Source organism: Hordeum vulgare, chromosome 2H, assembly GCF_904849725.1.
Source record: "Hordeum vulgare subsp. vulgare chromosome 2H, MorexV3_pseudomolecules_assembly, whole genome shotgun sequence".
Lineage (NCBI taxonomy): Eukaryota > Viridiplantae > Streptophyta > Magnoliopsida > Poales > Poaceae > Hordeum > Hordeum vulgare.
The window spans coordinates 66,996,619-67,068,707 of NC_058519.1; the positions used below are offsets into that span (position 1 = coordinate 66,996,619).

At 46.8% G+C, this 72,089-nt stretch overlaps 1 protein-coding gene across 1 annotated transcript; it reads right to left on the reverse strand.

Moving 5' to 3' along the window:
- Nucleotides 1–38,900: 38,900 nt before the first annotated feature.
- Nucleotides 38,901–43,800, reverse strand: LOC123425047 (B3 domain-containing protein Os01g0234100-like). The gene is made up of 10 exons (XM_045108714.1): nucleotides 43,658–43,800; nucleotides 43,081–43,242; nucleotides 42,404–42,493; nucleotides 42,110–42,199; nucleotides 41,766–41,903; nucleotides 41,404–41,438; nucleotides 41,188–41,311; nucleotides 40,598–40,804; nucleotides 40,353–40,440; nucleotides 38,901–39,914 (listed from the first exon to the last, which is right to left on the reverse strand). Exons 1-10 carry the CDS (start codon nucleotides 43,679–43,681, stop codon nucleotides 39,262–39,264), a joined length of 1,611 nt encoding a protein of 536 aa, XP_044964649.1. The 5' UTR covers nucleotides 43,682–43,800; the 3' UTR covers nucleotides 38,901–39,261.
- Between the last annotated feature and the right edge of the window lie 28,289 nt (nucleotides 43,801–72,089).

Sequence of the window (72,089 nt, forward strand, 5' to 3'; positions counted from 1 at the left end):
CCACTTGCACGCGCCCCTATGGCACTTCTTCGGCCCAGTATTTTTTATAAATCCGGAATAAAATCCTCGTTGATTTTTACGGCGTTTGGAGTTGCGCAGAATAGGTATCTCAACTTTGCTCCACTTTCAGGCCAGGATTCCAGTTGCCGGCATTCTCCCTCTTCATGTAAACCTTGCAAAATAAGAGAGAAAAGGCATAAGAATTGTACCGTGAAGTGAAATAACAGCCCAAGAAGCGATAAATATCAACATGAAAACATGATGCAAAATGGATGTATCAGATCCTCGGTTTGCTTGATGTCGGCCTTGTCGGTTTGGACACCGATGAATTCCAGTCTTCCTCTCGGATATATCAGGTATTGATACATTGTGTCAATGGATATCTAGATCAGAATTGATTCGGTCAGGCGCGCCATTATCTTCAGCCAGACATGCTTCATGAGGGCATGTCTCAAAGCTTCGTTGTCTTGTCGGTGTCATGGGACATGTCTACATATAGATTTCTATGGCATCGAAAGTGGTGAAGAAATTCATGGTGGTTGTGATTGGAGGCTTGTAATGGTGGCAACAGTTTTGGTTGCGATGAAAACTTTCGACAGAGATTTCTCATGTGTGTCGGATGGTGAGGAGTTGCAGCAACGGCCTTGGCGGGAGGGGATGGCAACATAGGTGGACAACATTTTTGGTGGTGCTTCTTCGAGTACCGAGCCGTGATTTCCAGGGTGAAAGCCCAAGGCTGGCCTTCACTGGTTGTACCTCGCGATGGCCTTGTTAAAAGCATTGTTTTGGGATCACGGACTTTCTCCAGAGTGAAAACTCAAGACTTTGATCGGGCGACAACAACGCGTGTGCATTGTTTTCTTCTTGGAGGCGACGTTTTTGGAGAACCTATTGCGGTCCGGGTGTTGTCTTTGGTGGTGGTTAGAGTGTTGTTGTTGCGAGTGTTTCATCACTACGATGGGGTCTTTGTTTTATATTTCTGTTTTTTTATTTTTGTTCTTGGCTGTGTGCATCTTTGATGTCTTTCAATATGTTGTTCGTGCAAAGGCTAGGTGTATTTAGTATCTTCGTGAATTAATATATTTTTTTTATCAAAAAAGATATAATATGAACATTTCATAACTAAGTTCGCGGATTATAACACATGCTGATTAGGTAACAACTATGACACGTAACAACAAAATTCCTTAGTAGTAGCACTAGTACAGGAAATTTCTGTAGGATCAAGACAGATGAAACCTGGAGTTATCATCATATTTTATTAATCAAGAATAGGGTCTTCCAGCGTCGCAAACAAAGCAGATGCTATTCGCTCCCGCGTCGCTCGCCAGAGTGGCCCGGGAGTACCCTAAATATTCGTCGCCGCCACCAACATCCCACCCTCCCCCCTCGTCGCCGCCGGAGGGCGCCTCCAGGCAAAGCCCGTGCTACGCCGGTGGCGGCGAGGCCTTCTCCGTCTCACGAGCATCTCGAGCAGTGCGGGGGCGGATCAACTTCGAAGATGCGGGGCATGGTGGGACTCCTGGCAGGACGCCGCCGGCGTGCATGGAGGAGGGCACAGGCCGTCTGCGCGAGGTGGTGCGCGTGCGCCAGCGGCGCCAGGCGGCTATTGGCATGCGCGATGCGAGGCAGAGCTTTTGCGGGAGCAGCGAGGCGCTGTCGGGCGCGTGCTACCATGCCACATTGTAGGGGTTGTTGGCTCGCAAGGTGCATCAGGAAGCGGGGCGCAGGAGACGAGCCGCGGCCATCCATGGCCGGTTGTGGCACGGGGTGCAGGAGGCGTCACGACGCAGTTTCTGCTACTGCGCGCAAGGCAGGGCGGTCCCCAGATTCGGGGAGACGCACGTGCAAGGTGCTCAGGCGTCGCTCCCCCACGGATCTGCGGCCTGCCGGTGGCAGGAGGCGTGAAGACGACACCCTCAACGCGGATTTGATGGGTGGTAGCCCATTGGCTCCGGTGGCCTGGATTGCCAGCCCGTTGGGTGGGTGGCTGGTCTTGTGCTGCCTCTAGTGCAAGCTCGGAGTTGTTCTGTGCAAGGAGGTGCATGTGGTTGCTCCAAAGCATTCAAATGCGTGAGATCCGCAGGCGGCATGACCCGGTTTGAGGATGGTTCGGAGGCATCGATGTTGCTGCTCTCACCTTGTGTTCTGGGGGAAACCCTTGATCAAGTTTAGATCGGACGATGGCGGTGCTATCCGTCGTTGTGTTCTCTCTTTGGGGCATTGTCGTGGAGTTTGGATCCGTTTAGAGGGATCCATGGCCGTGGGGTTGTGTTGTGTGTGTTGTTTGTCGTAAAACGCCGTGTGTATGGTTTTTGGGTCCGGATCTTTTTTATAAACTGGACCAATTCTTTTTCTCCTCATCAATGAATTTGGTAGACCAACTACCAACATTCAATAAAAAAAGGGTCTTCCTTTTTCTTAGATCAAACAGTATCTTGACAATCTTTGACAAGCACATGCTTGCAATCCAAGGGAACTTAATAACCTTAATGAAAAATTAAAGTTCGTTCCCTTTTCTTGTGTACACTAACTAATGAGTTCTACAAAAAAAAGGCTTCATATGGCTATCGAAAACCAAAGCAGTTGGTTCTCTGCTCTTGTTTACAATAACTAATAATTAGTTTAAAACCAACAATAATCATTTTCTTTCATAGTATTTAATTCATGCACGTTATTAGACCCTACAACAGAATGGGGTACAAAATTGACATTGTTCCTTCAGGAAAATGTATCAAAAAGGAAGAAGATAGCATTGTTGGTCGAGCGTAGATAGTAAGCGCAACAACATACACGAGGTTGTGTTATTCGTTGCTGTATTTGTGACAAAGTCGATCGCTAGAAGAAGATGAGCAGAACCAGCTGAATTTTGTGGATATATAGACGAAATCGAATCAAGCGACAGTCTTGACGGCTGTTCCGTCAGCGCTCCTGCCACCCACGGAGACGTTGCTCGTGCATCGTCCCTGCTCCAGCCTCCTCTGCTATTTATTTTTTATTCTTTTTTGAAATACACGCCCTCCTCTGCGGTTGACGGCGTCTCCGGCAACGCCGTTTTGCCCGTACACGGCATGCCCATGCTGCTGGGGATTTTTTCACTGTTTTGATCCTTAAGGCGCAAGTTCATCACGTGACGAACTCGGTTCGAAAGTATTTCACGTTTCACCCTTTTGGAAACGCCACAGTCCGTGGCGTTGCAGCCCTGTTGCCAAACGCTAGTCTATTGGACGTTGCAGGCCTCCTGTGCAACGCCAGTCGACTGGACGTTGCAGCCCTTCTCAGAAACGCCAAGGGGGCTGGCGTTGCAGGCCTCATAAGTAACTGCCCCGTGCCCCCTTCGTCCACCTCCACTTATTTCTTCCTCTTCCTCCACGAAAAGCTCTCCCTCCTCCTCCAGATCCCCCTCTTCGATCTCCCTCCTCCCCCAACCGTTTTGTTGGTTCTTTGGGGCAAATCGAAGAGGCCGGTAAGCTCCTCCAATCCCTCCAATTAGTTTTTGCAATGATTTTGTATTTGTGTAGATTTCTTTTGCACTAGGTGTACGTATGTTTTGAAGTAAAATTTATTTTGTGATTGTTAATAGGTGTAATTTATGGTGTGTCTAGGTGTAGTTTTTGGTGGCTATATGTATAACCTAGGTTTTGTTCATATTATCCGCATTAGGTTTATGCCTAAGTTTAGTTCATATTATTCGAAGAGGCCGGTAATAACTTTCTTCATATTATGTAGGATGTTTCGGCCCGATCAATATCCGGGTCTTGATGACTACTATGAGCAGAAGCATCGTGCGGTGCTAGTTGAAAGAGGAGAGGTAATTATGATTTTGTTGATGATTATTTTTATATACTCCATGAATTTTATATTTTGACAAGTTGAGTCAATTAACAAATTATGCCTTTGGTTGTTTAGGTTCCTCCACTACTTCGTTTGAGGGGGCACAACCCCAATGAAACTCTTGTATATGACCCTCATTACGAGTCATATTTTAAAAGAATGGATCTTCTTCAATTTGTGCTCAACTTTAAAGGCACACCACCATGGTTGAACGCCACTGCCCTAACAGCACTTACGGATCGATGGAGGCCGGAGACGCACTCTTTTCACCTTCCTCTTGGTGAGATGAGCATAACTTTGGAGGATATTGCTATGATCTCCGGGCTTCCTATCGAGGGCAGGGCTCTTACAGGGAAGGTTAGGGCCGCCGGGTGGCGACAACGGGTTGCAGCATTGGTTGGTGTTGAACCCGAGCCATGGACTGATGAAACTAGGAAGGATCCTAGGCCATCCAGTGTGTTGTTCTCTTGGATACAGAGACATTTTCACAGATTCCCAAGGGATGCTAGTCCGCTTGTTGTGGATAGGTTCGCGAGAGCTTATCTCTGGAATCTTTTGATCCAAGTGGTGTTTCCGGATGGCACTGGGAACACAACCTCATGGATGTTCTTGGATCCGCTTCGTGACTGGGGTGTGAAGTGGAGTTGGGGTTCAGCGACACTAGCCTTCTTGTACCGTCAGGTATGGCTTAATATCATGCATTTTCATTTTATTCAATGGGATATGATGCATTTTCATTTATTCGTGGATGGTATGTCACATGTGTTTTATCCAGGACACGGAGCTATGGAGATGTATCAACGAGAGTAACGTGGTCCTTGCCCGTGCCCCATGTCCACAAACGGACGGACTTGTTAGAACTACTCTGCAGGTTGGATGCCTTGTTAACCTTTGTTTTGTCGTACCTTTGTTAGCATATTAACATGTCATTATCTTTTCGTTGCGCAGAAGATCGCCAATCGGTGCAGCACACTAGCGGCTTTACTTTCTTGCCATGGTGTTTCGTCCACCGATGTGAGGGCACGTGCGCAGTACACGATGGATGTGCAGTCTTCCGCTCGTCCGTCTGCCAGCCGGCCACGGGCCTCTTCCGCTCGTCCGTCTTCGAGTCGAGCACATGTTTCTTCTAGCCGAGCACATGAAGAGGAGATCGAAGAAGAAGATGAGTCCGACAACGAGGCCGCGGATCCGGACTTCATTGAGTTTGGGGCTTCGCAGATGGACGATGCTCCTTAGCCAAGTCAACCCACTCAGCCGACGGAAGAAACATGTCAAGCTAGCTCAAGGAACATCAGACGTCCTGGCTGGCAGAACACTCCAGAGGGCTACGTTACTAAGGGCAAGATGGCTGCGAAGAGAGGGAGGAAGTGAAGTGTTATGACCTATGTTATGATGTTGTCCTATGAAATATGTTGTCTGTTGAAATATGTTGTCTGTTGAACTATGTTTTCTGTTGAACTATGTTTTTTGTTGAACTATGTTGTTTGTTGAACTATGTCGTATTCGCATATGGGACTATGAACTATGTTGTTTGTTGAACTATGCCGTATTCGCATATGGGACTATGAACTATGTTGTTTGTTGAACTGTGTTATGAACTATGTCGTACTCGCAGATGGAACTATGAACTATGTCGTATTCGCAGATGGAACTATGAACTGTGTTATGTTTTGATGAATGGTGTTATGCCGTGAATTATGGTCTTAAAGTATAATCTATGAAATATGTATGTTGATCAAAACAGTGAAAAAAATCTATGAAATATGTATGTTGATCAAAACAGTGAAAAAATCTTGTTTTGGGGTACTGGACTAAGGAAACGCCACGCTCCCTCGCGTTTCTGTTTGGGTCTGCAACGCCAGCAGTTCTGGCGTTTCAGCGCTGGGTGCAACGCTGGCCAGGACCCCAACACTGCGGTACTGGACTAAGGAAACGTCAGGCTCCCTGGCATTCCTGGTTTGGTCTGCAACGCCAGCCCCCTTGGCGTTTCTGAGAAGGGCTGCAATGTCCAGTCGACTGGCGTTGCACAGGAGGCCTGCAACGTCCAGTAGACTGGTGTTTGGCAACAGGGCTGCAACGCCACGGACTCTGGCGTTTCCAAAAGGGTCAAAACGTGAAATACTTTCGAACCGAGTTTGTTACGTGATGAACTTGCGCCTTAACGATCAAAACAGTGAAAAAATCCTGCTGCTGGCCTCCTGCATAGCTGCTACTCCTCTCCTTGCACAGCACGCACTGGGCAAGCGCCCAAGCCTGGCAGCACCATGCATCAGGACGATGGGGACATGCTCCTTGCCTATCTGATGATTGGTGGGAGCCCCAACACCCCTGATACGATGGATCGCAGCCTGCAGCTTGCCGCTGTTGAGCCTACCCTGTCGCGTGTCGGCTGACACGGCTAGGCCGCAATTTAGCTCGCCCTTGGAGGGAGGTGGTCATGTTGACGGTGCCCCTCTACATGTCGACCAGCTGGTGTATGCTGACTAGGCGGCATGCAACTCTGTTTTTTTTTGTTTTTTTGGAAAGGCATGCATCTCTGGTGCCCCCCATCAGTTGGCAAACTGGACCAGATCCTCTAACATTAAGAAAGCATGTTAGAGAAGCTACAATACCTTAACTTCCCTTCTTTTAATTCGTACTATTAAGGCTAAAATGATTTAAATTAATTTGCAAATTAAAGATTTACTATGTACATTCATAGTAATCACATACAAACAAATTGATGATGAAACAAAATTATTTTATAAATATTTATATCTACAATAAATAATCTGCTAATGTTCCCTAACTTTCTTACTAAACTTTACACTATGAAAGCACTGTAACAACATGACATTCCTTCTCTATGTTAGAGGACCCGTTCCCAGCAAACTGACCTTTAAGAAACCTCTCTTCGAGCCACAAGTTGAAGCACTCAATGTGAGTGGGAAATCTAGCATTACATCAATTTTTAAGCTCAGTTAACAATTGCATTGTAAATTTTTACATGTAAAGCAATTAAATATAATTTTTAAATTATACGGTCAACTGAAATATATTTATGGAGGATAGGCTTAAGCCTGATGAAGCCTACATAGTAGACTCGCCACTGCTCACTGCCTCAAGTCTGCCATTGTTTTTTTTGAATGTTGGCTGCTTCGCCAAATTCGTTGATCAGGGTAGAACAGTGTACAAAAGCATGCCCCAGAAGGGAATGGCAGGAAACGAGAAAAAAAGAGAGAGAAACGAAAGAGGAAGACACGAAAAAAAGTAGACAACTATCTCAGCCCGGGTCGAAAGGCATCCCTGCTCCTGCCAGGTTCCACAGTCTAATTTCCTCTTTAATTTTGGTCTGCATCCCGTCCGCCGTCATGTACTCCTGATTGAAGACTCTCCTGTTCCTTTCCCACCAGATCTCCCAAGTAATTAGGTGCACAAGGGAGAACAGCCCCTTTTTCTTCTCCTTAGCAGTGAGAGCATAGCAAGTCTCGAACCATGTTGAGAACTTGTGATCCCTCTCCCAGCTTGCCGGGCATAGCGATGGCATAGCCGTGAGGGAGGCGATGGCGTTCCAAATTTGCGTAGACCATGTGCAGTAAATGAACAGGTGTGACGGCGTCTCCAGGTTTCTTACACACAACGGGCAGAAGTAGTCGTTTTCCCATCCACGTCGCAGCAGTGCATCCGCCGTCAGCAGGCTGCCAAGCATGATCGTCCATACCATAAACTTGCATTTGCCCGGGGCCCATCCTCGCCAGATCAGCTGGTGCCCATGCAATCGAACCGACCCCTCAAACTGTAACCGGTATGCTGAGCGCAGTGTATGTCCTGTCCTGAGAAAATCTCCAGCTGATATCATCCGGTTGGCCCTCGTGGAGCCGGACTCGGTCCAACCGAGTCGCAAGGCGTAGTAGTTGCGGGAGCATTTCCTCCAGTAGCCCCATCGAGAGGTCTTGTAGCCATTTTCCATCTTTTAGGGCATCAGAGACGGATCTGTTTTTTTGGGCGGCAATCGTGAAGAGCGATGGAGCGATCGTCTTTGGGCAATCGCCCTCTAGCCATCGGTCTTGCCAGAAGTTAGTTTTTGTGCCATCTCCTATGATAATCTCTGTTGCCATATCAAAAATCTCCTTCTCCTCCTTGGGACAAGGCAAGGGGGTGCTCACCCAAGGCCGCTCCGGGTGCTTCCATGCCGTCCATAGCCAGCGTAATCTTAATGCCCTGCCAAACTTGTTGAGGTCCAGCACGCCGAGACCACCCAGACATTTCGGTCGGCAGATTAAATTCCATGCAACTCTACAGTTCACCGTATTGCATTGGTATCTCCACTCCATAGCCATGAACGGCAGATCTGGGTTAACCGCTTCAAGACCCAAGCAGGCAGCTTGTGTATCGTCATCATGTATATTGCGAGGGATGACAACCCAGTTTTGAGCAGTACCAGTCTTCCACTCTTGGCCATAAGTTTGCCTTTCCATGTTCCTGCCTTGTTACCAAACTTTGAAATCAGCGGATCTAGCTCTAATTTTGTCAGATTCCTAAGGGATAGAGGCATCCCCAGATAGACCGCAGGGAACGATTTTATAGGAAAATTCAGATGGGACATAATGTGCGTAAGGTCCAAATTGCCACAGCGGATGGGAAGAGCCGAGCTCTTGGCTGCATTAGTGAACAGCCCAGTAGCCGATCCAAAGCAGTTAAGGATCAGCGATATCATCCTTGCATCATGCTCCGAAGGGTTCATGAACAGCGCTACATCATCTGCATAGAACGAGCAGCGAGTAGCCCGTCTCCTTCGTGGCAACTTTGAAAGTTCCCCTTGGTCGGTGGCGATGGACATCATCCTTTTGAGTGGGTCCATGACAAGGATGAATAGGAATGGGGACAGCGGGTCTCCTTGTCTGAGTCCACGCATGTGTTGTATTTTTTCCGACATTTCCCCATTAATCAACACGCGTGATGTAGATGTTCTAAGCAGCATAGCCATCCATTCTCTCCACCGCGCACCAAACCCCCTTGCTTGCAGCATATCCAATAGATAGGCCCAGGAAACCGAGTCGAATGCTTTGGCAATATCTAGTTTTAGCAATACCATGGCTTTCTTTGATTTATGGAAGAATCTCGCAGTGTTCTGTACTTGCAGGAAGTTCTCTTGGATGCTGCGCGATTTGATGAATGCACTTTGACAGTCGTCCAATAGCATGTTGATTTTCAGTGCTAGTCTTGAAGCAAGGATCTTGGAGAAGATCTTTACCACACTGTGAATCAGCGAAATTGGTCTGAAATCCGTTAGCGTGTCAGCCCCCATTTTCTTGGGGATGAGCACTAGCAGCGCCTGGTTTACTCTTTGCAGCCCAGTACTGTCCATCCTGAATAATTGATTCATCGCCGCTAGGAGATCGTGCTTGATTGTCTCCCAGCATGATTTGTAGAAACCTCCCGAAAAACCGTCTGGCCCCGGTGCCTTATCAGCCGGCATCTCCTTTATGGCATTATAAATCTCCTCCATCGTGAACTCCCTCTCCAACTCCGTCAGGTCCACGTGCTCCAGGTCCAACTCGTCCCAGTTCAAGGACGCTGTACGTTGCTTTAGACAACCAAAGATGTTGGTGAAGTGGTTGTTTGCCATGTGGGTCATGCCCTGCAGAGAGGAGACCACTCCGTTTGGGCACTGTAGCGCATGTATTGTGTTCTTGTTGTGCCTAGCATTTGCCTTCCGCTGGAAAAAAAATTTGTGTTTGCGTCTCCCCCCTTCAGCCAGAGGACCCTGCTTCTCTGCCGCAGCTTAATCTTGAGGACAACCGACAGTCCTAAAACACGTGCCTTAAGCCTAGAGCGCAGGTCTCTCTCCTTGTGTGAGAGAGATCTTAGATCTTGCACTCGATCTAGCTGGAGAATAAGCTCGGAGACTATAGATAGTTGCCTGTGTAGATCGCCAATGATGTTTCTGCTCCAGTCACGCAGGGCCTTACTGAGCCTCCACACCTTGTGGTTTAACTTCGTCAGGGGGCAAGCATTAGCAGCAGGTGCGGTCCAGGATCTGGCGACGACATCCTGGAAACCATTAACAAATTGCCAGTAGGATTCAAAGCGAAACCGCTTATTCGTCTTAACTATCCCGTCATTTAGCAGAAACGGCGGGCAGTGATCGGAGATGGACGAGGCTTGCGGCAACAGCTTGGCAGCAGAGAAGATTAGCTCCCATTCAACGTTGCAGAAGGCGCGGTCGAGTCGAACTAGGGTCGGTACGGCCTGCTCATTACTCCAGGTGAATTTGCGCCCAATCAGCGGAATCTCGTGCAGGTTGGAGGAGTTGAGTGTCCGACGGAATTTGAGCATCCAGCAGTGGCACACTCGCGTATTACTTTTATCTTGCAGACTCGTAATGAGGTTGAAATCTCCTATGAGAAGCCACGGTCCGGACATGGAGTTGTGAATGCAGGCTAGCTCAGAGAGGAAATCGCTCTTACGCTGCTCGTCATGGGGGCCGTAAACCGTGGTCAGCGTCCAGGCCGGTCCTCCCCCTGGTGGGGTGAAACCCACCGTAACCGAGTACGATCTAATCGTAATTGCGCCCGCAGTCAGCTTGTTTGAGTTCCAGCACATCATGATCCCACCCCGTGAGCCATCGGCATCGAGCACGGCGTGCTGATCGAACTGTTGTCCAGCGATCTCAAGGCGATCAAGGGCCGAAAAAGATGAGAGTTTCGTTTCCTGCAAACAGACGATAGAAGAGGCAAGGTGTTCAATGGTCGCTCTAGAGGCAGCTCTTCTGGCTCTGTCGTTCAAACCTCGCACGTTCCAGTTAAAAATAGCAAGGTTGTCATTCATTGGGAACCAAAGGATAACTGCATAATGGCTCAGGATTGCAGTACCCATTGGGCGAGCACCTGCATCTATCCTGAGCTAGGCATAAGGCGCGGCAACTGTGCGCAGCCAACATGGAGAACATCATAACGAAATGGGGTTCAGTGCACCCGGCGCAGCAAAGTTGTGCAGCCAACGACATGGTTCGACAGATAATAGGGAAACTAATCATAAGAATAGATTAAACAACATAGGTCCGGCCTTGGCAGCGCCTCAGGCGGCTCGGGCAGGAAGCTCTTCAAGGATGGCTTGCAGCTCAGCTTCCGGCAGGTGCAGTTGAGAAGGGGACGATAGCCCAGCGATGTGCACCAGCTTTGCGACATTCTCCAATGGCATTGGCTCACGGAAGAAATTCAGGTATGCTAGAAGTGTGCTGTCGTTGAAATCAGCTTCCTACTTGATAAAGCCGAGCTGGACACAGATTGCAGCCTGCGACCTCCTTGAGGAGGAGAAGCTGGACTGCATGCGCGAGAGGCGCGCACTTTGCCTTGGAGCTTTAACTGCGCCCATTAGTTTCTTCCTCTTCAGTTTGTGACGTGCTTGGTTGGCCTGTGGCGGCATGGGGAGGATGGATGCCGACAGCAAGGAAGCAATCTTTCCGATGAAAGCCCTTTGGTCATCAATCTGGAGCGAGGCGATTCTCTGGGTGATGGTATTGACCAGACCAGTGCCAGAAAGATTTGCCTCTGCAAGTGCCCGTCTCGCGCGAACTTCCTCCTCAGACTGAGCGTAGGTGCAGTTAGCTGTACCAGGGCCGAAAACCACCTCTGGCCCCGTCACCCAGGAGAGTTGGGCGTGAGGTGCATGTGGTAGGCCTAGGGCTCCTCCTGGCAGCCAACATGGATTTTCAGACTGGACATGCTTCGACCAACCCAGCATCGGCACAGGTTGATGCAGTACAAGCCAGTCCCAAATTGTGGACTACGGCGAGGGCGGCAGCGGAGGCAGATCATAGCCTCGCACCTCAGGGTTGGACGTGCTGATGGGCATGTGCATGCTGCTGGAAATTGTTGCCCCACCTTCGAAGAGGCCATTCCAACCTGGTATACTGTCATATCGGGTCCGCTGCGATCTTGATGGCGAGTATAATGGCAGTGGCTCATGTGGAATCAGCCCCATGGTATTGAAGCGATCCTCTTGTGCATCCAGCGCCGCCTGCTTGTGGTCGGGGCCTATAATGTCTTGCGATACTAGCTGAACATCTTGATCGGCAGGGTCCTTTGTCACACTCAGTGCATCGCTGATGCTGTCCTCCTGTTCACAGTGTGGCACGCAGTCCGTTGGTTGAACTTCTTGAGCTGTTTGCAGAGCCTTGGTGCCGATGTTTACGGGCTGTTGAATGCGCAGATGTACTGCAGGTTGCTGATCAGACACGACAGCGTAGTTGAGCGCTGCTGTAGGATCCACGGTGGTGGCTGGCAGCTGTTGCGGATGCACCGCAGGTCGGTCATCAGGAACGACAGCAGATGTGGCGATGGCTAGCAGCTGCTGCGTCACCACAGGAGCGTCGATGCCTGCAGTGTGCGACATGTCAACATGGCGCGTGTATCTTCTGGGGGCTGGCGCGCGCGCCGCGGCATCCTTGCAATTTGCCCTTTCCCGCATGCCCTGCCAGAACCCCTCTCGCGCACCGCTGCGCTTGCCCCTTCTCCTTGCACCATCATTGTAGCCCTCATCTGCATCATCATCGTTGCGGAGCACAGCGGGGGCGTGACCTTCAGAGACAGCAGCACGCGGCCTTCGCTCGCCATCTTTGGTACCCATCTTCCAATCTTTGTGCTCATAGATCCTGGGCCACTCCAAATCCTCATCCTCCACCGGGGTGTAGTCTTTTACCACATCAAGATGGATAAGCACTGGGAAGTGAGGACCCTCTCTGCCTTGTTCCGATGGCGTGCCTTCTGGCAGAGATCTTCTCGTACGAGCAACGTCCGGGCGACTGATGACGTTAAAGTCCGATGCCCTAGGGATCAGGTCCGGGTCCCAAGCCCATATCCAGGCGAAGAGGGCCGAGACGTTGGTCTTGGTGGTTGATTGCCTCTCGATGAGATCAAGCCTGCACTTCTTGCCAATCACTTCTTGGACATTGTCCCAGGACCAGGCATTCAGCGGCAGCCCTTCAATTGCGACCCTGCAGTAGAATCTCCACACCCTATTCCCACCTGGGGGCGGGAACCAGGGCCTGAGCAGCAGCTTCACTCCGGCAACCACCAGCTGGCGACGCTCAAAGACCAGGTCGCGCTGGTGGCACTCCGACAGGACGAGCAGGAAGTCTTCCGGGAAACAGGGGGCGACGCAAATGTCCCTTCGCGGAAACCCCTGGCCGTGCTCAACAGCTTCAGCCACCATGTCCGCAGTGATGCCTGAGCACGGACCAACAGCACTGAGCAGCAACGCCATGGTGCGCTGGCGGTACGCCTGATCCTCCATCTCCTGTGTACTAACCACCGAGCAGGTCGAAGTGCCGGCCTGCGGTGCGCTGCTCCCGGGATACTGCGACCAGGCATCGTCGCCTCTGGAGCGGAGGGGGAGCCCGCGGAAGCAACAGCAGCGGCGTAGGAGAGGGAGCCGAGGGTACCAGCAGTCGGTGGCGGTGGAGCAGACTCACGATGTCCCGAGGGAGAGGCAGGGGTGGTGTAATGCAACAGCGAGGCTGGTGCTTTTGAACGGCGCGCTGGGCACTGGCGCTCCAGATGGCCCGTCCTCTTGCAAGAGTAGCAAATTTGTGGGTCTCTGCACTGGGAGGATCTGTGCCTAGAGGCAAGGCATCGGAAGCAGCGATTTCCAAATCTTGACTTGAATGCTTCCACAGGAGAGAGAGCAGGGTGAGCTTTGTCCTTTGGCAGAGGCGGGCTGGGATCCTCCTGACGCGTGGCCAACCGCCGGCCACGCCGATACTGCACGAGCTTCCAGGCAGAAGCATCCCCGGGCGCGGCAGACGAGCCACAATGCCCTGGTCTTGAAGGCACCTCCGCGCGTGCCCGCCCATCGACCAGTGGCTTCTCTGGGGGCGCCACGACGATGGAGCGCAGCCTAGGCTTGGCCGGGCCGGGCAAAACCGTCCCGGGATGCAGACGGGGCATTCGCCTTGAAGACTCGGCCACACTCGGCTGCTCGCGGCCAGGCTCCCCCATTTTTGTTGCAATGAAGGTTGGGCAGAGGTTGGGTCTTGATGTGCCTACCGGATCCGCCCCAGGGAGGCGTTGAGGCTCTGGCGCGGCTGGCTGCCGGGGAAGAGACCGCCTAGGAGAGGAAAGGTGCAAGGGGGGGGGGCACTTACCGCGGCCACCGGCGATTTCTCCATGGCCATCAATGCCACACATGGGAGGACGCGCCCCGAGGTCAGATCCACAAATCCTGCAAGCGGATCCGGAGCCCCCTCCCGAAGGGCGATGCAGGGCAGCACCCTCCCCGATGCCGCATCCGTAATCCGCAGCGCGGAGGCCGGCACAGGAGTTGCGAGGGGGGGAGGGGGGAAGCTGTGCGGGGGCCGTCGCGGAGGCTGCGGCGGCAGCGAGCTCCGGGGCAGGAGGGGCGAGAGCGCCACTCATTTTTGTATGCTGGTTTCTGATAGGAGTAGGCCAAGTCTGCCATTGTCAAGAGGGGGAAAAAGGCTGGACCGCCTGATCGATCTAGTGTCATGATTAATTTTGATATCCTAGTCTAGAATGTCAGAGGTCTCAACAGCCCAGCCGGCATAGCTGCTCCTGTTTGTCTTCGATTTATGAGAGAAAATAGATCTGGGTTGTCCTTTAGATCGATACAGGTCCAGTTTGTATGGCACGACACATCGAATACCAAGGTACGAATCGGATGTAGACAATTTACGCATGGCCTTGTTGGAGATGCCCTAACGGGGTGAATATATTAGCCGCTCAAGTTGGTGCATGAAGCCCCGCCACACCACGACCTCGACACACACCTTCCATGATTCTCGTGTATGCCTTCGATTCATTTGCATGGAGAGAAGAAGGATAAGGCCCTCCATTATATAGGTCAAAACCGATGCCATATCAATTTTTGTTGCGTTTGACATTGGTGCCCTACACTGCCCAGCCAATGCCACCGAATTTTTTTAGGAAACCGAAGCACCTACTTGCTTCGATGCCCACTTCCTTTATGCAATGAAGTAGCACTATTTTTTCCCCGCAAAAAGAAAAAAAGAAGTAGCACTATTTTACTGCTAGGTTGTTCTTATGTGTGAAGAAAAGTTCACTGTGTTAGCTATTTTTATATATGTATGGGTCCTCTTTTTCTACATACTGTGAACATACATTCGAGCGGTTCAAATATCTTTCTCAAGATATCTTTGATGAGGTGGAAAACTTTTAAGGTATTAGAGCATCTACAGCCGAACCTCTCAAACCCGCTTCGGTTCGCCTCAAACGTTCGAATATCCCGCCCGGTCATTGATCGATCATAAAAAATCGATCCAGCTGGACCCGTCATATCCATCTCAAACGTCTGGTCTGACCGGCACGCCTCAAATCCATCTCAAATATGGGGACGATATGAAGACTCGTGGACGCGCCCGGACACGCCCGGTCAGGTCGTCACATAGGACGCGACCCCATCCCGAACCACCTTTTCTCTTTCTTTATTCATTATTTTCTTTCTCTTTCTTCTTCAACATCAATCACGTGTAAATGACCGGACATACGAGGAAAAATATAAAAGGTACGTCTACACGGACGAAAAAATAGAAGCCTAAAATGAACACGCTTGGTGACTCATCAGACATGTCCGCGAGCGTTTAATGGACCGAATTTATAAATTCCGGCTATAGATGCTCTTAGGCACCCCAGCCGTCCGATGCAGCCATCCCCGACCGTCCGATCTCCTCCTCTCCTCTCCTCTTCTTTTCCCCGTGTTGACTTCTTCGTCTTCTTCTTCCGCGCGCCCACCCCGACCGCCCTTGCCACCGGCCACCCCCCCCCCTCACCTGGATCTCCTCCCCCTGCAGTCCCATGCCACTAGGATACGCTCTTCGTCCCCGTTGTCGTCCTCCTCGCCACCGGTCGTTGTTGCAGCTCTGTACTCGCCCCTCGGTGTGGCAGGCATCCGTCGCTCCTCGTAGGAAAAAGAATAATACGGTTGCAACAAATCAAAATGAAGGATGTAGCAAATTTGTATAATGGTTGCAGCTCGTCATGCCAACGCTTGTAGCAAAGAATAAAATGGTTGCAACAAAACAGAATTACGGATGTAGCAATTTTGTATAATGGTTGTAGCATTTTTTCATCATGGTTGCAACTCACCATGCCAACGCTTGTAGCAAAATTTCCGTCAATACTTGTAGCTTTTTTTCATGCCGGTTGAAGCGTTTTCGCACACCGCTTGTGGCTTTTTTTCAATAGATGCATACGCACATATCCGTCCACGGCAGGAGGTAGCCATGGCATCTCCCGTGGCTCAGCCCCAGCAACGACGATGGTCTTCCATCCGGTAATGGTGGTTTGCAGCAGCGCCAGCGAAGGTACGAGGGGCGTGCGGCGGCGAAGTACGCGAGGGGGCGACGGCAGTGCCTGCGCAAGGGGAACGCGCAATCCGCGGAGATCGGACGGACGCGATGCATCCGCCCGAAACGGTTCAACCAGGGCGACGGGTATAAACGTTTCCCAAGAATAAAACGGTATCGCCACATAAATCGCAGTATCCACCCACATCGTACACTCTGCTCCCCTGGATTACACACGTCAAAACCTTGTAAATCACCAGGCTCCCAAAAGGAAAAACTCCAAAAAAGGAGAAAAGACGATTCCTGCTGGGTGTAGGTCTTACGTACAATGGATTTGGTTCGGTGCGGTTTAGAGTAGAAAAACAGATTTTTAGTGATTATAAGGAGGTCAGTTCTTTGCAAATAAAAAACAAAAAAAATATAAGGATGTCAGTTAGAGATGCTCTTAGGAATCAAAAAGCAAGGCAACAGAGACATGATTCGGTAACAACAAGCAAACTGTTGGGTTAGATCAGAGATAGGAAATCCTGCTGCTGCAAGTCGACAATACTTTCATTGTTGCGTCTTGTACAAATCGTGATGCATGAATTCCACAAACACCGCAACCCGATGTACATAGAATTATTATATTAACCTAAACCCTGATATCAACGCTGAAGCCCTACCTCGACGATGATGGGTCCCACCGGACGGTGAAGCCATCGTTCTTGAGATGCTCAGACCTTTCGAAGGCCTCCCTCGCAATGTACCTGGGGGGGCCGACGCAGACAAGGCTAGGCACGTGGGTTAATTAGCGGATTTGTACGAACAACCCTAGGATCTTGATATGCTACCTGGTCGATGAAGGTGAACAGGGCGTGCACTTTCAGTGGGCGTGGGACATCCTGGATGAGAGTGAAAGCGAAAGTCATGAAAATCGGCGTCCTCTCGGTATTTACCATTGGGGAAGATCTGGATGACCCAACGATAGCCTCCAAGCGTCAATGGGGAAGACTCTATTGCCATGCCAGTTCGTAATGAATCTTTGGCGCGAGCGTAGTCGACGACCTCCAACAGGTGGAACCCGCTCGGCGCTTCGGCTGCGGCAGCGGCAGCGACGGCATGGCAAGCTACTTTGTGCCTGACGGATATATACGGTGACTAATGGATGTTTTCTATAGTTCATTTTCTCTCTTGTCCAACTGATTCTATATAGGGTAGCTGTGGCAACCCTGATTTGCGGATTGTTTTGTTCTGACTTCTATTTAGCTGAGTTGTTAAGATACGGCCCTCAACTTAAAACAGACACCACTCGTAAAAAGGAAAACTTAGGTGGTTGTTTAGATACGGCCCTCAGCTTAAAACAGGGACCCGCCTCCACGAAAGTATGTACCCTCTCGTTTTGGGTTAGCGGCGCCGCCTGAGGAGATTCTCGTGATCATCGGGGAGGAGCCGTCGTAGCAGGAAACTACCGAGTTGTCAACTCGCAGGAGCTGACGCGGGGTTCTTCACTTTTACCGGGGGTCTTTGACATGGACGCCCCGGGGGGTTCTTCTTCGCGTAGGGGCAAGGAGCAAGACATCAATCTAGAGGAGATGATGAAGAGTATGAAACTCATGGAGGAGAAACTTGACGAGGTCGTCATTGGGGAAAAGGATGCTCAAACCTTCGCAGGTGAGGCTAGGTGGATGGTGATTGCAAGGGTTAACACGGATCGACCCTTTAGCCCTACTCCTTTCTCAGATAACATGAAGTTCATCTCGAGCTTGGCTCGCACGCCAAAGTTTAGGGAGGCCGGTGGTTGTCACAACCTGCAAATCAGATTGCGAGAAATGCAAAGACGGCCGACGGTTGTTCCTCACCGTCTCTTTCAGTTCTCATCGTCATGCTCCTTCACCGCGAGGGCCATCATCAACATCTGCTGCCGATGGTTCTCAAGCAGCGTCTCAACATTCGAGTTGTCTGAATCGGACGAATCCTCGAGCAAAAACCTCTCGCGATGGTTCAATTCCATCTAAAATCACAAATACGAGGGCCACAAGAACCAGCTATGCATATCGCATCCGAAACGGACGAATCCTCGAGCAAAAACCTCTCGCGATGGTTCAATTCCATCTAAAATCACAAATACGAGGGCCACATGAACCAACTATGCATATCGCATCCGAAAGCACAAGCACAATGCTCACTAGCGGCTCGGGGCGGCGGCTCTGCCGCGATCGATCCCGGGGCAGCAACGGTGACTCGGGGTGGCTCGGCTCGACGGATCCGAGAAGTCAGTGAAGCAGCTAGGTGGAACAGGGTGAGGGGCGCCCCGGCAGCAATGATTCCGTCCGCAGATATTGTCGAAGTAGACGGCGGGGGACGGGCGGAACTGATGTCGGGCAGCTGGGGAAGGGGTGGGGAACGCGCGCGGGCTGAAATGACCCTCCCGCCAACCGCTTTTCTGATATACAGGGCACTGTCGGGTCGAGGGGAAAACCTATGTTTTCGCGGGTTGGAGGTGGAATTTTACCGCAGCACTCAAATTTTTTTACGGGTCCGACGTGTTTACAGTGTCTGATCGACGACTATTTTATGCGGACCCGTATTTTAACGATTATTTAACAGGTCAGGACATTATATAGTGTTTGTTTGAGATGCTCTAAACAGAGAACCTATGACATTGGAGGCCCTATGCAGCTGCACATGTTGCATATGCTCAGAGTTGGCCCTGCACATCAAGAGACCCAAGCAACCATATTCTAAAGGTCTAGCCTCTAGAGCGAGCCTCGCCATGGAATTAGTGAAAGCAGTGAAGCAGAATGAGCTTGAAGACAAAGACCCACTTGTGCGTTCACACTTCATAAGATAGCAAGTCTCAAGAAGCCAACCGTCACAACGATGTTGAAATACAAAGCAATTTTTTAAATCCGCAACAGTACATAGCGGCAGAAACATAGCCGTTCGTGTGAGTGTCAAGATTCATGCTGCAATATGCAATATAATCTGACAAAGTTATGTCATCATCTGACTAAGCACACGCGCGTCCCACTAGCTTTATGTGTAGTCATGTATGCATGTTCCCAGACGGCAAGTTAGCACTTTATTTTATTATTAAGATATTAATTCATGATAACTTTCAATAAAATCTCCATTTTTAAATATTTTTACATATTTGAATTCCCAACAATGAGATGAGCAAAAGAAGATCAAAACAAGATCAAATTTGAACATTTAAACGAGTTCAAAATCATGAGACATATTTCACTCGTTTCTAAAATTACACGTTTCACTCATCTCTTATCAAATGATCTTGCTCGTTTATTTCACTCACTAAAAAAACATACTCCACTCACTTGAGACAAATAATTTCAATGATCTTCAAAAAGAAAGATTTCGCTCATTTAAACAAGAAATTTCACTCGTTTAAAAAAATAAATTCCACTCATTAATTTCACTCAATTCAGACAACTAATTTCAAGCATTTCATAAATAACAGTTTCACTCATTTAAAACAACATATTTCACTTGTCTTAAAAAATAGTTTCCCCTTGTTTCACTCAATTCAAACAAATAATTTCAATCATTTTCAAAAATTGTGATTTCATTCGTGTGGAACAACATATTCCACTCATATAAGAAAAAAATTCCACTCATTTCATTAAATTCAAACAGAGAATTCAATCATTTTCAAAAATAACTATTTAACTCGATTAAAACAACAAATTTCGCTAGGTTCAAAAAACATATTACACTCATTTTAAACAACATATTCAATCATTTCAAAAAAATGATTTCACTTGTTTCAAAATAAAGATTGAACTTGTTTAGCTAATCTGAAAGAAATATTTTCAATTAGTTTTGAAAATAAAGATTTCACTCGTTCAAAACAACATATTTCACTCACTTCAAAAAATAATGACATCACTCGTTTAAACGACATATTCACATGTTGGAATATATAGTTTCACAAAATGTAAATCAAATTCAAATATTTGAAGAAAAATTAGTTCACACTGAAATTGAAATGAATGAAACGTTGAAATTTGAACATGTTTGAGTCTAAGATTGATCTTTTTCTACAAGTCTAGATGATTTTAAATATTTATAAAGTTTCAAAAATAAAAGTATAGTTTAAAATATATGTGCGACTGAAATTATCAAACAGAAAATTAAATGGATGGACTTTTAAAATGGGAGCAAAGAGATAATTATATTGCATGCATGTGCCTTATGACTGTACACGCGTCAGGAGAGATGGTTATGCATGCATGTCTACTTTAACTAACACGCGGTGGGACCTATGAGATGGTTTAAGGTTATTCATAGTGAGGGTATCATAGCTAGTATTATATATTTGGAACTAGCAAACATGTTGATGTGACACATAATTAAAGAAGAAAGAGAGGGTTAGAGTACCGTAGGTAGATACCATATTATGTTAAATGTTATGCTAGTGTCATGCATGTCAATAAATAAGGTCATCTATGATAATACTAGTTTATAATATTATACACTATAAAAGTAGTATCATATAATAGTATCATATGCATAATACTACTATATGTTACTCCGCACCATAAATAGCTTAAGTCACAAATACGGCATATACAATGTGGTGAGCCCATGCAACATGAATCTCAACAAACCTGGTAGGTGGGAGATGTGCCGGCACATACCATTACTGCTCAAAATGACTTTGCGTGTACCAATACGTAATGGTATTGGTATACCCACAAGGTTCTCTCCAAATATTATTCTTAAAAAAATAATTTTAGAGAGAGATTTTAAAAGTTTATCTTTACAGAATTTTACTCCTTCCGTTTGGAAGCACAAGACACCGTAATTTTATAAATTTATCTTGGGCCAACATTTTTCGAACAATAGTGGATCATGTTACACAAAATTGGCATGTTGAACTCGTATTAACCATGAGGAAAAGGTGAAAAGAACCCCTAGTGGATAGTGAAATAGAACGTAAAACCGTGATAAGCTCCAAAGAAGTGGGAGGGAAAAGTGATCTCTAACCATGAGGAAAAGGTGAAAAGAACCCCTAGTGGATAGTGAAATAGAACGTGAAACCGTGATGAGCTCCCAAGACGTCGGAGGAAAAAGTGATCTCTGACGACGTACAGAAATATATGCTAAAACTGTAATTCCTGATAATGGGCCTTCAATATTAATAGTGAATCTAATGGCACCACAATAGTGACAAACAACTTTGTACCTAAGGGTTGGTCCTGTTTATCTTTCTGAATGGGGGATCCCCGTTGGTAACAACCACATGAGGCGTCCTTGGGGTGTCCTTGTAGTTCCTACAGGATGAAGACAATGGAGTCGATCCATGGATTATCCTTCCTTTTGCTACATTTTGCTCAAAGGTGGAATAGCGATTTTGAACCATTTCTTGTAAGAGATACTGAGAAAGATTTCCACGACCCCTAAGTGTAGAAGAAACTCGACTTCTCTATTTTTTGCGAACGCACACTCAAAAATATTCTAAAGGATCCTCAGGTATTCTTTTTCCCTTAACTCGGGATGTAATCCCGTGGAAAGGAAAAATGGTATATTGTCAATTCAAGAAAAATCTATCCAAATAATGCTTGCATTTTTCATTGCATACGAGTTTTTTGGTGTAGAAATGACCAATTTCTATTCCAGGGAAGAAGTAATTTTAATAAGATGATGTTCACATAACGGTTTCTTTGTATGGACTGAGTTATAATTACTCCTTTTGGAAAATACCGCAAAATGTCCTATTACCACTGAAAGAAACAATGGTGATAATAGTTCAATATGAATTAGAAGACACATTTTTACCAAAATCATGCGTTCTAGTTAAAGATACATGGGATAGTAGTTGTTACCATGGAGCAAAACTGTAAACAAAAGTTATTAGGCTCTCGTGAAGACGACTGATAGTCTAAAGGAATAAGAGGCCTGCCTCGGTAGACGCCCCTCTACAAACCGTATAAGGGTAATCTGATCATTTCATCAAACTGTATAACATCTACATATGTGATACATACAAGGCATCATACCAATTTGTTTTTACTACATATGTGATACATACAAGGCATCATACCGATTTATTCTTACGAAATTTCAAAAAAATAACATAGGCGTGTGTTGAAGTCTAGACGGAGAACCACACTAACCAACTAGCACATCCCATTCCATGTGCTTATTTCCTTCTTTTTCAGGTTTTTCCCATTTCAGATATCCGCCGGGCCATACCACTGTTGAAAACCAGCCCTTTTATCACTATTTTTTTGGTTATTTCTATTAGTTTTTTTATTTTAATTTCCTTCTACTCTTTCAGAAAATGCTCACACTTATAAAAAATGATTTTTTAAAAGAATGTTTGTTTTCTAAAATTTTGTTCGTAAAATAAAAATGTTTGTTTTTTAAAATTAAATATATGTCAAAAAAATGTTCGTTTAAATAGGAAAATGCTCACATCAATATAATTAAAATTTTGAACGTCTATTAAATAGAAGAATTGTCTGTTTAAACAAAAAAATGTTCTTTTAAATAGTAAATTTTCACATAAAAAGTCAAACACTTTTCAATTTTCTCAACATATATTAAAAATTAAAAATTAAAAATATCAACAAGTGACCGGTTTATTGTTCTTTTTTGTTGCTTTTCCATTCTTGTTGTTTTTCATTTTCCCTTTTTTGTTCTTTTTATTTTTCTTTAGAAAATGCGCACATCAATATAATGGATCCAAAATTTTCAACACACTAGCATCACGATGTCAAGCATCCATGATAAATTCCATTGAGTTTCAACATTTTATACATAGACGATGTCAAGCATGTGCGAATTGCGGAAACGTCTTGCCTCGATGTGTGGGACGTGTTGCATGTTATATAGCAGGGGCACCGAACCATGAATAGTGCATACATGTTTAAAGTACATCTTGAAGATCAAAGGTAGAGATAGAGAGATTGAGGTTTAAACTAGATCATATCTTATCTCTATAGATTCCTTGGTGAACAAGTCATGTATCCTGGAATCCTATTATGTTCGACACCCTCCCTTAATCACAACTTCATCAAGTTGATATTATGTTTGAAGGCTTCAAAGCTTCTGGTAGGCAAAGCTTTTGTGAACCCATCTGCAACTTGATCACTTGAATGGATGAACCGAATGTCTAGCATTTTACTAGCCACTCTTTCTCTGACAAAGTGAAAGCCTATCTCAATATGTTTTGTCCTGGCATGAAAGACTGGATTAGCAGATAAGTATGTTGCACCAAGATTATCACACCATAAAGAGCTATTTATACCCAACTCCCTTAACATGGATTGCACCCATATAATTTCAGCTCTTGCATTGACCAATGCCTTATATTCTGCCTTAGTGCTTGATCTAGAGACATTGGCTTGTTTTCTGACACACCAAGATATAAGGTTAGGTCCAAAAATACTGCAAAGCCACCTGTTGAGCGTTTGTCATCCACACATCCTGCCTAGTCTGAATCTAAGAAGGCACTGATAAGAGTGGAAGGTGACTTGCTGAAATTTAAACCAATGCTCAAGGTATATTTCACATGTCTGATTATACGCTTGGCAGCAGTTAACTGAACTATGGTAGGTGCATGGAGAAATTGATAGACTTTGTTGACAACAAAGGAAATATCAGGTCTTGTAAGTGTCAAATACTGAAGAGCACCCACTAGACATCTGTATTTTGTACTATCATCTGCACTGACAAGTTCTCCTTCCATAAGTGACAACTTTTCTATACTAGACAATGGAGTGGGTGTTGGCTTACAACCTTGTAGTCCTGCCTTTCTTACCAAATCGGTAGCATATTTTTCTTGGGAGAGATGAAGTCCACCATTGTGTTTCTTGAGTGCAATCCCTAGGAAATAATGGAGTTCACCTAGATCCTTAAGAGCAAACTCTGCACTTAGGTCTTTTAGTAATCCTGAAATTGCCTCATCGGAAGAGCTTGTGACAATGATATCATCAACATAGATGAGGACAAATATGGATGTATTGAACTTTGTATAGATGAACAATGAGGTGTCATATTTTGATGGAACAAAACCAAGTGTTTGCATCTTTTTAAGTTTGGAGTACCATGCTCTTGGGGCTTGCTTCAGCCCATATAGTGCCTTATCAAGCTTGCATACCAGATGAGGTGCATTTTTATTTTCAAACCCAGGAAGTTGTTTCATATACACTTCCTCTTCTAGAACACCATGGAGAAACGCGTTCTGTACATCTAGCTGCCGAAGGCTCCATCCCCTGGAAACAGCAATGGACAAGACCAAATGAATGGTAGCACCTTTAGCAGCTGGACTAAAAGTATCATCATAGTCTATTCCATACCGTTGTTTGAAGCCCTTTGCCACAAGCCTTGCTTTTATAATGATCAATGGTTCCATCAGACTTTCTCTTAATTCTGAAGACCCATTTACAATCAATGAGATTTTTACCTTGATGTGGAGGAACCAGGTGCCATGTTTTATTTCTTTGTAGGGCCTGGTATTCTTCACACATTGCCTTTTTCCATTTATTATCACCAAGTGCCTCCTCAAGTGTAGCAGGCTCCCCTGATTCACCTATAGAATAGACTAGGCCATGTTTGGTCATGTGCTTATAATTAATAGGCTAAATTACCCATTTTTGCAACCGTGTACGACGAGGGGTATAATTGGGGCCCCGTGCATGTAGCAGGCAGTTGATCATGGCTGGGATCCTGTGTGGCAGTTTGCTGAGGTGGTGGTGAAGCGGCAATCGCAAAAGATCCAGAGCAGTTGAGCGGCTCGTTATTAGCCAATGATTGCGTGGGTCCGCCCACCCCCTTATATGTGTCTGCATGCGTCGAACGACTCGAGGAGCGCCGTGTGTAACACAGCGGTTGGCCCGAGAGGCGCCCGATCGGAGGCTGGCGTGGGTCTAACGCTCCTGTCGCGAGCCCGCGTTGTCGCCTGTCGCAAGGCCACCGTTGTCGCCTGGAACAGATCCCGAGGCATCGTTGTCTCCTGGAGCCGGCCCCGAGGTTGATTCGCTGCACGGCTGCATGGCGGATCCTGAGGGGGAAATGGTCCCCAGGCTGCGACACATGCGATATAGCTTGTTTGAGCTAATTTCTTCATGGATTTGATCGTCGTTTTCATTCTTGGTTGCTGCAATAGCATCAGATAACTCATGTGTATTGGTGAGAGGGTTAGCCAACATATGATCATCACAATTATTAATGCCCCCTTGGTCATCTCCGGAGAAGATAGATGGAAAAAAGAAGAAGTTCTTTTTGGAGGAGGGCACCAGCGTTTGGGTGAAGATCAGAGAAAGGGAACTTAATCTCATCAAAAACAACATCCCTGGAGATGTAGACACGACCAATGGATATGTCAAGGCATTTTACTCCCGTGTGTTAAGCACTATACCCTAAAAATGCACACTATTTGGAGTGGAACATGAGCTTCCGATTATTATAGGGACGGAGGTTAGGCCAGCAGGCACAACCAAAGACATGAAGTGTTGTGTAATTGGGTTTGGCGTGGAGAAGAAATTCTATCGGAGTACCACTGTTTATAACACGACTAGGAGCATATTGATGAGATGAACGGCAGTAAGAAATGCTTCATCCCGGAATTTTAGTGGCATTGAGGCATGAGCGAGTAGTGAAAGACCAACCTCGACAATGTGGCGATGTTTGCGCTCGGCTGAACCATTTTGTTGGTGAGCATGAGGACATGAGACATGATGGGAGATTCCCAAAGTCTGGAAGAAGTAATTTAACTTTTCATATTCCCCTCCCCAATCAGATTGGACAGCAATAATCTTGTAGTCAATTTTTCTTTCAACAAGTGCTTGGAAATTTTTATAGACTTGGAAGACATCAGACCTTCTTTTGAGAAGATAGATCCATGTGAACTTTCTATAGTCATCAATAAAACTTACGTAGTAGGTGTGTCTACCAACCGAACTAGGGGCACGGCCCCAAACATCAGAGAAGATTAATTGCAAAGGTTTGATGGAAACACTGGTATAGAGATTGGATAAGGTAATTGATGACTTTTTGCTCGCTGACAAGAATCACAAATAGTTTCAACATTGTGCTCACCAACATGTGGGAATTTATTTTTCCTAAGCAAAGTTTTGATCAAAGAAAAAGAAGCATGACCTAATCTATCGTGCCATCGTGTGGTGGAGAACTTGGCAACACCAAAAGTTTGTTTATTGAATCTTGGACGCTCCGGAATCAACGGATAGAGCCATCAAAAACATCTACCGCGATAGAGAATTTTCTTCGTGGCCTGATCCTTGATAAAAAAGAATAAAGGATGAAACTCGAGAAAGACATGATTATCAAGAGCAATTCGATGAACGGAGAGAAGACTTTTATTAGCACTAGGAACATACAAAAAATTTTAAGATGAATTTTATGACGGGGGATATTAAAAACTGAGTGACCTATATGGTTGATCCTCATACCTTCGCCACTAGCAGTGTGGATTTGATCCTTGCCGTGATATTTCTCCTTCATGGTCACCTTTTCAAGTTCATTGGTGATGTGGTTTGTGGCTCCACTGTCGACGTACCAGATTGTGTCGACCCCATAGGAACCATCGGCAGCAGCAACAACCTTGTCGTCGTCTTGGGAAGAGGCATCATCCTCATCATAGAGGAACCAACAATCCTTGGTCGTGTGCCCCAGTGTACCATATGTTGGGGAACGTCGCATGGGAAACAAAAAATTTCCTACGTGCACGAAGACCTATCATGGCGATGTCCATCTATGAGAGGAGATTTGGATCCTACGTACCCTTGTAGATCGCACAGCAGGAAGCGTTAAGAAACACGGTTGATGTAGTGGAACATCCTCACGTCCCTCGATCCGCCCCGCGAACCGTCCCACGAACCGTCTCGCGATCCGTCCCACGATCCGCTTTGATCTAGTGCCGAACGGACGGCACATCCGCGTTCAGCACACGTACAACTCGAAGATGATCTCGGCCTTCTTGATCCAGCAAGCAAGACGGAGAAGTAGATGAGTTCTCCCGCAGTGTGACGGCGCTCCGGTGGTGGTGAAGGATCTACTCCACAGAAATACGATCTAGAGGTGAAACTATGGTGTCTAGATCTGAGTTGCACGTGGCAAAGTTGTCTCAAATCAGCCCTAAATCACCACTATATATAGGAGGGAGGGGGAGGAGACTTGCCTTGAGGACCTAGTCCTCAAGGTGCGCCGGCCAAGAGGGAGAGGAGGAGTCCTACTCCAATCCTAGTCCAACTAGGATTGGAAAGTGGAGTCCTTCTCTTCCTTCCCACCTTTTCTTTTTTTTCTTTGGTTTTTCTCTTATGGCGCATAGACCTTATTGGGCTGTCCCACCAGTCAACTAAGGGCTGGTGCGTCACCCATAAGTCCTTTGGGCTTCCCCCGGGAGGGTTCCCCCCTCCCGGTGAACTTCCGGAACCCATTCGTCACTCCCGGTACATTCCCGGTAATGCGTGAAAACTTTCCGGTAACCAAATGAAGTCATCCTATATATCAATCTTCGTCTCCGGACCATTCCGGAAACCCTCATGACGTCTGTGATCTCATCCGGGACTCCGAACAACATTCGGTAACCACGCATATAACTCAACTATACTAAAACATCGCCGAACCTTAAGTGTGCACACCCTGCGGGTTCGAGAACTATGTAGACATGCCCCGAGTTACTCCTTGGTCAATATCCAATAGCGGGACCTGGATGCCCATATTGGATCCTACATATTCTCCGAAGATCTTATCGGTTGAACCTCAGTATCAAGGATTCATATAATCCCATATGTCATTCCCTTTGTCCTTCGGTATGTTACTTGCCCGAGACTAGATCGTCGGTATGCGCATACCTATTTCAATCTCATTACCAACAAGTCTCTTTTTTCGTTCAGTAATACAAGATCCCGTGACTTACACTTAGTCACATTGCTTGCAAGGCTTGTGTGTGATGTTGTATTACCGAGAGGGCCCCGAGATACCTCTCCGTCACACGGAGTGACAAATCTCAGTCTTGATCCATACTAACTCAACGGACACCTTCGGAGATACCTGTAGAGCACCTTTATAGGCACCCAGTTACATTGTGATGTTTGATACACACAAGGCATTCCTTCGGTGTCAGTGAGTTATATGATCTCATGGTCATAGGAACAAATACTTGACACGTAGAAAACTATAGCAATAAAACGACACGATCAATATGCTACGTTCATAGTTTGGGTCTAGTCCATCACATGATTCTCCTAATGATGTGATCTAGTTATCAAGCAACAACACTTTGCACATAGCCAGAAAACCTTGATTATCCTTGATCAACTGGCTAGCCAACTAGAGGCTTGCTAGGGACATTGTTGTGTCTATGTATCCACGCATGTATCTATGTTTTCATTAAATACAATTATAGCATGTATAATAAACAATTATCTTTAAACATGAAATATAATAATAACTATTTATCATTGCCTCTAGGGCATATTTCCAACACCATAGATCTGGCAACGAGGGGCATCCGGGCGAGATCGGTTGGAACCACCGCGCTGGCCCCGATTGTTGATGGAGGGGGAACGTTCGCGGGAGTTAGAGTTGCCGGTGGAGGACTTTCCCTTGTTGTGAGGGGGTCCCCGCTGACGAGAGGAGGAGCCACCACGGCTGCGGAAGGCGGCGTTTGCGGAGGATTTGAACCCGCCCGAGCTGTGGAAGAGGGCCACGCGCTGGTGGAAGTTGCTCATCATGGAGAAGAGCTCATCCAGGGGTGACCGGCGTGACACGAGCGTCGAGGGCAGATACCAGGGGCTGGTAATCCATGTCCAGCCCGTGGAGGATGTAAGAGACGAGTTCATCGTTTGGGAGCGGCTTGCCGGCGGGGGCAAGTTCATCAGCAAGCCCTCGCATGTGGGCGAAGAAGGTGGCGATGGATTGTGTCCCCTTCTGTGCGCTGATGAGGGCCGTGCGAATGTTATTCACACGGCTGAGTGACTCGGGCGAGAACATGCCCACCAAAGCCGCCCAGAGCGCGCTTGCGGTGGTGATCGCGGTCGCCTGGACAAGCACCTCTTTCGAGAGGTTCTTAAGAAGGTACCCGAGAACCTGCTGGTCCTCCCTAACCCGGTTTGGGTGGAGAGGGTTGGGCGTAGAGGTGGCCTTCCCGTCTTTATCTATGGAGACGAGGGTTGCGGCCGGCTCCGGCGAGAATCCGTCGACGTATCTGAAGACGTCGGCGCCTCTCAGCTGTGGCACGATCTGTGCGTGCCACATGACATAATTGGTGCGGGTAAGTTTCTCCGTGATCTGGCCATTGAGGTTTGGTTGGGAGGATCCGGAGGAAGACATGGCTATGTCACTAATGGTGATTGGAAGCTAGAAGTTTAGGAGGAGGAACGGCTTTGTATACCATGTGCGAGTTGCGAAAACGTCTTACCTCGATGTGAGGGATGTGTTGCATGTTATATAGTAGGGGCACCAAACCCTGGACAGTTGATACGTCTCAAACGTATCTATAATTTTTGATGGTTTCACGCTGTTATCTTGTCATCTTTGGATGTTTTATGTATCTTTTATATCTTTTTTGGGACTAACTTATTAATTCAGTGCTAAGTGCCAGTTCTTGTTTTTTCTGTGTTTTTGACTCTTTTCAGATCTGATTTTGGAACAGAGTCCAAACGGAATAAAAACCCCGAAATGATTTTTTCCCGAACGGAAGAAGATCAGGGGGCCTCTCGGCCAAGCCAGGTGGGCTCCAGGGAGCCCACAAGCTCCCACTCCGCCACTAGGGGGGAGGCGGCGGTGTCAGGGCTTGTGGCCTCCCTGGTCGCCCCCTGACCTAGATCCTTGGCCTATATATTCCCAAAAATTCAGCAAAAAATCAGGGGAGCCGCAAGCTTCCGTTTCCGCGAGATCTCATCTGGAGACCCTTCCCGGCGCCCTGCCGGAGGGAACTTTGGAGTTGGAGGGCTTCTTCATCATCATCATCGCCCCTCCAATGACTCGTGAGTAGTTCACTTCAGACCTACGGGTCGGTAGTTAGTAGCTAGATGGCTTCTTCTCTCTCTTGGATCTTCAATACAAAGTTCTCCATTATCTTCATGGAGATCTATCCGATGTAATCTTCTTTGGCGGTGTGTTTGTCAAGATCCGATGAATTGTGGATTTGTGATCAGATTATCTATGATATATATTTGAGTCTTTGTTGATTTCTTATATGCATGATTTGATATCCTTGTAAGTCTCTCCTAGTCTTGGGTTTTGTTTGGCCAACTAGATCTATGATTCTTGCAATGGGAGAAGTGCTTGGTTTTGGGTTCTACCATGTGGTGACCTTTCCGAGTGACGGTAGGGGCAACAAGGCACACATTAAGTAGTTGCCATCAAGGGTAAAAAGATGGGGTTTTCATCATTGATTTGAGATTATCCCTCTACATCATGTCATCTTGCTTAAGGCGTTACTCTGTTCTTTTGGACTTAATACACTAGATGCATGCTGAATAGCGGTCGGCGTGTGGAGTAATAGTAGTAGATGCAGACAGTATCGGTCTACTTGTTTTGGACGTGATGCCTATAGATATAATCATTGCCATAGATATCGTCACGACTTTGCGCGGTTCTATCAATTGCTCAACAGTAATTTGTTCACCCACCGTCCACTTGCTTTTATGAGAGAAGCCACTAGTAAACACTACGGCCCCCGGGTCTATTCACATCCATCGTTTACACCTCCGCTTTTACTTTGCTTTGTTACATTGTTGCTTTTAGTTCTCACTTGGCGAACAACCTATAAGGGATTGACAACCCCTTCATAGCGTTGGGAGCAAGCTTTTGTGTTTGTGCAGGATCTTGAGATACTCCTCCACTGGATTGATACCTTGGTTCTCAAACTGAGGGAAATACTTACCACCGTTGTGCTACATCACCCTTTTCGCTTCGAGGGAACACCAACGCAAGGCTCCAAGGCCACGGGAGAAATCCTTTGCATACTTGCCTAGGAAGTCCCTTAAGGCGTAGCCGCAGCTGAAGGATTCCTGGTGCCGTTGCTGAGGAGTATCAAGCAACACTCCTATTTCTGGCGCCGTTGCCGGGAGGAGCACGTCAAGATAATTTCCCGACAACGTGCCTATTTCTAGCGCCATTGGAAGGTCTTTTGTTGCAGTAGCAACAGTGCATACATGTTTAAAGTACATCTTGGAGATCAAAGGTAGAGATAGAGAGATTGAGGTTTAAACTAGATCCTATCTTATCTCTATAGACTCTTTAGTGAACAAGTCATGTAGCCTGAAATCCTATTATGTTCGACAAAGCATCCATGATAAATTCCATTGAATTTCAATATCCTATACATTTTCTATGATTTCTTTGACAAAAAGCCCTAAAACAGTAGCCGAATGTGACACAACATGCGTTTAGTGAAAACCCCTAAATAAGTTGGTTCCGTTTGATGAAGAGGAGAAACATAATCGCATTATAACACCCCTGCCGTCCATAAAGACACCCGTGGTTTGCACATGATGTACGTGCATACATACATTAAATCTATCCAACTTTTGCAGCCACGTGTGAATTCAAATCCAAGTGTTACATGCAAAAGTTGAACGAAATCGGTGACCAAACGCACGTTGCGTCACGTCCCGCGACTATTTTTATGTTTTTCGCATGGAAAATCATACAAAATACACGATATCTTGAAAAATAAAAATAGAACAATTGGCGTGCCCCCTTGTGATGATCATTAGAGCATGTAAAAAAAGTTGGATCCAATTGATGAAAAGGACAAACATCATCGCATTATAATACCCCTTCCGGCTGTACCGACACTTGTGGTTTGCACGTGATGTACAAGCATCCATGCATGAAATCTACCCAACTTTTGCAACCACATGTAAATCCCCATCCAAGTGTCCCATGCAAAATTTGAACAAAATCGATGACCAAACAAACATTGCGTCACGTCCGCCAACTGCTTTTGCGTGTTTTCGCATGGAAAATCATAGAAAATACACGGGATGTCAGAAAATAAAAAACAAATGGTCTGCCTCCTTGTGATGATCATTAGAAAACCAGAAAAAATGTTACGTCCGTTTGATGAAGAGAAGAAACATCATCGCATTATAACAACCCTTATGCTCATACCGATACCCATGGTTTCCACATGATGTACATGCATACATGCATGTAATCTACCCAACTTTTGCAGCCACGTGTGAATGCCCATCCAAGTGTCTCACGCAAAAGTTGAACGAAATCGGTGACCAATCGCACGTTGCGTCACGTCCGACAACTGTTTTTGCATCTTTTCGCATGAAAAATCATAGAAAATGCACAGAATATGAATAATAAAAAAATTGGCGTGCATCATTGTGATGATCATTAGAGCACGTGAAAAAAAATTGGGTCCGTTTGATGAAGATTAGAAACATCATCGCATTATAACACCCATTCCGTTCGTACCGACACCCGTAGTTTGCACATGATGTACATGCATACATGCATTAAATCTACCCAACTTTTGCAGCCACGTGTGATTGCACATCCAAGTATCCCACGCAAAAGTTAAACGAAATCGGTGACCAAATGCACGTTGTGTGTCCCACAACTGCTTTTGCGTGTTTTCGCATGAAAAATCATAGAAAATACAACAAATGTTAAAAAACAAAAAAATGGTGTGCCTCGTTGTGATGATCATTAGAGAGCGTGAAAAAAAATTGGGTCCGTTTGATGAAGAGGAAAAACATCATCGCATTATAACACCCCTTTCGTTTGATACTCGTGGTTTGCACATGATCTAAATGCATACATGCATGAAATCTACCCAACTTTTGCAGTCACGTGTGAATGCCCATCCAAGTCTCTCACGCAAAATTTAAACGAAATCGGTAACCAAACGCACGTTGCGTCACGTCTGCCAACTGTTTTTGCGTGTTTTGGCATGGAAAATCATAGAAAATCCATAGAATGTCGGAAAATAAAAAACAAATGGCGTGCCTCCTTTTGATGATTCTTAGAGCGCATGAAAAAAAGTTGGATCCATTTGATGAAGAGGAGAAACATCGTCGCATTATAACACCCCTTCTGCACGTACCAACATCCGTGGTTTGCACGTGATGTACATGCATACATGCATGGAATCTATCCAATTTTTCCACCCACGTGTGAATGTCCATCCAAGTGTCTCATACAAAACTTGAATGAAATCGGTGATCAAACGCACATTGCGTCACGTCTGCCAACTGTTTTTGTGTGTTTTCGGATGGAAATCATAGAAAATACACGGAATGTCGGAAAATAAAAAACAAATGGTGTGCTTCCTTGTGATCATCATTAAATCGCGTGAAAAAAAGTTGGGTCCATTTGATGAAGAGAAGAAATATCATCGCATTATAACACCCCCTACGCTTGTACCGACACCCGTGGTTTGCACATGATGTACATGCATACATTAATGAAATCTATCCAACTTTTGCAGCCATGTGTGAATGCCTACCCGAGTATCCCACACAAAAGTTGAACGAAATCGGTTACCAAAAGCACGTCGTGTCACGTCTGACAATTGTTTTTTCATGTTTTCGCGTGAAAAATCATAGAAAATGCACGGAATGTCGGGAAATAAAAAAAATTGGTATGTCTCCTTGTGATGATCATTAGAGCGCGTGAAAAAAAGTTGGATCCGTTTGATGAAGAGGAGAAACATCATCGCATTATAACACCCCTTCCGCCTGTACCGACACCCATAGTTTGCACCTGACGTACATGCATACATGCATGAAATCTACCCAACTTTTGTAGCCACGTGTGAATACCCATCCAAGTGTCCAACGCAAAAATTGACCAAAATCGGTGACCAAACACACGTTATGTCACGTCCGGCAAATGTTTTTGCCTGTTTTTGCATAGAAAATCATAGAAAATCCACGGAATGTCGGAAAATAAAAAAAATGGCGTGCCTCCTTGTGATGATCATTAGAGCGCGTGAAATTTTTTTGGGTCCTTTTGATGAAGAGGAGAATCATCATCGCATTATAACACCCTTCCGTCCGTATCGACAACCATGGTTTGCACATGATGTACATGCATACATTCATGAAATCTACCCAACTTTTGCAGCCACGTGTGAATGCCCACCCAAGTGTCTCACGCAAAAGTTGAACGAAATCGATGACCAAACACACGTTACATCACGTTCGGCAAGTGTTTTTGCGTGTATTCACATGGAAAATCATAGAAAATCCACTAAATGTTGGAAAATAAAAAATTGATGTGCCTCCTTGTGATGATCATCAGAGAGTGTGAAAAAAGTTAGGTCCATTATAACACCCCTTTCGTCCGTACCAACACTCATGGTTTGCACATGATGTACATGCATACATGCATGAAATCTATCTAACTTTTGCAGCCATGCGTGATTGCCGATCCAAGTGTCCCACTCAAAAGTTGAACGAAATCAGTGACCAAACGCACATTATGTCACGTCCGGAACTATTTTTGCGTGTTTTTGCATGGAAAATCATAGAAAATGCATAGAATGTCGAAAAATAAAAAACATTGGTGTGCCCTCTTGTGACAATCATTAGAGCGGTGAAAGAAGGTTGGGTCCGTTTGATGAAGAGGAGAAACATCATCGCATTATAACACCCCTTCCGCCCGTACTGACACACATACATGCATACATGCGTGAAATCTACCCAACTTTTGCAGCCACGTGTCAATGCCCATCCAAGTGTCCCACACAAAAATTGAACTAAATCGGTGAACAAACGCACAATATGTCATGTGCGACAACTGTTTTTGCGTGTTTTTACATGAAAAATCATAAAAAATGCACTGAATGTCCGAAAATAAAAAACAGTGTGTCTCCTTGTTATGATCAGTAGAGCGCGTGAAAAAGAGTGATGGTTCGGGTAGGCCGGTAGGACAAGTCTGGATGCACTTTTTCTTCACATCAATAAAATGGATCCAATTTTTTTGCACACACTAGTTTCACTATGCCAAGCATCTATGATAAAAAAATGAGTCATAACATTTTACGCATTTTCTACCCTTTTCCGGTGAAAAAATCCTAAAACAATTCGCTCTATTTAAAATATTTATGTGTTAAGACATTCTCAGCAATTTTGAAAGACATAAACTATTTTTGACTTCTCTATACAATCTTTTAAAATGCAAATATTTGTACTTTATGAACAAAAAATTAAAAGGCAAACATTTTTGAAAATTTCGAATAAAATATAATAAGCATGAGCGTTTTTTGGAAAAATGAAATAAAAAGTAAAAATGCATGAATAGAAAAAATAAAAAATAAGATAGTGATAAAAGGACCGATTCAACAATGGGTCGGCCAGACGCGAACTGAAATAGAAGAAAACAAAACAAAAAGTAAATATTGACAAGCACTAGGATGTTTAAGTTCGTTATTGTGGTCCTTCTTATACCAAAAGGATTCAGTTCAAATCATGCTACCTGCACTCTTTTTTCTTGTAAAAAGAAAGTGAAAAAACGCTAAGGGCATTGTGAAAAGAAAAAAAGATGTCACGAGAAAAAAAAGGGTGCCCCATATATGTACGCAGGTCGTGTATCGGCATAGGTAAAATGACAATCCTACGCTTTATGAAGAGGTATAAAAAGATCTAAGCCGACAATGTGTTTAGGGAGGGTCTACCAAAGCAAAAGTGAAGGAATAATACGTTGTGGAAGTGTTCTGAATCTCATTGTTGTAACGTTTGTCGACCCTACATAAGAACATAATAAACTTGCACTAGATTACATTTACAAGACCACAAATGAACACTAACCCCAAACTAAAATGGATCAAACCAGCGCATTGATGTAGCAGTACTAATAGATTAGTAAGGAAGGAAAAGAGGACCACAACTCTATAAGAATTGGGAAAATATTATACAGAACATCGAGAGTCAAGAAATATCATACATCCTCATATTTCAGACTGAAATGGAAAATGTGCAAGTCTTCTACTTAGACAAATCAGCTTCAACATTTGCATAATACGATTAATCTTGGTAGAGATAGCAGAGAATTTTCTTTCAACTGCAGGAACACTAAACACTACAAATACGTACCAAAGGTGCTCGGCAATCAAAATGGTTACAACATTGAACATCAAATGCACTTAAGAGCATCTCCAACAGCCGCGCTATACTAGCGCCGCGCGGCAAAAAAGGCTAATATAGCGCGCGCGCAACGCGGCAGACAGCTTCAGCGGGCGCGCTAAAACCGCGCGCGCTAAAACGATTTGGGCGCGCTGGTAATAGCCCCATCCCGCGCTGCGTATTTCGGGCGTTCACTTCGGCACGCGGCAGACTCGAGCGCGCGCACGAACTCTCCCTTTCTCCCTCCTTTCTCCCGCGCGCGCCGGCGCTAGCGCCCCTGCCACCATGGACGCGCACACCGGCGCCCCGCTGACCCCGCTGTACAGTCGTGAACCCCCCGCCGCCGCCGCCTCCGCCGAAAACCCTAGCGCGGCCGCCGTTGGCGCTGGTGCCGCCACCGCCGCCGGAGCTCCGCCAACCGCCGGCCTCGCGCGCAGCCTCTTCTTGCCGCCGCGGATGACCACGCCGACGGGTGGCGTCGCGCCGGCGCCGTCCCGTGCCGCCGCCGCACCGTTGGAGCGGAAGAAAGGAAAAACATCCGCGAAGAAGAAGACGACGGACGGCTCCGGCAGCTCAAAGCCGAAGAAGAAGGTTGCAGTGCGTCGGCCGGGCGCGGCGCCTACCGAAGCGCCGGCGAGCTCACTCGTTGAGCCGGCGGCGGACGCGCACCACGTGTTCGATGAAATGCCCCCAAGGTGAAAAAAAAATCCAACTTTTATTTTCTTGTTTTCTTTTCAATGCATCATCATATAGATAGCTTATTTGCATTGTCACAAAACTTTGTAGTCTCAACGATGATGCATACATGTCAACTATGGGTGTTGGGTCCAACAATTCGCATTGGTCTCAAACCAATGACATCCATTTGGACGACCATGAGTTTGAGGTGGACGAGGAGGGTGAGGGCATTATCAAGGCGCCGAAAGGAAGAGCGGGCAATTACACCACCAGCGATGACAAGTTACTATGCAATACTTGGTTGCAAGTGTCGAGGGATCCATCCGTTGGAGGTGATCAAAGTAGAGATGCTTATTGGGGGCGAATGAAAGAACACTTTGATGCTCAGAACGTGAGTGGAATAGACCGCTCCGACAGATCACTTCGGTCCCGATGGTCGACAATCAACTCGGATTGTCAAAAGTGGGCGGCCGCACAAAAGGCAGTTGACAAGCTTAACCCAAGTGGCACAAATGAGGATGATAGAGTAAGTGGCATCTCATGCATGTTCATCATACTTGTTTTTGGTGTGAGAAGTGCTAACTTGTTTTGTTTTTCTTGTAGTACAACATTGCCCAAAACTTGTTCAAAGAAGAGACGAGGACAACCAAGAAGGGGAAGATCAAGAAAGGAAAAATATTTACCTTGCCTCATTGCTACGAAGTGTTGAAGAATGATGAGAAATGGAAGAAGCGTGAAGATTTGGATGATTTGCATTTGAGCAACAAACGCAAGCGCACAATTGAGTTGAATGATGATGATGAGGAGGATGATGCATCAACTGATGACGGCAAGAGAAGCCCCACACCCAACTCGGTTTCATACTCGAAACCAAAACGACCGAATGGGTGCAAGAAGGACAAAACCGAAAAGAAGAAGAGGAAAGGAGATGATGAGCCCACAAATGCTATGGAAGCTATTGTGAAGGCAAGAAAAGAAGCCAACAAGGTGAGGAAAATGGCAAGGAACCAAGATGCCGCGGCCGAGGAGAGGAGGTTGGCGGCCGAGGAGGGGAGGGTGGCCGTCGAGGAGAGGAAAGTGGCATTGGAGGAGAGGAAGGTGGGCATGGAGGAGCGAGCTAAGTTGTTGGAATGGGAAAAGCACTTGTTCTTCTTGGACACATCTTTGTTCAATGATGCGCAAAAGGAATATGTCAACCTTGCCCGTGAAGAAGTGTTGATTCAAAAAAGAGCCATGATCCGCACAATGGGTGACGGTGGCCTTGGCGGCATGGGTGGCGGTGGCCTTGGCGGCATGGGTGGCGGTGGGCTCGGCGCCATGGGAGGCATGGGCCTCGGCGCCATGGGAGCCATGGGTGGCGGTGTCCTTGGCGGCATGGGTGGCGGTGGCTTCGGCGCCATGGGTGGCTTTGGAGCACCCTCCAACGCTATGGGAGGCATGGGTGGCATGAGTTTTGCTTCTCTCATGGGCGGCATGGGTGCACCTCCGGCCATGGGTGGAATGTCTTTCGATGTGCCTCACACACATACCCATGAAAATGCCGTTGAAGATCTTGCCAAGACCGTCGGAGCTACACGTGATGCGGTGCGTGATGAGGTTAGGGAGGAAGATTCATCTTCGAAGGCGGAAGAATCGTCTTCGGAAGAAGAGGAAAACGACGAGGAAGATGATTGATGTGTTATATGTCTTCAACTTTGTTGGATGAACTTGTATTTTGAACTTGGTTTGCATTTTGAACTTGGTTGGATGAACTTGTGAGGATGACTTTTATTCATCTACTTGTTTGTGTTAAATTTTGCATGTTATTGCATTTTGATGAATGTTTCACATTGCATTTTGGGCGCTGCTGCAGCGGCGCGCGCTGCATTTTTGCGCACTGCTGGAACGGAGCGCGCGCGCTGCATTTTATAGCTACTGCTGGAGCCAGCGCTGCGCGACGCGCAAAACCAGGCGACCAGCGCGCGGCAAACTCGTTTTTTAGACGCGACGCGAAGCGCGCCTGTTGGAGATGCTCTAACAACTACTCAAACCAGACTGCATCTCTCTTCCTTCCAGTTTCAGCACCGTCACAGTGCAGTCCCGCACAATTTACATAGGGGGGATGGGATGGGGATAGGTTACAACACTTGATGTGTACACAAAAAACAGCATCGTAGTTGCTGTACAAGAAGTGTAACCTAGATGACACACAGATAACTCCTCTCGAGTTGCATTTATACAAAAAGTGGTTACTCTGAAACTAAATGTTGCCGCTACAATGCAGTTCTAATCTTCTGCAAAGCTAGACCCCATCCAGTGCATCATCTGCCTCTGCATACCGAACGGCCATGTCGCCCAAAATGTCGTCCGCCTGCGGTAGAAACCGAAGCTGCGAGCATACTGCTACCACGGTGCGGTTGCTAACCGCATCTCCTCCGTCCTCTTCGCGCTGGACTCTAACTCCTTCATCTCCACGTCCATCTTCTTCAGAGTGTCCTTCACACTTGACATTCTGGACTCGAGCTCCTTCATTTTCGCTTTGGCACGTGCATGCTCCAGTTTTATCTCTTTCTTCTCTTCATGCCCAGCAGGGTCTCTAGGTCGAGCAGGGAGGCCAAGGAGATCATCGATTCGTTTGAGCAGGAACTCGACATTCATGCCCAGGAACTGAAAGGCCTCCAAGGTCTTCTTCCAGACCAGAAAGTCTTGGTGGGAAGAAGCGCTCGCGGCCCTGATACCCTCCGCGATGTTGATAGTCTCCATGATCACTCCCACGGCAAGTGTGAGGTTTATCTGTTTGAGCAGATCCTTGTGAAGGAACGACTCCCGAGCACAGCACAGCTCATAGTACGTCCTGCGTAGGTGGTCAGGAAACTTGCAGTCGATGACCAGACCGTCTACGATGATGTTGAAGTTGCTGAAATTTTTCACATGATCGAAATCGATGGCTGTATCTGAAAATCTGATGCCATCAATTATTGAGTCACTGGCTGGGTTACTGCTATCACTCTGAACCTTTCGATTCTCCTTAGGTTTGACATCATTGGAACTTTCTTCTGCGTTGCAGAAACCAAAAACATGATTCAGAAGATTCAGAGGGTGCTTGGATCCAAGGGACTAAAACTAGTCTGACTAAAACTAGTCTCTTTAAGAGGCTAAAGTTCCAAGCACCCCTGACTAAAGAGAGGCTAAAACTAGTCTTGAGGCTAAATTCTTTTAGTCAGGGGTACCCCTACTAAAATGTGCATTAGTCCTCTCTCTCCTCATTTAACTCCTCATGCAAGTTCTGGATTGGAGGGTTTGGAGGATAATAAATGCTCATTAACTTGATTTTAGTCTCTTTAGTACTTGAATCCAAGCATGGGTGAGGCTAGCAAGTTTTAGTCTCATTACTTTTAGTCATGGGACTAAAACGTATCCAAGCACCCTCTCAATGGTTCGCTCATGTACAATAAATTCACAAGTGTAAAATCAACACAATGAAATTTACTCACTCAATATCTTCTCCTTGCCTGCTTCCAAACACAGGAGACCAAGTGCTCCATCAGTTGTAGTGAAGTTGTTCGCTCTCAATATATAGACCTGAATGGAAAGCGTACAAAAATCATGAGGAAAAATTATGCATGAAATAATTCAAGATATGTACGTATATCCTGCAAACATTAGTGAATATATTGCCTGTCAATCAATAGTGCAAAAGAATGATCAAGCAATTGAAAATGTATTGGGAAACACTTGCCTTAAACTTTGCTGAACTGACAAGTTGAAATACTACAACATCTCCGACCTTAATATCATGATTAATCGCAAAACCTCTCCAACCAGCACTAAGTCCTTGCTTGGCACCTAGATATTTTGCATCATAATTGTGCCTATCCTCATCTTCTAGCACAATAGTAGTGTCCTCCTTTGGAAGATGCTTGTTGCAGAAGTTAGATGGTAGACCCTGGCGGAGGAACGTAAAATTAAATGCAGAGGAAGCAAAAACAAAGAAAAGAAAATGTTTCATTAATCCCATTCCATGTACACTAAGTGACACTCTGGAAGCGTCGAACATAATTAAGCTTATGAGACTGCTCAACCTGGAACTAAATTTCACAAATCATAAGGTGCTCTAAATTGTGCAGTTTCCACTTTTGCAGAGAGCTTTTTTGACCAGAAATTTGATTATATTCTGACATAAAAGAAAAGGTAATCTGTATTTTTGTTTAGCAGGTGTTTCCTCCCATTCAATATTTGGCCTCTTGGGTCCACATGTTGTTCATAAGAAATGACCACCTAATTCTTATGTTTTGAACAAACATGTAAATAGCTAATCAGTAGACTTACCAGCCAAAAACCCTGAACAACATGTGAATGTAGCATATGCTTGACAAAGCTAGGATGTTCAGCTGGTAACTTTAGCAGTACCTCCTTAGCTCTCTCCATGGCAGACCCAAATTTACCTTGAACGCTGTAATTTGTTCCAAGATTGAAGTGCATAAGTAGTCTTTTGGAAAATTGTTAAGCCATCTTACTCTCAAGAACAAGAAAAGTTTGAAGTACCTTGCACATGTCTTATGGCAATTAACAGCAGCTACCTGTCAAGTCACAGCTTATTCATAGTTAGTAGATGATTTCGGTTTCGAACTAATAGAAAGTAAAGAAAGTGGAGATTAAAACACAAAAATTATATAGACTATATGGAGCAATGCATATGAACATAGCAGAGTCAATAAATGTTTAGAAACATATGCACTATTGTGTCCAGAAATTTAGCCCACTAAGATTTTTTAAATGAAGGTACGTAACATATGTATGTTCACAAAATAAAAAGTTATGTAACATATGACAACGTGATTCTTTCAAGCTTTCAACAATAAGAATGTCTTAAATGCGGCAACCCGGTATCATTCCACGGGCCTCACCATTGGCACAAGATCATCATCTATGTCGCTCCTTCTGCTGTTACTGCCGCCACTCTCAACCAAGGTACGTCTTGGTATTGACAATTTCAAATTCTGCCCCATGTTGCTCTTGGCGTTGACAAGCCTCCCTCCCTTCTTCTGAAACCCAACCAACCAAAATCATTGAACCAGCGTATGCAATTGTTGATGATAAGAAAACTAGTGAAATTTTGGGTGTCAAAATCTTTGAAGCATTATGAGTCAAAAATAAAAATTGGGAAGAACTGTTTACTAGCTGTAATTTTCCACAATAACGATTGAATCACATGCATAATGACAAGAATGAAACTACTGCCTTATCTTACCTTAGCAGTGTCAGCATCCTGAGCATTGTGTGTCTGAGAAACATCAAGCAGTTTTTTTTGCTCACTGTCTGCCCTCGGTGACCGCATAATCTGACATGACGAAGAAACAACCTCTTAGAAAAGTTAGATCAGTAGGATGAACACTCGTAATTCCATGAAATTTTGAGATGAAAGGGAAAACAAACGAGGAGCTAGAGCCACAAATGCACATGTAGTCGTGTGGAGTACATGTACACAAAATTTACTCCCTAATTAATAGAAGAGGACTAAAGCAACAACCAATGGTTCACTTACTCTCAAAGGAACATGTTCGTCCTCGTCATCTATATCCTCGCATTTAATAATGACAGGCTGTTGATCAACAACAGCAGCAAGCTTATCATCCTGCGATCATCAAATATCATCTTGTCATGAAATATTCAAAGTTTCAACAGAAGGCTAAAAAGAAACAGATAATCTGGTAACACAGAATGCATACAGTCATACAGTCATGAGTACCGGTTGCACTAGCCTCTACCATGATAATGAAACATGAAAAAAAAACATAAGCAAATTATTCCATACTTGTTTTTACTTTAACAGAGGCAGTTCCACATAAGTGTGATCAAGGTTCAGGGACACAAAAGGAAAAGCCAATCAAATGGCAGATTCCGGCAGTCATAGAAGGAAACCTATAATCTAAGAGAATGGATAAGCTCAGAATGTTGGAAGTACTAGTTTGCTACAGTGCTAGTCAGACAGTGAAGAGTTGAAAAAAAAGAACTTAAACAGACGATTTCAGACTCCATTATCGTTTTATTATTACTTTTTGGACCAGGTCCATTATAGTTTATCAGGGGCAGCTCCACATAGTAAATGTGAGCGAGCTTCAGAAAATAAAATTAGGGGATGGCTGGCATGAAAGACTACTGCAGACCTGCAGTCGCAAACAATCCGAGTCGATCTTAAGCTGAAGTGCTGCAGGACCTCACCATTGTGACCGTCGGCTGAACGTCAGCATCCTTGTCGCTTTCGCTGTCAAGCAAGGCGAGCCTTCGATGCACCAGTGCAATCTTGTGCTCCATGACCTTTTTATCTCGCTGGCTCTTGTTGGCAGACGGGGAACCTCCTCCTGCTGGCCTCCCTCTCTTCCTCTGAAAAGCAGCCGACCAAAGCAGAGACATAAGTTCAACAATCAATCTTTTCTCTTTTGCAAATACAATCAACAATCAATCGTTCTGCACTACTAATCCCATCTAGCGATAGGCCGTAGCAATATGCCGTAGAGAAACAAGATCTGTTCTGGCTGGATGGCCGAAAGGTATTTATGTTCGATTTCAAGAAACACTTTGTTTTTATGTTCCAAGAATCACCTTCTCCAAATCTATCCTATCACAGGATGACGAAAATAAAACAGAAGGATCCCTCCATATGTCACGGGATTGCAGTATGCTACACCCGAATAATCCAAGATTCAAGAGAACGCCGAGAAATCATGAAACCCTCGACCGCGAACTACATTTAAATCACAGCCGCACGAATCAAAGAGGGTGCAGGGGATGAGCTTGCCTTGAGGGATTGTTCGATCGCCATCGCCTCCGCGTCCGCGCTGGTGGAGTCCTGGTGCTCGGGGTGCTTCGGGCAAAAATGGCGGCGAGGAGGGGGACTGACGAGGTGAAGAGACGGCAGAGAGGGGGTGAAAGGAATGGTACTGGCCTGGGGTATAGAAAAATGGTAAAGTAGAAGCAGATGACCGTTCGGCTACAGTGATTGATGGATGATGGACGCCGTGTGCTCGCGGTTTGAAAAGTGTCCAGTTCACATTTGGAAAGTGCATTTACCCTTTTCCCTGTAAAAAAAAGGGTGCATTTTCCATTTTCTTTTTGTTTCGCGGGTGCCGACGTGCCGTTTACCATTCCATCCAACTTCTCAAATGGAATGCAAAACAGCCAGTGGAGAAAGTTCCTCGCTCGTCCCAAGACAGGTTCTGATTTTTTTACTTTTTTTTTTTGAAGCAAACAAGAAATGTATGGTCACGATGTACACGAACTTATTTTGATTTGGTTTCACCATAAGCCAGCCCATCCCAATCGTGTGCAGAATTTGTAGACGTGCGCTTTGTTACGCTGTTTGCCATGCAACATTCTCTAGTGGTTGTTTACTCGGAAACGTTTCTGGCCGATGAGTCGGTCGGACTGCTCGGCCGGCCGCACGGGTCCGCGCTAAGCGTTGATTAGGGATGTAACTTTTTTTCCGTCTAAATTGATTGCAACCACTGTTTACATTTGCTACAAACGTTTTTTATTTGCTATATTTGTTCAGTAAAAAAGTTGCATATATGTTTGGTTGCAACTCCAGCTCGTTGGATTTTTTGTTACAACCGATTTTTTTACTTTTGTTACAACCGTGTTAATTTTTGCTACAACCAGCATCATTTTTTGCTGCAACCGTTCAGTAAAAAAGTTGCATCCACGTTCACGTAGATACTTGCTACAACCGGCGTTTAACTTTTGCTACCATGCACCATCTGCTTCGTTTTTTTGCTATGATCACGTAGATATTTTTTTGCTATAATTTTTTTTGTTGCAACCGTTGACGAAAATTGCTGCATCGAGTCGAAATTTTGCTGCATCGGAGAAAAAATGTTGCATGAAGATCTAAAAGTGCGGACGCGCGGCGGTTGGCGGATCATGCGGCCCGCGCGCGGCCGGCCGAAAGTTTCGGCCAGCGCGCCGGCGCAGAGCACTGGCCTTGTTTATTTTCTTCTTCCTCCGTTTCTAAATACAAGTCTTTTAAAAAAAATACTAGATGTCTACGTACGGAACTAAATGAATGAATCTATACTCTAAAGTATGTCTATATACATTCGTATATTATACCTTAGTGAAACTTTTTGAAAGACTTACATTTAGGAACGGAGGGAATAGGATTTTTCCTCTCAATTGTTTTTATGAAAAAAATTCTTCTCACAAGTTAGCTCTGAGCCATACCTGTAGTATGTCTTGACTATTGCCTTCCTTGTATTTTTTGGAGCAAAGTAATAAGATGTTAATTAGAAAATAAACAACTCTAGTACGGATGAATACCAACTATTTTTAGGCAAACAATAAAAAATACTTAACAAATTAGTTTGATAAACTCACATAGAGGTATAACTGATGTCCATCCAAATTTTGATATTACCTTCAGCATCATCTTCACCATCAATATTGAAGGTTATTTTCATATCCTTCTCAAATCCGTAGGCCTTGCACGGTACTTTCCAATTTGAACAACCAAAGTGGAAGTAATTTACTCCATTGTAGAGCTTAACCTCAAAAGTGAACCCATGTTTCATCTTGAGGTGAGCTTTCTTCACCTCCATATGTCCCTTATCTTCCAAATCGAGCTTGACTAAGTCATATGGTCTTGCATAGCAGGAGATGCACTAGTCGAATTGTAAAAACAAAAAACCACAAGTCATATGCTTAATTATTGATGGGGTTATAGTCCCAGGGTAGGGTCATATGTCTGCCCTATAGGTCCTACCCAAGGACTACCCTTCATAGAGGACAAGCCCCTTAGACAGTTCCGACTGAACTAAGGACGCCCCCATCACCCAGTCGGCGACGGTCCACTCGGAGCATATCTAACGTGCCGACTGGAATCCACTTTGTACATCGTAACCTCCCAGGAGGGCAACGGTCATACGTTTTCATACACCATAACTAGCATTTAAGGCTTACGTTACCAGTAACGCCAGCAGTTACTCACCACTACTCCACCCCTGTCCATCGAACCATTATGAAGGGCAGCGCACTCTATATAAGCCGCCCTTCACCACTGGTACAGGGGTTGGCACTTGCTGCAATCCCTTAATACACTCGACACAAAGCTCCCAAGAGCACTGAGACGTAGGGCTTTTACCTCCACCGTAGAGGGACCTGAACTCATACATCCTCGCCGTAGCTAAGGCTCTGCCCATATACTTTCGTACCCCGTACTTCTACTGTCAGACTTATACCCACGACAGTTGGCGCCCACCGTGGGGCTGGCGTCTAAGCGACTTCCGGCGAGTTTGCGATTTCATCTTTTCATCATGTCATCCGGCGGAGATCTGTGCATGGGTCATGAGATCCTCTTCGGTGCACTCTCCTTCATCGCCGATGATTCGGCATGGCTTCAGGATGCACCCCTCGACATCGAGACGCTTCCGAGTCGCGGGGCTACGCACTTCCGTGCCAGTTCCTGCGGCGTTCTTCTTCTCCAACCATCGACCCCGGTGTCGATCTTCGCCCCCGTCACGCGCCGCAACAAGCGATCCGGTCGTTCGCGGCTCCAGCGTTGGGTGCGACACGCCCTAGCGCGACAAAACATGTCCTCTCAAGTGGCGGTGCTCGAATCGGTCGTGGTCCCGCGGTCATCCCAGTGCTTGGAGTCAGTTCCGACTGAACTACCTTCCGAGTATCAGGGTCACGGGCCTGCAGCCGAAGTACTCATGGCCGATTCCCACGAAAGTCCCTCCGGGACTGGTCGGAACGAGCGTGAGATCGGAGAATCATCCGGCGCCCGTCGTCAGCACCTTCGTTCTTCCAGTCGACGCGCTCGCCAGAGCAACGTCGAGGTGTTCCGCACACCCATCCTCAACTTGGCTGCAGCCACGAGGATCGCTGATTCTCTCCAGCCGACTGATTCGAAGGCTGGTAGAGGAATCGAGCAAATCCGTGCCTTGTTACATACGGCGCAGCAGCAAAACTCGGCGGTCTCCCAGTCGCACAACAAGATCCATTTTGATTCTTCCAACAACGAAGAAGAGTATGAAGCTCTCCTTTATGGGTTGCGCATGGCCATCACACTCGGCGCCCGTCGCCTGATGGTCTATGGCGACTCAGATCTAGTGGTTAATCAAGTAATGAAGGAGTGGGATGTAAGGAACCCCACCATGACTGCATACTGCAACACAATAAGAAAGCTCGTAAAGAAGTTCGAAGGTATGTAACTTCACCATGTTCCCCGACTGAAAAACCAAGCAGCAGATGAATTGGCAAAACTTGGATCCACACGGAGACCTGTCCCGAGTGATGTCTGCCTCGAGCACCTACACCTCCCTCGGTACAAGAAGATCCTTTTACAGAGGAACCTGTGCAACCGAAGATCTCAACAGATCAGACTAAAGTCGAGGTTCCCGCTGTGGTTGAACTGATCATGGAGATTCTGGTTGTCATTCCCGAATGGACTGTGCCATTCATTGCGTACATCCTGAGGCAAGAGTTACCGGAAGACGAGGTCCAAGCTAGGCAAATCGTTCGCAGGTCGAAGTCCTTCACCGTCATTGATGACCAGTTATACAGAGAAAGTGTTTCAAGCGTCCTTCAGCGGTGTATCTCTCCTGAGGAGGGTCGGTTAATTTTGGAAGAAATTCACTCGGGAACCTGCGGCCATCATGCCTCCTCAAGGGCAATCGTCGCCAAAGCATTCAGAGTTGGTTTCTTCTGGTTGCAGGCGAATGAAATGGCAAAAGATATAGTCGACCATTGCGAGGGTTGTCAGTTCTATTCAAACAAGTCCCACAAGCCAACGTCCGCGCTGAAGACAATTCCCCTTTCTTAGCCATTCGTCGTGTGGGGATTAGATACAGTCAGACCATTCAGAACAGGCCAAGGAGGATTCACCCATTTGCTGGTAGCAGTCGACAAGTTTACCAAGTGGATTGAAGCCAAGCCAATCAAGAAGCTTGGTGCCCTTACGGCCATCAAATTTATCAGAGACATCATCGCCAGGTACGGGGTTCCACACACCAAAATCACCAACAATGGCACAAACTTTAACTCGGACGAGTTCAAAGGTTTTTGCGCAGGCCAAGGTATCCAAGTGGATTTTGCATCCGTTGCGCACCCCCAAACAAATGGACAAGTGGAGCGGGCGAATGGAGTCATTCTTCAAGGGTTGAAGCCTCGACTCCTGCGGGAAGTTGGACATGCCGCCGGTGCATGGGTCACCGAGCTACCTTCGGTGCTGTGGGGCCTCCGAACAACTCCGAATAGATCGATAGGACGATCCTTGTTTTTCCTCGTTTATGGAGCAGAGGCAGTCCTTCCGAGTGACTTGCTTCACAACTCTCCACGAGTCGAACTCTTCTCCGAAGCCGAAGCAGAGCAAGCCAGGCAAGACGGAGTAGACCTTTTAGAAGAGGAGTGCGAAATGGCATTGATCCGTTCAACAATTTATCAGCAAGATCTGCGGCGATTTCATGCGCCGCACGTCAGGAGGCGCACGTTCCAAGCAGGCGACCTGGTGCTCCGAGTGGATCAACAGAGACCACACAAGTTGGCTCCCGCCTGGGAAGGACCGTTCATCATTTCTAAGGTGTTGAACAACGGAGCGTATCGACTCTACAACCTCGACAGGGAGACGGACGAGCCGCGAGCATGGAATGCAAATCTACTGAAGCGCTTCTACACATAACCGCCATCTGAGACAATGTACAGAACAAATGTCATCGAAGTAATACAAAGCGGATTAATTTCTTGCTGATTCAAAATTCTTCCGCGTTTGCACACTCCGGTCTAAAAAACTAACTCTGAGTGTGCTCCCAATGTCACACTCGGGGACTTAGCTGCGACCCAGAGTCGCCTAAGTAAACAACTCGCTCCGAGTGTGCACCAAAAGTCACACTCGGGGACTTAGCTGCGACCCAGAGTCGCCTAAGTAAACAACTCGCTCCGAGTGTGCACCAAAAGTCACACTCGGGGACTTAGCTGCGACCCAGAGTCGCCTAAGTAAACAACTTGCTCCGAGTGTGCACCGAAAGTCACACTCGGGGACTTAGCTGCGACCCAGAGTTGCCTAAGTAAACAACTTGCTCCGAGTGTGCACCAAAAGTCACACTCGGGGACTTAGCTGCGACCCAGAGTCGCCTAAGTAAACAACTCGCTCCGAGTGTGCACCAAAAGTCACACTCGGGGACTTAGCTGCGACTCAGAGTCGCCTAAGTAAACAACTCGCTCCGAGTGTGCACCAAAAGTCACACTCGGGGACTTAGCTGCGACCCAGAGTCGCCTAAGTAAACAACTCGCTCCGAGTGTGCACCAAAAGTCACACTCGGGGACTTAGCTGCGACCCAGAGTCGCCTAAGTAAACAGCTCGCTCTGAGTGTGCACCAAAAGTCACACTCGGGGACTTAGCTGCGACCTAGAGTCGCCTAAGTAAACACCTTGCTTCGAGTGTGCACCAAAAGTCACGCTCGGGGACTTAGCTGCGACCCAGAGTCGCCTAAGTAAACAACTCGCTCCGAGTGTGCACCAAAAGTCACACTCGGGGACTTAGCTGCGACCCAGAGTCGCCTAAGTAAACAACTTGCTCCGAGTGTACACCAAAAGTCACGCTCGGGGACTTAGCTGCGACCCAGAGTCGCCTAAGTAAACAACTTGCTCCGAGTGTGCACCGAAAGTCACGCTCGGGGACTTAGCTGCGACCCAGAGTCGCCTAAGTAAACAACTGGCTCCGAGTGTGCACAAAAAGTCACACTCGGGGACTTAGCTGCGACCCAGAGTCGCCTAAGTAAACAACTCGCTCCGAGTGTGCACAAAAAGTCACACTCGGGGACTTAGCTGCGACCCAGAGTCGCCTAAGTAAACAACTCGCTCCGAGTGTGCACCAAAAGTCACACTCGGGGACTTAGCTGCGACCCAGAGTCGCCTAAGTAAACAACTTGCTCCGAGTGTGCACCAAAAGTCACACTCGGGGACTTAGCTGCGACCCAGAGTCGCCTAAGTAAACAACTTGCTCCGAGTGTGCACCGAAAGTCACACTCTGGGACTTAGCTGCGACCCAGAGTCGCCTAAGTAAACAACTTGCTCCGGGTGTGCACCAAAAGTCATACTCTGGGACTTAGCTGCGACCCAGAGTCGCCTAAGTAAACAACAAACTCCGAGTGTGCACCAAAAGTCACACTCGGGGACTTAGCTGCGAACCAGAGTTGCCTAAGTAAAGAGCTTCCTCCGAGTGGGCACACAAGTTACACTCGGAGGCTTAGCTGAGTCGCCTAAACAAAAACCACGAGCCAAAATTGTGTCAAAAAACTCAGCGAAAGAAGAGCAAAAGATCCGGTTCGAATTCAAATTGAGTTCAACGATCAGTCGGCTCGGTGTGAATCAAGTTTATCCACACTGAGCCACGAATGTACCGGCCAACAGCAATGGCCAAAGTTTAATACAAACTCCACTCGGCATACCGAGGTAAATGCGCGTTCAGCATAAAGTCAATCAAGCATCGCCGGGGCTGGCAGGCTCCACGAAGGTGTAGAGGTCGATTCCATCTGCAATCCGAGTGGTCGTGTCGAGGAAGTCTCCATGAAGTCGTCAAATCGAAGCTTCTTGGTGTTGCCGACTTGCAACGTCTTCAGCTTCTCTTCACGGGCTTCCTTACAATGCACTCGGACCAGAGACAGCGCCACGTCCGTGCCACACCGAGCGGCAGACTTCTTCCATGCCTGCACTCTGCTTGGAACATCCTCCAGTCGAGTCATCAACCCCTCTATCTCATTCTGGGAGTCATCTTCAGGCCACAGCTCTTTGTCAATTCGGCCGACAACTTCTCTTAGGCGACCAACGAAAGGACCCACCTTGTTAAGGCGGGAATTCAGTCGGAACATGTCCCGGTTAGCTTCATCACCGAGTGGAACATTCGGTTGCCCAAGCGCCCGTTCAATTTCGACGGTCTCGGCTTCAACGTCCCGACAGAAATCTGCAAAGAAAAGACAGAGAGAAAATAAGCGCGGAGTGAACTCCAAAGTCAAAAAGCACTCGGCAAGCAACTTACCACCAAGCAGTGCGACCATCTTCTTCGCCCAGTCGCCGACGTATTTCTCCTGCGCTTTGCACCGAGCGTTCATTGACTTCAGCTGGCCCACCCATTCAGATCTCTCCTTCATATTTTCTAACTCGGCTAACAGTGCCTTGTTAGTCTCCCGAGATTCCTCCAAAGATTTTTCTCGTTCAGCGAGAGCCTTCTTCATGCCAGCCATATCATTCGCAGCTACCTCCAAGTCGGCAGCAAGTTGAGTCTTCTCGGCCATCAGAGCAGTATAGGCCGATCCCACTTCACAAGTCTTCTGTCAAAGAGACACAAAGGGAGGATCATCCATATTCAACAAAGAAAAAGTCTCGACAGATATGACAAAACAATCAGAACTCAAGATTCTTCAAACCCCTGCTGATGCAAGCAATCGACAGCGGTCTCGGGGACTACACCCAGTGGGTTCACTAAGAGTGACCCCACTGGTATAAAGCTCGAACAGGTCGGTCCCATTGAGCTCCATAGCAAACCAACAACACTATGAGACTACTATTACTCGACCCGAGTAACACTACTCTCGGGGACTACACCCAGTGGGTGCACTCGGCGTGCCCTCACTGGTACTATTCGGGCATATCAGCTCTGATCTGTAGAGATTATGGAAAATACATATAAAGACAGCTGCCGGTGCAAACACTCGGCAGAAGTCTCGGGGACTACACCCGCTGGGTTCACTCGGAGTGAGCCCACTGGAAAATTAACCTACTGTATCTGAGTATCTCGCCAAAACCCCCAGTGGGCACCAAGAGGAATGTAAACACTTACTAGCGCACTTACTCGGATATCATCCCGAAGCTCCAAGCTCTTCTTGTACAAGGACGCAACGGAGTCATATGCTCCCTTGGCTTCGCCCACCATCAGCGCCACTTGTACCATGGCGTCCTTGGCGGATCCTACTTGATCTTCCGGGAGGCGTCGGTAGTGAACAGTCGATGGACCCGGCGTGGCAGAAGGCGCCCTAGGCATCCCGAGCTCCCTGGGCATCCCAAGCTCTGCTCCAGTCGGTTCCGCCGCGAAGGCCACCGTCTCAGTCGGCGACACGCTCATGGCGGGGCTGGCAACAGGTTGGATAACCCCAGGGACAGGCGCCAAAGCTGGTTCCGACCCCCTTTGGTCGTCGTCGTCTAGATGGATCACCTCCGAAGGAAGCCCGACTGAAGAAAATAAAAATACAGAAAAAGATCAAGATCAAAGACAACACTCGCGAAACGGTAATACAGCTCTCGGAGTCGTGACAATGTACCTTGCTGGGACGTGGCGGCGTTATCAGTGTCCATGGGATCGTCACCCTGACGCGGCAGAGAGGTGGCGGAGGTAGCAGCTCTGTTGAGTGAAATCCATTCGACGGGTAAACATGAATTCCCAAAAAGAAGAGTCCAATCGGATACTGAAGGAAGATGGAAGAGCAAAGATACTTACGCTGAGGCGACCGGAATAGTGATCCTCATCCGGGGCAAAGCTTTCCGAGGTTTAGACCCGCTGGGTTTAGCCACCTTGGACGGCTGATCCACGGGCTCGGTAGAAGAACCCTTGGTTCTCTTCACACTCCGAGCACTCGGGGCCACGGGAGGAGCCGGCGGAACAGCGGGGTCATGACGGTGCTTGGTTCGGCGTTCTGGTGGTGAGGGTGACGAGCTCTGCTCTTCACTCTCCTCCTCCTCCTCTTTTGTTTCCTCCTCCGTCTCCCTACTGTCAGAGACGTACACGACACTACCCGCGCTACCCTCCATGCTACCTTCTTCTTCCTCGACCGGATCCCCATTTGGGACTGCAGAATGCCAGTTCGTCCACTCCTGCACAAAACACAGTCGGCAACGTCAGTCGGCGAGACAAGAAAAGCAATAAAACTGAGAAGGTTAAAAGCACTCGACATGTACTCACCTCATTCGGAGGAGGATTTTGGGCGCGGAAGGCCTTCACCCGCCGAGCTCCCACGAGGTTATCACATGTGCCCGTGATGCTGCGGACCCACGCACCCACGGTCTCCTCACTCATGTCTTCAGGATGAGACCGAGTGGTATCCGAAGGCCCCGTGTAATGCCACATTGCATGGTCTCGGGCCTGGAGCGGCTGGATGCGTCGACCCAGAAAAGTCTCCAACAGGTCTATGACGGTGACTCCGTTCTGGACGACGGTTATCAGCGCGTCGATCAAAGGCTGGATCTGGGTTTTTTCTCCCTTAGAGAGCGCTAGCTTCCTGGGAGGGCTCGGACGGTCTAAACTAAAGGGTGGTAACCCACTCGGAGCATTCGAGCATGCAATGTCTTGGCAATAGAACCAGGACGATTGCCAGTTCCTAACCGACTCGGATAGCTGAAGGGAGGGATAACTACTTTTCGTTTTCTTCTGAAATCCTAAACCCCAGCAGAGCTGGAGGATGTGTGTCTTATCATCAGACTGGCTAAGTTTCTTAACCGTTTGAGATCTAGCAGAGAAAACATATTTGAAGAGCCCCCAGTGGGGAGGACATCCTATGAAACACTCGCAGAGGGTGATGAATGCGAAAAGATGAGCTATCGCATTCGGCGGAAAGTGATGGAGCTGCGCCCCGAAGTAGTTCGTAATACCTTAGAAGAAAGGATGGGGAGGCCAGGAGAAACTTGTGGCCACGTGGCTGAGCAGCAGGACGCGCTCCCCCTCCCTCGGCGGCGGCTCCATCCCGCCTTCCGACAGCCTCCAAGACTTATTGACGACCATGCCGTGCTCCACCAGCTCCAGCACGTCGGTCTCCCTCACCGAGGAGGGGAGGAAGTCCCCGTGGATCCAGCCCGCCGGCAACGCCTGCTGCCGCCGCTGAGTGGAGGCCGCCCCCTTCTTCTTCTTCTTCTTCGCCTCAAGCTTGCTGGTCTGCCCCTTCGTCATGGCGAGGGCGACGGATCCGCAGAGGAGGAGGGGAAGGAGGTGGCTAGAGGTGTGCAGGGAGTTGGGGGGGGGCGAGATCAATGGGAGGAAGACGAGCAGCGCAACAGGAAGTTCCGCCAGGAAGGCTTTAAAAGGCCTCCGACCGAGTCACCTACAGGTGGGCCCAAGATCTTATCCTCCCAACCGGCTGCTGCAAGATTAGTGGAGAAGATCGCGGCACGGTAATCGAGGAGGCGAAATCTACTCGATGGCGATGACGTCATCCCCGCTGAGCGCGCGACAACCGAAATTTGAGAATCCCGGAAAATCCGGCACTATCAGTATGACCGGTCTCGTCGAAAGATTCCGCGGAAGCAATCGGTCCCTCACGGTTCGTTTCGCTTGCATATTCACTCGGATCACTAGCCGCAAAGATAAAATGGATCGAGGCAGACAACGCTAAGATCACCTCAATACCACTCGGCTCCAAACTCCGGACATCACTTCATTGTTCCAGCCCCGATCCATTCGGGGACTAATGATGGGGTTATTGTCCCAGGGTAGGGTCATAGGTCTGCCCTATAGGTCCTACCCAAGGACTACCCTTCATAGAGGACAAGGCCCTTAGACAGTTCCGACTGAACTAAGGACGTCCCCATCATCCAGTCGGCGACGGTCCACTCGGAGCATATCTAACGTGCCGACTGGAATCCACTTTGTACATCGTAACCTCCCAGGAGGGCAACGGTCATACATTTTCATACACCATAACTAGCATTTAAGGCTTACGTTACCAGTAACGCCAGCAGTTACTCACCACTACTCCACCCCTGTCCACCGGACCATTATGAAGGGCAGCGCACTCTATATAAGCCGCCCTTCACCACTGGTACATGGGTTGGCACTTGCTTGAATCCCTTAATACACTCGACACAAAGCTCCCAAGAGCACTGAGACGTAGGGCTTTTACCTCCACCGTAGAGGGGCCTGAACTCATACATCCTCGCCGTAGCTAAGGCTCTTCCCATATACTTTCGTACCCCGTACTTCTACTGTCAGACTTATACCCACGACAATTATATACTTGTAGTTGTTACATATCATCTCGTATTTGAATCACTCCTTTAGCATGAGGGTGAAGCGCCTACTGTTTTCCAGGTGAGGTCTATCGCATAAACACCCATCGTCGGAGCAGCAATCACACTCGGGGATCCTATCGTCGTCAGACATTTCATGCGTTCAAAATTCAGATATTAAAAAAATATGACAAATACGAGGAGCTCAACACAACTCATCACGGGTTGACTTTCGGTCCGTCGAGTCTTCCTTGAAAAATTATCATCTTTCGTGATGTATATGGTGAACACTCCCTTAAAATGATATGGTGCTGTATATGGTGGACACTCCCTCACACTAATATTACGACCGTCGGTGCTGGTCGCTCCTCCCTTCGTCCTCGTGTGCCTTATCAAAATTTCCAACACACGGGAAACAACGAGGAAGCGATCCCTATGACAACAGTCGAGATTCTTCTTCTATGATATTTCGACCGTTGGTGCTGGTCGCTCCTCCCTTCGTTCCTGCTTGCATTACTGAAATTTCTAGCACATGTGAAAGAAAGATGAAGTGACCCCCATGACAACACTCGGGATTCTTCTTACAAAAATAGAGTGAAAGTCACACAAGGAGCTCTGATAGGCCGGAAGACAACCCTAAGCATGAGGCAATTAACATTGCATATACCGAATAATGACATAAAAATGTCCCATGGTTTACCAAAATGTCGTTTGATTCCCCTTCACGGGAAATTTTCGCATGATCTTTACTAAAAAAGGACATATCAAACACTTGAAATTTGTCGGAATGGAAATGGATCAACATTCCGGCAAAACATAGGCCACTTGCAGGTGTTTCCTGCAAAATCATACACATGTGCAAAGAGACAACCAAAATTTCAAGCAAACGTCATGCCTAAATTTATAGCACAAGTGTCCCGAACACTCGATATATGGTACTTTATAGCACAAGCATGCCAAAATTTCGGCATGACCTTTGCTTAAAAGAGAACATATCGAGCACCAGAATTTGCTGAAACGAAAATGAATCAACATTTCTGCAAAAGATAGGCCACTCGGAGGTGTTTCCTGCAAAATCATACTCATGTCCAAAGGGATAACCAAAAGTTCAAGGAGAAGTCATGCCTAAATTTATAGCACAAGTGTCACGGGCACTCGATATATCCTACTTTATAGCACAAGGCATGAATTTTTCTTAAAAGAAGAAATATCGAGCGCCTGAAATTTGCCAGAATAGAAATGAATCAATATTTCGGTAAAACATAGGCCACTCGGAGGTGTTCCCTGCAAAATGATACTTCATTTCATCCTTCCATATTATCTATCTATGTAACAACAAAATAAACTACACAAAACTTTTTTTTTGGATCTATCCATTTTTGTGGCATTTTCATAACGAAACAAATTAAAAGTGCATCAATGCATGATGCGTCCGTGCATCCATCCATCTAACAATCCATCTAATAAAAAAATAAAATTAAAGCTAAAGACACATGAGAGGGAGATTCTCACGGTCGGTGGAGAGGAGCGAGGTGCTCACAATGGTGTGCCGACGCGCGCGGCGAGGGCTGGGACGGGGGACGGGGATGGTGCGGGAAGGGCCGAGACGAGGAGGGCCGAAACGGCAAAGGGTGGCGATGCGGACATGGCCTAAACAAGGGAAGGTGGCGGCATAGGGAAAGCCAACGCTAAGAGGGTGGTCGCACGGGGAGAGGGACGACCGAACATATGGGTGGAAATGCGAGCGTAGAGAGTAGAGAGCATGGTGGGAAGGGGAAGCTACTGAAATATTACACATGATATTGCGTTGGCGGGCGCCAGTTCGTGCCCGCCACTCCTAAGTGCTACCAAAACTGAACACCCAAGCACGATAACTAGTGGTGGTTTCTAGGCACCGGTCGTCATTGCTTAGTCATGTAGCTGGGGCGAGCAATAGATAGGGCCCATCACTGTTGAATTACACAAGCAAGTCCTGCCCTGAAAATTATACCTATGACGAGCGCTTAGGTCCGCCCGCCACATCTACTCCTTTGGATGTGAAGGGTGATTCTTATTACCGCAACTGCTGATTTGAAAAATAGCTATGATGGATAACTCGTTGCGTCTGCCACTCATTAGGGTTCATCTATAAACCATTTTCCAATAGTGTGTGTGAGGAATGTAGAAGCATTTCTCCTACCAACTCTTGTTGGTCTCCGTAAAGGTTCCCTTCAGATAATTAGAGCTTAGGACATGGCTGATGGCGACGCCACCACACTCACACGTCTTAGGACCATTGGTGTGGAACTTGATGCAAAAAATACTTGCCCCACAGCCCGAGGTAAGGCTGACAATAGAGAAAGAGAGAATTCTTTATTTAAAATTGTGCTTAAATTTTATGCCCTATTTAACATCGACAAATGATTTCTTTCCTATATAACAACGAGTCTAAATTTTATGCCTTTTATAATATTTTTGTCCATTTTAAACCTAAGTGACACCTGAAAAGACCATCTTACCCCTTATGTGGTATGCTTGTGTGCGTGTTGTTGCGTGTGTGTGTGCACACGTGTGCGCGCGCGTGTGTGCTGCTTCATGTGTGTGTGCGCGCGTGTGTGCTGCTGCTGCGTGTCTACGTGTGTGCTGCGTGTGTGTGTTGTTGTTGTTGTTGTTGTGTGTGATGTTCCCTGTGTGTCTGTTGTGTGTGTGCACGCCATGTGTGTGTTGCACGCGTGTGTGTTGTTATGTGCGCGCATATGTGTCGTTACATGTGTGTCTGTGTCCGTTGTGTTGATGTGTGTTGATGTGCGGTTGCGTGTGTGCTATTATCGCTGCATGTGTGTGCTACTGTCCAACGCTAATGTTGTGTGTTATATGAGGGGTAAAATGGTCTTTTTAGGTGTCCTTTCGGCTTAAAATGGACAAAAATATTATAAAGGGTATACAACTTAGACTCGTTAAAGGAGTTTTTTTTTCAAGTGTTAAATAAGGAAACGAAATTTAAGCTAGTGTTAAATAAGGAATTCTCTCATAGAGAAAAGCTTGATAGAATGTGACAAAACACACAATGTGTAGGATAAAATTGGGGGTGAGGTGGTGAAGCTAGAGGCCATAAAGATAAACGATACTCCAGAGAAAGGGTGGATTGGAAAAAACCAAGGCCACGAAGGAGGTGAGGAATGGAGCATACTCGTTCCCTTGTGGATTGCGCGAGGTTGGGGCACTATGACGGACTAGTCGACATCGTCCTTGAAAATGAGCGATGAGTGCATGGTGGCGTGCATCGATGGCGATAGATAACTGGCCTTGGATAGCCAGTTTAGATGTGCATGGGTGACAATTGTCCGCCGCTATTTTCCCTTCATCGAGGCCTTGGGCACTGCGTGTTCACAACCAAAGCAAAAGACTTTATCGATTCTCTTAGAATTGACAAGCCAATCCCTATCACAATGCTCCACATTCGATAGTAATCTAGTATAGAATAGTGCGGTAAACATTTTACAATATCTATCATTAGGACCTTTCTTAATTAATAAGTATCACTCCGTCCTAAAATAAGTGTCTCAAGCTTAGTATAAATTTATACTAGAGCTAGTACAAAGTTGAGACACTTATTTTAGGACGGAGGGAGTATTTCTTGGAACCTCTTGTATTAAGATATCAATCTGTTTAGAATCAAGAAAATACCAATTTCTTGGATCAAATGCATCAGAATGAAAAGAAACATCAACGCCATCATTAAGTGAGCTATTCAAGTTAACATCAATACAATCTTCCTCTACCTTAGTATTATTTGTCTTTGTCTAACCATCTCTAGAATCATTGTAAGGAACAATTGCAAGTGCAAGGGTAGAAGGATCAATAGACTGGTTACCGGATATCACTTGTGGTGCTTCTTTTTTAATAAATCTGTCAATACCATCTTTATATGATTTATTAATTAACTATTGTTCTCTTTCTTTTCTCTTGTGCTTCTGGTAACCCGATTGATGTTTTCCCATGATGACTCAAATTTGTATTATTTAAATACAAGATGGAAAATATGAATAAAATAAAATTGAGGTTCTATGGTAGTAGATATTAACTAGATATGATGCATCAATGTTGGCAATTATACGAAGCGTCTAACTCATCTAGTTCCGTGTCATGTCCGGTTGAACTGCTACACTCTCAGTAGGTAAAAACTGATCTATAATGAAGTAATGATCCTCCCAAAAGTTAATTAGGAAATTACTGATTAGGAATTAGGAGTAGGAGCAGAATTTAATCGGAGAGGAGGAATCGCTACCGGCAGGCTACCTCTTTTTTTTTTGAAGCCGTGAAGCACCTGGAGGATGGAAGCCGTGCAGCACCTGGGTTGCCGATCGATCTGACGAGGCGATGAGCCTAGAATTTAGGAATTGAGAGTGGAAGGCAACATCGACAATGGCCTGAATTGATTGTCGACCGGTCTGATTCTGATGAGGTGAAGGCGACGATCATGTTTCCGGTTTCCTATAGCGTCGTCGTCGCAACTGTTGTTGCCGTGTTGCCGTTTTGCGGTCGATCATTTCACCCGATCCGGTTGTATTTTTAGACCGACGGTCATGTTTCCATATTACCCGTCATGGTCGATCAAACAGTTTTTTAGAAACAACGATCGAGCACCCTACTCCAACGCTCGATGCGTCGACCCTCATGGAGCACCAGCATCCAGTGGCCCAGTGCAGCAATGACTAGCAATTTGAATTAGAAATACTAGGCCTATATAAAAAAATATGCCCCTCCCCCAACCCAAAATGAAGTAAAATTATAGGTCCTTTGCGGGCCGCACAGTTGACACACCTCTGGGCTCGACCATGTAGAAATATACAATTCTGAATTTCGTCTTTTTAGTATCTCCCATGCCATAAATTTGTTTTCACACTTTCAATAAAGAATACACTAAAGTAGTTGTCTTTGCATCTGCCAGGGCAACTTTATTACTCTCTTGGGATGGGAATATAAGTTGGGCATGCAGTTTTAGTTCTTTGATTCAATTAGCGAACATGTGTTGTATGCTATAAATATTATATCTCTAGATTCATTATGGGATGAAGTTTCTAAAACTTATTTTGTGTCAAATTATACATGTTTTGCTAATTCGCCGACCTAAATTCTCGTGCCCGACTTATATTTCCATTTCGAGGGAGGAAGGCATTTTGTTAACATGGTAATATGTTATTTCAATCTATACCTAATAATAAAGCGGCTACTGCTTCCGTCGGAAAACCCACCGCGACATTTTTATAAAAAAGCCCCTGTAATTTTTGTTATTCAACCCGCGCTCCATCATTTATCTGCAACGCAAAAGGAAAAATGGATTCGCTGCAAAAATTATACCCGTACGCATTGCCTCCTCCCGTCGATCCTGGGCCACCCTGGCCTGTGCCCAGGCCACCGCCACACCACTCGCCGCCGCGGCCGACCTCAACCGCCACCGCTGCCGATCTCAACCCACCCGCCTCCATGGCCGTATCTCTCCCCGCTCACTGCCCCCGTTGCGGCGCTCGAGCGCATCGCGTCGACCCTGGTCCACCCTGGCCTGTGCCCAGGCCGCTGCCACACCACTCGCCGCCGCGGCCGACCTCAACCACCACTGCTGTCGATCTCAACCCACCCGCCTCCGCGGCCGTACCTCTGCTCGCTTGCTGCCCCCGTTTCGGCGCTCGAGCACAACTTCTGGATCAAATCAACGCGACAGCTACAGTGACTGGGGATGATGCGTCTGCTCGATGCAGAACGGCGGCGGCGCGCGAATAAGGCGCGGCGGAGCGAAGTACTTGCAGGTGGAGGCGGGCCTCCATGGCTCACACGGGGAACTCCGAGGTTATGGCGCGACAACGACGACTCCTTATGGCCAGATAGAGGCGCCTAACCCTTGCGCCCCTCATCGTGTCCCCTCCTCCAGCAGGAACTCATCATCTGGTGAGTTCCCCTCCCCATGCCTCCAACCGTGTGCCAAGCACCGACAAGAAATTTTGTTTTGTGGGGATTTGTTTGCTGATGAATGAATGTATTGAATGTAAGATTGCATTTTTGTAGAGACAGAGAATGGAACACCACCTTCAGTTTGTCATTTGATCCCACATTCTCTACCCCATGACTGAAATAAGATAACAGTCCATTGATCAATTCACATAGCCTCTTTGTTTTGATTTGCTTGTCCCGCTCAATTTCTCTCTCTCGAAACAGGCTTTCGCCCCGCTTTATATATAAAGAATATAGACCAGAATCCATACATCATATCCCAACAAAGAAATAGAAAAGAGGGTCTGCTGGGGCAACAACACAATCCAGCCCAAGAAAAGAGAAGAAACAAAAAATGCCATCAGAGGGACAAGCTAAGCAGCAAGCGAGGTAGAGGAGAGCCGTCGGGCGGCCACCATCAACGCGACCAGGTAGCGCTGAAGCCGGTCCCGGTCTCGAGGCCTAACGAGCGGATGCCAATGCTGCAAGAAGGGAAGGAATTTGAAGAACGAGTCAGATGCACGCCGCTGAAACACCTTCTCAATCACCATTTTATTGCGAGTAGTCCAAAGAGTCCACATCATAGCTGCGAAGACCAGCCAAAACAGTCGGCGTTTACGGCCGACCTGGGTGGCCCGCACCTGCAGAAAATCTGCAAGGTCATAGGCCTCCCACTCCGGTCCCAGAGCCTCGCGTACAAAGCACCAAAGTGTCTGTGCCGCGACGCAGGAGAACATAATGTGAGAACTAGTCTCCGGGACGTGGCACAGGGGACAAATGCCGTTAGCCGGACCATGGCGTTTCAGCACCTCGGTCCCAGAAGGTAAACGGTATGGGAGAAGCTGCCAAACAAAAATCTTAATCTTCAAGGGCAACGGTGCCTTCCAGAGTGGGGATAGCCACGGGAGGACCGGCATCCTACACAACACCTAGTAGGCCGAATTAACAGAGAATTCTCCCGAGGGAGAAAGACTCCAAGAAACACTATCGCTGACTGCCGAGACCGGGAGGGGAACCACTGGCAGTAGTAATTCCCAGTCCTGGACCTCAGCTGAACCAAGGGGACGGCAGAAAGCAACATGCCATCCGTCCTCCAGAGCAGAAGCAGAGACAAGGACAGCAGGGTCAGAGCACATAGCAAAGAGCCTCCGAAAACGAAAGCGTAAAGGCTCCCCCTCCAACCAGTGATCTAACCAAAACCGGGTCCCAGACCCATTGCCCACCGAGACCCGCAGACCCAACCTAATCTCATGCTTAATGCTCTGGATAGATTTCCAGAACTGCGATCCATTCACGAGCGAGCAGGCCAAGAGGGGTCTACCTCGAAGGTACTTGGCCTCAATCAATTGAAGCCACAAACCCCGTCTCCCTGCAGGATCCGCCACACCCAACGGAGCATCAGGGCCACGTTCATGCGGCGGGACGCACGTATGCCCAAGCCCCCTCGGTCTTTTGGCACGCAGATGTCAACCCATTTCACCATGTGATACTTGGGTCTACCATTCCCTGCCTGCCAAAAGAGTCTAGCCAGCTCCTTGTCAAAGGCGCTGTGCACACCTTCGGGCAGGAGATACTGTTGAGGAACGTCGCATGGGAAACAAAATTTTTCCTACGAGCACGAAGACCTATCATGGTGATGTCCATCTACGAGGGGGATTTCAGATCTACGTACCCTTGTAGATCGCACAACAGAAGCATTAATAAACGCGGTTGATGTAGTGGAACGTCCTCATGTCCCTCGATCTGCCCCGCGAACTATCCCACGAACCGTCCCGCGACCCGTCCCACGATCCGCTCCGATCTAGTGCCGAACGGACGGCACCTCCGCGTTCAGCACACGTATAGCTCGACGATGATCTCGGCCTTCTTGATCCAGCAAGAGAGACGGAGAGGTAGATGAGTTCTCTGGCAGCGTGACGGCGCTCCAGAGGTTGGTGGTGATCTAATCTCAGCAGGGCTCCGCCCGAGCTCCGTAGAAACGCGATCTAGAGGAAAAAACGTGGAGGTATGTGGTCGGGCTGCCGTGGAAAAGTTGTCTCAAATCAGTCCTAAAACCTCCGTATATATAGGTGGGAGGGGAGGGGCCTTGCCTTGGGGCTCAAGGAGCCCCAAGGGGTTCGGTCGAAGGGGGGGAGGAGGATTCCTCCTCCAATCCAAGTCCAAATAGGATTGGAAGGTGGAGTCCTTCCCTTCCTTCCCACTCCCCCCTTTTTTTCTTTGATTTTATTATATCCTTGCGCAGGGGCCTCTTTGGGCTTGCCACCAGCTCACTAAGGGCTGGTGCGGCACCCCTAAGGCCTATGGGCTTCCCCGGGGTGGGCTGCCCCCCCGGTGAACATCCGGAACCCATTCGTCATTCCCGGTACATTCCCGGTAATTCCGAAAACCTTCCGGTAATCAAATGAGGTCATCCTATATATCAAATCTTCGTCTCCGGACCATTCCAGAAACCCTCATGATGTCCGTGATCTCATCCGGGACTCCGAACAACATTCGGTAACCAACCATATCACTCAAATACGCATAAAACAACGTCGAACCTTAAGTGTGCAGACCCTGCGGGTTCGAGAACTATGTAGACATGACCCAAGGGACTCCTCGGTTAATATCCAATAGCGGGACCTGGATGCCCATATTGGATCCTACATATTCTACGAAGATCTTATCGTTTGAACCTCAGTGCCAAGGATTCATATAATCCCGTATGTCATTCCCTTTGTCCTTCGGTATGTTACTTGCCCGAGATTCGATCGTCAGTATCCGCATACCTATTTCAATCTCGTTTACCGACAAGTCTCTTTACTCGTTCCGTAATACAAGATCCCGTGACTTACACTAAGTCACATTGCTTGCAAGGCTTCTGTGTGATGTTGTATTACCGAGTGGGCCCCGAGATACCTCTCCATCACACGGAGTGACAAATCCCAGTCTGGATCCATACTAACTCAACGAACACCTTCGGAGATACCTGTAGAGCATCTTTATAGTCACCCAGTTACGTTGCGACATTTGATACACACAAAGCATTCCTCCGGTGTCAGTGAGTTATATGATCTCATGGTCATAGGAATAAATACTTGACACACAGAAAACAGTAGCAACAAAATGACACGATCAACATGCTATGTCTATTAGTTTGGGTCTAGTCCATCACATGATTCTCCCAATGACGTGATCCAGTTATCAAGCAACAATACCTTGTACATAGTCAGAAGACCCTGACTATCCTTGATCAACTGGCTAGCCAACTAGAGGCTTGCTAGGGACAGTGTTTTGTCTATGTATCCACACATGTATCTAAGTCTTCATTCAATACAATTATAGCATGGATAATAAACGATTATCTTGATACAAGAATTATAATAATAACTTATTTATCATTGCCTCTAGGGCATAATTCCAACAGTCTCCCACTTGCACTAGAGTCAATAATCTAGCCCTCACATCACCATGCGAATTACATTGTAATAAATCTAACACCCATACAGTTCTCGTGTTGATCATGCTTTGCCCGTGGAAGAGGTTTAGTCAGCGGGTCTGCTACATTCAGATCCGTGTGCACTTTGCATATATTTACGTCCTCTCCTTTGACGTAGTCGCGGATGAGGTTGAAGCGTCGTTTGATGTGTCTGGTCTTTTTGTGAAACCGTGGTTCCTTTGCTAAGGCAATGGCACAAGTGTTGTCACAAAACAAGGTTATTTGATTCAGTGCGCTTGGCACCACTCCAAGACCCGTCATGAACTGCTTCATCCAGACACCCTCCTTAGCCGCCTCCGAGGCAGCCATGTACTCCGCTTCACATGTAGAATCAGCTACGACGCTTTGCTTGGAACTGCACCAGCTTACCGCAATCCCCATTAAGAATAAATACGTATCCGGTCTGCGACTTAGAGTCGTCCGGATCTGTGTCAAAGCTTGCATCGACGTAACCTTTTACGGCGAGCTCTTCGTCACCTCCATACACGAGAAACATCTCCTTAGTCCTTTTCAGGTACTTCAGGATATTCTTGACCGCCGTCCAGTGATCCACTCCTGGATTACTCTGGAACCTGCCTGCCATACTTATGGCCAAGCTAACGTCCGGTCTAGTGCACAACATTGCATACATGATAGAACCTATGGCTGAAGCATAGGGGACGGTGCTCATATGCTCTCTATCTTTATCAGTTGCTGGGCACTGAGTCTTACTCAATCTCGTACCTTGTAAAACTAGCAAGCATCCCTTCTTGGACTGTTCCATTTTGAACCTCTTCAAAACTTTATCAAGGTATGTACTTTGTGAAAGTCCTATCAGGCATTTCGATCTATCCCTATAGATCTTAATGCCTAGAATGTAAGTAGCTTCTCCTAGGTCCTTCATAGAGAAACTTGTATTCAAGTAATCCTTTATGCTCTTCAAAAACTCCACGTTGTTTCCAATCAGCAATATGTCATCCACATATAATATTAGAAACGCCAGAGAGCTTCCACTCACTTTCTTGTAAATACATGATTCTCCAACCACTTGTATAAACTCAAATGCTTTGATCACCTCATCAAAGCATTTATTCCAACTCCGAGATGCTTGCACCAATCCATAAATGGATCGCTGGAGCTTGCACACTTTGTTAGAATTTTTAGGATCGACAAAACCTTCGGGTTGCATCATATACAACTCTTCCTTAAGGAAACCGTTAAGGAACGCCGTTTTGACATCCATCTGCCATATTTCATAATTGAAAAATGCAGCTATTGCTAGCATGATTCTGACGGACATAAGCATCGCTACGGGTGAGAATGTATCATCGTAGTCAACTCCTTGAACTTGTGAAAAACCCTTTGCCACAAGTCGAGCTTTATAAACGGTCACATTACCGTCAGCGTCAGTCTTCTTCTTAAAGATCCATTTGTTTTGAATAGCCTTGCGGCCCTCAGGTAGAACTTCCAAAGTCCACATTTTGTTTTCATACATGGATCCTATCTCGGACTTCATGGCCTCCAGCCATTTGTTGGAATCCGGGCCCACCATTGCTTCTTCATAATTCGCAGGCTCATTGTTGTCTAACAACATAATTGATAAGTCGGGATTACCGTACCACTCTGGAGTAGTACGCGGTCTCGTCGACCTGCGAGGTCCGACAAGAACTTGATCTGGAGTTTCATGATCATCATCATTAACTTCCTCCTCAACCGGCGTCGCAACGACAGGGGTTTCCCCTTGCCCTGCGCCACCATCCAGAGGGATTAGAGGTTCGACAACCTCATCAATTTCTATCTTCCTCCCACTCAATTCTCTCAAGAGAAACTCCTTCTCGATAAAAGCTCTGTTCTTAGCAACAAACACTTTGCCCTCGGATTTGAGATAGAGGGTATACCCAACTGTCTCTTTTGGGTAACCTATGAAGATGCACTTTTCCTCTTTGGGTTCCAGCTTTCCAGGCTGAAGATTTTTGACATAAGCATCACATCCCCAAACTTTAAGAAACGACAACTTTGGTATTTTGCCATACCATAGTTCGTATGGTGTCGTCTCAACGGATTTTGATGGTGCCCTATTTAAAGTGAATGCAGCTGTTTCTAATGCATAACCCCAAAACGATAACGGCAAATCGGTAAGAGACATCATAGATCGCACCATCTCTAATAAAGTACGATTACGACGTTCGGACACACCATTACGCTGTGGTGTTCCAGGCGGTGTCAACTGTGAAACAATTCGGCATTATCTTAAGTGAGCACCAAACTCGAAACTCAGATATTCACCCCCACGATCAGTCCTTAGGAACTTGATCTTCTTGTTACGATGATTTTCAACTTCACTCTGAAATTGCTTGAACTTTTCAAATGTTTCAGACTTGTGCTTCATCAAGTAGACATACCCATATCTACTCAAATCGTTAGTGAAGGTGAGAAAATAACGATATCCGCCGCATGCCTCCACGCTCATTGGACCACACACATCGGTATGTATGATTTCCAACAAGTCACTTGCACGCTCCATTGTTCCGGAGAACGGAGTTTTAGTCATCTTGCCCATGAGGCATGGTTCACACGTGTCAAGTGAATCAAAGTCAAGTGACTCCAAAAGTCCATCGGTATGGAGTTTCTTCATGCGCTTTACACCAATATGACCTAAGCGGCAGTGCCATGTATATGTGTATTATCACTATCAAGATTCAATATGAACAATCCTCTCACATTGGGTGCATGACCATAAAAGATATTACTCACAGAAATAGAACAACCATTATTCTTTGACTTAAACTAGTAACCTTCTCACAATAAACAAGATCCAGATATAATGTTCATGCTTAACGCAGACACTAAATAACAATTATTTAAGTTCATAACTAATCCTGATGGTAACTGAAGTGAAACTGTGCCGACGATGATTGCATCAACCTTGGAACCATTTCCCACGCGCATCGTCACTTCATCCTTGGCCAGCCTTCGCTTATTCCGCAGTTCCTGTTTCAAGTTGCAAATATGAGCAACAGAACCGGTATCGAATACCCAGACACTACTACGAGAGCTGGTTAAGTACACATCAATAACATGTATATCAAATATACCTGATTTTTCTTTGGCCGCCTTCTTATCAGCCAGATACTTGGGGTAGTTGCGCTTCCAATGACCCATACCCTTGCAATAATAGCACTCCGTTTCAGGCTTAGGTTCAGCTTTGGGTTTCTTCGTCGGATTGGGAATAGGCTTGCCGCTCTTCTTTGAACTACCCTTCTTCCCTTTGCCGTTTCTCTTGAAACTAGTGGTCTTATTCACCATCAACACTTGATGCTCTTTACGGAGTTCTAACTCTGTGACTTTCAGCATCTCGAACAACTCGCCGGGTGACTTGTTCGTCCCTTGCATGTTGTAGTTCAACACAAAACCCTTATAGCTTGGCGGCAGTGATTGAAGAATTCTGTCAGTGATAGCTTCTTGCGGGGGTCCAATCCCCATCTCATCTAGACGGTTTGAGTACCCACACATTTTGAGCACATGTTCACTGACAGACGAATTCTCCTCCATCTTGCAAGCATAGAATTTATCGGAGGTCTCATACCTCTCGATCCGAGCGTTCTTCTAAAAGATAAACTTCAACTCCTGGAACATCTCATATGCTCCATGACGCTCAAAGCAACGTTGAAGTCCCGGCTCTAAGCCATACAAGACTGCACATTGAACTACTGAGTAGTCCTCCTTACGTGTTAACCAAGCGTTCTTAACATCTTGGTCAGCCGTAGCGGGTGGTTCATCTCCTAGCGCAGCATTAAGGACATAATCCCTCTTCCCAGCTTGCAGGAGCAACTTAAGATTACGAGCCCAGTCTACAAAGTTGCGTCCATCTTCTTTCAACTTAGCTTTCTCTAGGAACGTATTAAAATTCAGGGTGATTGTCGCGTGAGCCATGATCTACAACACAAATATATTCAAAGTGGACTTAGACTATGTTCAAGATAATTAGAGTTTAACTTAATCAAATTATTTGCTAAACTCCCACTCAAAAAGTACATCTCTCTAGTCATTTGAATGGTTCATGATCCAATTCCACTAGCTCAAGTCCGATCATCACGTGAGTTGAGGATAGTTTCAGTGGGAAGCATCCCTATGCTAATCATATCTACTATATGATTCATGATCGACCTTTCGGTCTCATGTGTTACTGTTGGGGAACGTCGCATGGGAAACAAAAAATTTCCTACGCGCACGAAGACCTATCATGGTGATGTCCATCTACGAGAGGGGATGTGTGATCTACGTACCCTTGTAGACCGTACAGCAGAAGCGTTAGTGAACACGGTTGATGTAGTGGAACGTCCTCACGTCCCTCGATCCGCCCCGCGAACCGTCCCGCGATTAGTCCCACGATCTAGTGCCGAACGGACGGCACCTCCGCGTTCAGCACACGTACAGCTCGACGATGATCTCGGCCTTCTTGATCCAGCAAGAGAGACAGAGAGGTAAAAGAGTTCTCCGGCAGCGTGACGGCGCTCTGGAGGTTGGTGGTGATCTAATCTCAGCAGGGCTCCGCCTGAGCTCCGCAGAAACGCGATCTAGAGGTAAAACCGTGGAGGTATGTGGTCGGGCTGCCGTGGCAAAAGTTGTCTCAAATCAGCCCTAAAACCCCACTATATATAGGAGGGAGGGAGGGGAGGAGGCAGCCTCAAAACCTAAAGGTTTGTCCGAAATTGGAGGTGGAGGAGTCCTACTCCAATCCTACTTGGAGTAGGATTCCACCTTCCCACTTGGAATCTCTTTCCACCTTGTGTTTTTTCCTTCTCAAACATTATGGGCCCTAGTGGGAACTTATTCCAGCCCACTAGGGGCTGGTTTATCTCTTCCCATAGCCCATGAGACCCCTTGGGGCGTGACACCCCTCCCGATGGTCCCCGGCACCCCTCCCGGCACTTCCGGTACACTACCAATGAGCCCGAAACTTTTCCGGTGACCAAAACAGGAATTCCTATATATCAATCTTTACCTCCGGACCATTCCGGAGCTCCTCGTGACGTCCTGGATCTCATCCGGGACTCCGAACAACATTCGGTAACCAACCATATAACTCAAATACGCATAAAACAACGTCGAACCTTAAGTGTGCAGACCCGGCGGGTTCGAGAACTATGTAAACATGACCCGAGAGACTCCTCGGTCAATATTCAATAGCGGGACCTGGATGCCCATATTGGATCCTACATATTCTACGAAGATCTTATCGTTTGAACCTCAGTGCCAAGGATTCATATAATCCCGTATGTCATTCCCTTTGTCCTTCAGTATGTTACTTGCCCGAGATTCGATCGTCAGTATCCGCATACCTATTTCAATATCGTTTACCGGGAAGTCTCTTTACTCGTTCCGTAATACAAGATCCCGTAACTTACACTAAGTCACATTGCTTGCATGGCTTGTGTGTGATGTTGTATTACCGAGTGGGCCCCGAGATACCTCTCCGTCACACGGAGTGACAAATCCCAGTCTGGATCCATACTAACTCAACGAACACCTTCGGAGATACCTGTAGAGCATCTTTATAGTCACCCAGTTACGTTGCGACGTTTGATACACACAAAGCATCCCTCCGGTGTCCGTGAGTTATATGATCTCATGGTCATAGGAACAAATACTTGACACACAGAAAACAGTAGCAACAAAATGACACGATCAACATGCTACGTCTATTAGTTTGGGTCTAGTCCATCACATGATTCTCCTAATGATGTGATCCCGTTATCAAGTGACAACACTTGCCTATGGTCAGGAAACCTTGACCATCTTTGATCAACGAGCTAGTCAACTAGAGGCTTACTAGGGACAGTGTTTTGTCTATGTATCCACACATGCACTGTGTTTCCAATCAATACAATTATAGCATGGATAATAAACAATTATCATGAACTAAGAAATAGAATAATAACTAATTTATTATTGCCTCTAGGGCATATTTCCAACAGTTCCGAGGCCATGTCTGCACATGCTAGGCTTGTCAAGCTTAACCCGAGTGTTCCGCGTGTGCAACTGTTTTGCACCCGTTGTATGTGAATATTGAGTCTATCACACCCGATCATCACGTGGTGTCTCAAAACGACGAATTGTAGCAACGGTGCACAGTCCGAGAGAACACAATTTCGTTTTGAAATTGTAGTGAGAGATCACCTCATAATGCTACCGTCGTTCTAAGCAAAATAAGTTGCATAAAAGGATTAACATCACATGCAATTCATAAGTGACATGATATGGCCATCATCACGTGCTTCTTGATCTCCATCACTAAAGCACCGGCACGATCTTCTGTCACCGGCGCCACACCATGATCTCCATCAACGTGTCGCCATCGGGGTTGTCGTGCTACTCATGCTATTACTACTAAAGCTACATCCTAGCAATATAGTAAACACATCTGCAAGCACAAATGTTAGTTTAAAGACAACCTTATGGCTCCTGCCGGTTGCCGTACCATCGACGTGCAAGTCGATATTAACTATTACAACATGATCATCTCATACATCCAATATATCACATCACATCGTTGGCCATATCACATCACAAGCATACCCTGCAAAAACAAGTTAGACGTCCTCTAATTGTTGTTGCATGTTTTACGTGGTGACCATGGGTATCTAGTAGGATCGCATCTTACTTACGCAAACACCACAACGGAGATATATGAATTGCTATTTAACCTCATCCAAGGGCCTCCTCGGTCAAATCCGATTCAACTAAAGTTGGAGAAACCGACACTCGCTAGTCATCTTTGAGCAACGGAGTTGCTCGTAGCAATGAAACCAGTCTCTTGTAAGCGTACGAGTAATGTCGGTCCGAGCCGCTTCGATCCAACAATACCGCTGAACCAAGAAAAGACTAAGGAGGGCAGCAAATCACACATCACCGCCCGCAAAACTTTTGTGTTATACTCGAGATGACATCTACGCATGAACCTAGCTCATGATGCCACTGTTGGGAAACGTCGCGTGGGAAACAAAAAATTTCCTATGCGCACGAAGACCTATCATGGTGATGTCCATCTACGAGGGGGATTTCAGATCTACGTACCCTTGTAGATCGCACAGCAGAATCGTTAATAAACACGGTTGACGTAGTAGAACGTCCTCACGTCCCTCGATCCGCCCCGTGAACCGTCCCACGAATCGTCCCACGATCCGTTCCATGATCCGCTCCGATCTAGTGCCGAACGGACGGCACCTCCGCGTTCAGCACACGTACAGCTCGACGATGATCTCGGCCTTCTTGATCCAGCAAGAGAGACGGAGAGGTAGATGAGTTCTTCGGTAGTGTGACAATGCTCTGGAGGTTGGTGGTGATCTAATCTCAGCAGGGCTCCGCCCGAGCTCCGCAGAAACGCGATCTAGAGGAAAAACCGTGGAGGTATGTGGTCGGGCTGCCGTGGAAAAGTTGTCTCAAATGAGCCCTAAAACCTCCGTATATATAGGTGGGAGGGGAGGGGCCTTGCCTTGGGGCTTAAGGATCCCCAAGGGGTTCGGCCGAAGGGGGGAGGAGGATTCTTCCTCCAATCCTAGTCCAACTAGGATTGGAAGGTGGAGTCCTTCCCTTCCTTCCCACTTTCCCCTTTTTTTCTTTCTCTTTGATTTTCTTATCTCCTTGCGCAGGGGCCTCTTTGGGCTTGCCCACCAGCCCACTAAGGGCTGGTGCGGCACCCCTAAGGCCTATGGGCTTCCCCGGGGTGGGCTGCCCCCTAGGTGAACATTCGGAACCCATTCGTCATTCCCGGTACATTCCCGGTAATTCCGAAAACCTTTCGGTAATCAAATGAGGTCATCCT

Bases quoted from the DNA above. Each gene is read 5' to 3' on its own strand.
- LOC123425047 (XM_045108714.1), bottom strand. From the start codon at position 43,681: ATGGCGATCGAACAATCCCTCAAG. The intron at 41,312-41,403 runs GTACTTCAAACT...AACAAATTACAG, and splicing joins TGCCATAAGACATGTGCAAG to CGTTCAAGGTAAATTTGGGT. The intron at 39,915-40,352 runs GTGAGTAAATTT...TCTGCAACGCAG, and splicing joins AGGCAAGGAGAAGATATTGA to AAGAAAGTTCCAATGATGTC.